This window comes from Carassius gibelio, chromosome A2, assembly GCF_023724105.1.
Source record: "Carassius gibelio isolate Cgi1373 ecotype wild population from Czech Republic chromosome A2, carGib1.2-hapl.c, whole genome shotgun sequence".
NCBI lineage: Eukaryota > Metazoa > Chordata > Actinopteri > Cypriniformes > Cyprinidae > Carassius > Carassius gibelio.
Window position 1 is genome coordinate 10,565,532 of NC_068372.1, and position 72,089 is coordinate 10,637,620.

General features: G+C 40.3%; 2 protein-coding genes and 3 long non-coding RNA genes across 7 annotated transcripts in view; 1 reads left to right on the forward strand and 4 right to left on the reverse strand.

Moving 5' to 3' along the window:
- The window catches only part of LOC128022663 (pre-mRNA 3' end processing protein WDR33), a 22,789-nt gene extending 21,033 nt beyond the window's left edge, over positions 1-1,756 (reverse strand). For both annotated transcript variants that reach the window (XM_052610441.1, XM_052610430.1), the window contains exon 1: positions 1,557-1,756. The gene's annotated coding sequence lies outside the window, so the exon portion shown is untranslated. The remainder of the gene's footprint in view (positions 1-1,556) is intronic.
- An 11,506-nt stretch (positions 1,757-13,262) lies between these two features.
- LOC128022677 (uncharacterized) lies at positions 13,263-16,083 on the forward strand. The gene is made up of 2 exons (XR_008185973.1): positions 13,263-13,555; positions 15,980-16,083. It is a non-coding gene; the product is annotated as an uncharacterized LOC128022677 (long non-coding RNA).
- Positions 13,571-17,360, reverse strand: LOC128022673 (uncharacterized). Its single transcript, XR_008185971.1, has 3 exons — positions 17,309-17,360; positions 14,692-14,756; positions 13,571-13,984 (listed from the first exon to the last, which is right to left on the reverse strand). It is a non-coding gene; the product is annotated as an uncharacterized LOC128022673 (long non-coding RNA).
- An 81-nt stretch (positions 17,361-17,441) lies between these two features.
- Positions 17,442-18,620, reverse strand: LOC128022669 (uncharacterized). The gene is made up of 3 exons (XR_008185967.1): positions 18,384-18,620; positions 17,701-17,946; positions 17,442-17,537 (listed from the first exon to the last, which is right to left on the reverse strand). It is a non-coding gene; the product is annotated as an uncharacterized LOC128022669 (long non-coding RNA).
- A 3,986-nt stretch (positions 18,621-22,606) lies between these two features.
- Positions 22,607-55,080, reverse strand: proca (protein C (inactivator of coagulation factors Va and VIIIa), a). 2 transcript variants are annotated; one of them, XM_052610472.1, is made up of 10 exons: positions 54,977-55,080; positions 54,625-54,684; positions 54,088-54,171; positions 40,456-40,613; positions 40,351-40,375; positions 40,166-40,276; positions 24,442-24,582; positions 23,998-24,119; positions 23,719-23,836; positions 22,607-23,284 (listed from the first exon to the last, which is right to left on the reverse strand). In XM_052610472.1, exons 3-10 carry the CDS (start codon positions 54,158-54,160, stop codon positions 22,728-22,730), a joined length of 1,305 nt encoding a protein of 434 aa, XP_052466432.1. In that variant the 5' UTR covers positions 54,161-54,171; positions 54,625-54,684; positions 54,977-55,080; the 3' UTR covers positions 22,607-22,727. The 2 variants fall into 2 exon arrangements, with proteins under 2 accessions (XP_052466432.1, XP_052466438.1); XM_052610478.1 differs by lacking the exon at positions 54,977-55,080 and adding an exon at positions 54,810-54,828.
- Positions 55,081-72,089: the final 17,009 nt, after the last annotated feature.

Below are 72,089 nucleotides of genomic sequence, written 5' to 3' on the forward strand. Positions count from 1 at the left end.
GGGAAACAATGTATATAAACGGATATAAAAATATAATCAATAATAATAGGCTAATAATATATGTACAAATATTACAGAAAAAAGACGATCATTTAATGGACTTACAAGACTGTAGGATGGATATAAAAATGTTTTCTTGTAGGCCTCATTTATATTATGCCCTTTATGTATTATTTATTGATAAAGAATTCAGCATTCAATTGATAAACTTCAATTGAATGCTGAATAATTAAGAAATTATTAATGAATATATCTCTGATAATCCTGAGTTCCTATGGTCACACAGGTTTATTTATGCATTAAACTCATGGCCCACGAGAAAAATATGCTGTTGCTTCAACGTAAGAAGTTGTGGCCACGAGAAATGGATGTTGCTCCCTCAATATGGCATCTGGAGGCCACAATATAAAGATGTCGTTATCCCGACAAAATTATCCTGTGGTCACGACATAATACCACATTCCCACGAGTTAATATGGCATTCCCACAAATTAATATCTCGTGACCATGACATATTATATCACATACTTCTAGTTATGATGTCGTGGCCATGACCAAATGAATGACCAGGTCAGCTCACAGGTAACGCATCACCACTGCAGTAACATTTTCAGTTTTACTAAAAAGCTATGCATTTAGCCCTATGTGGCGCCCTATTTTTATTTTTTTTGTGTACACTTCGTGCACCACTGATTCTGACCATAATGTCCAGCCCTAAATCAAAGCGCAAATTCAAACAGTACCCAGTTCTTCTGAACACAGATAATTAGCCCCTCCACTAACACACAGATTAATGATAGAAAATAATAATAATGTTCTTTAACATGATGAAAAAAGTAAGAACACATTTTATTACCAGTATGACTAGACGTGTATTTCGCTACCCGTTCATGGATGCAGTATCTATAGTTTACTTTCCTTTAAAATATTTTTTTAGAGTAAACTCAAATGCAGCTGTATTTCTGCAATATGACTGAATTTAAGATCTGATTAAGTAAAACACATTGGACTTCCTATACACTTCGACTTAATATAAAATATTATTATAAAAATATGAAGAAAACTTCAGTTAATGTTATTGGGGAACATTGAGGGGTTTGTGAATGCCAGAAAAACATTTAAGTTATAGGAATTGTTTAATGTACGTTATTCTCTTTTTGTGGCGTTACATACCGCACTGTTGCGATAACGCAGAGCTAAACTAAAACACATAAATCGAATTTTAAAATAAATTTATCTAGAATGCAGACGGTAAAACAATTAGCTACTAATTTATACCTGTAATTTCTTGTTCGAGGTCGACAAATGTCTCTCTTCAGTTCGAGGTTTGTTAGCCTTTAGCAAGCTAACACAATACCTGATGCTACCACAGGCGCTAACAAACAGACCACATTTTCACTGTCTACCAGAATGTGACTAGAATCTCCTTACAAACAAGTGTGTTTATTTGATAGCAGAACCTGTCCGCTAAAACAGATAGCTGTGTTTGTGGTTATTTCTTTCCTGTCTCCCGCACAGAGTTTTAATGGCGCCCGGTCAATACTTGAGGAACTCACCCAAAATATCCAGTGCTGACTTAGTCAATTAATCTAAATTTAACACACGACTCTTCCTTGTGGAAACTACTGTAATGTCTTTATGGAAATGAAATGTCAATTGTCTCCAAAGTCCGCGTTAATTCGCTATTTTTCGAGTTAAATTAACCCCCTGCCTCCATCTCGAGGCTTTCTTCTTCTTCTTCTTCTTCTTCGTCTTCTTCTTCGGTGTTTTACGGCAGCTGGCATCCAGTTTGTTGCATTACTGCCATCTTCTGTTCATTTTTATCTCATACTATATTCTCATATTCAGTCTTCACTCTATTCAGAAAGTTTCTTTTAGATAGTCAAAAAAATATTTGGTACCTTGTTCCTTCTCTGCACAAACTAAAATATTTTTAACATATAGTATGGAAGGGTGCTATTTAAGTTACTGTGTCCCATTCTTAAACCAATTGGAATGCTCTTTTCTGTTTCTTCCCTTACCTTTAATACCACCCAATCTGTTTTGTACTGAGTAACAGTGTCTTCCTTTTGTTTCATGATTTTTAGCTGCGCCTGCTTCAGTGCTCATAAGTGCTGATACAGAATCACTACATAGGCTACTATAAAATCTTGGTTACCGTTTTCTACAATTCACTGTAGTGCTAGCATGATGGCACACATTTCTACTGCATATATACTTAAATAGTCAGATGTTCTTTTACTTATTTCTATCTTGTGCATAGGCACAACAGTCTTCTTATTATTTTTTTTTCTTGTTGTTATATGGCCATTCACTCATTTGTAGTTTTACCGCCACCTACTGTATAACTTATTTACTTGCATGGGTATCTGTATAATTTTTATTTAATTGCCCCACCCACCCCCCAAAGGATCAGATCCAATGCTTTAAATGGCGCTGCGTGTTCAGCTCCTAATAATGTAATGAATGATACTTATTACACTTAAAAAAACACATGCGCTATTGTTTCTAATACATCACATGCATCACACATACCAGTTTCATGCTTCCCCATTATTGCAAGTTTTGAATTTAATCCTGTATGTCCAGACCTTAATATTGATATTCCTTTCTATGTCTTCCATAAAACTGTTTATTTTTCCTTACTGATTTTTCAATATTATAATACCATCTGCCTGTACTACTATTTTCCCATCTTTGTTGCCACAGTTTTATTATTTCCTTATTTATCACTGATTTTACCTCACTTCTTCCCAGGGGTACCTTGATATCCACCAAGTTTTTCTTTAATGCTTCTTTTGTTAACTGATCAGCCTTTTCGTTCCCTTCTATCCCCATGTGTGCTGGTACCCAACATAAATATACTACTATACCCTCTGCTTTCAGTCTGTATAATAATGTATACATTTCCACCAACAGGTCTTCTCTATCAGTTCTTGTTGTCATTATATTTTTGAGAGCTGATGAAGAGTCTGAGCAAATTACAACCCTATTTGGCTTAACCTGTTCAACCCACTGCAATCCTACTATTCTAGCACTTAATTCTGTGGAATATACAGATAATTTATCACTTAATTTTAAGATTATTTGTGATTTAAATCTGGGGATATACACTCCTATACCCACTTTTTGACTCTGGTCTTTAGATCTGTATAAATCTGTATAAAAGAATAAAATGTTTCTCTCATAAAGCCACTGATTTTAAAACTATTACTATACCCTTCATCTGTTTCCCACGCATTTTATAATCTCATTTCAACAACAGGTTCAGTAATATTCCATACTGATACACCATGTAGTGGTATATTAGGACAGATCATTTCATCCTTCAGGTCACACTCCTTGACCCATTGCTCATATTTCCATCCAAAACTATTTCCTCCATTCTTTTTTCATTCCCAGCAATCTTTTATGGGTGGCAGTGGCTCAGTAGTTCATGTAGGTTGTCTACAAACCGGAAGGTTGGTGGTTCAATCCCTGGCTCCTCCTGACCAAGTGTTGAAGTGTCCTTGAGCAAGACACCTAATCCCAGCTGCTTCCGACGCGCTGGATGGTGCCTTTAATGGCTGACACCGCAGTTGGTGTATGGGTGAATGTGAGGCAAGTTGTAAAGTGGTTTGGATGGCCATGGGGTCTGTTGAAAGCACTATATAAATGCAGTCCATTTACCATTTTAAAACTATTCGTGTATGGTGATTTATTTCACTTCCCTGTAGATTAACCTAATACATCAAAGACATTTTCTCTCTTCTCAAATCTAATTGCATCTCCCCCATTTCAACCCTGATGGCATCTAAAGGGGTTGATCTTATTGCCCCACAACAGATTCTAAGTGCTTTAGATTGAATATTTTCCAATTTCTTAATCTCTAATTTAGATCCAGCCCCATACACTTTACATCCATAATCTATACTAGAGCAAATTAATGCTTGATATACATGCAAAAATGATATATTGCTTGCTTGCATACTTGGATATTGCTACCATACAATTTATTATACCTTTACATTTATTTTCAATTTTCTTAATATGTCTCTTCCATGTTAATTTTCCATCAAAGATTAGTCCAAGATATTTGAATTCTGAAACTCTTTCTAATGGTTGATCATATAATTTCAGTGTAATCTGTTCCATCTTCTTCTTCTTTGTAAAAATCATATATTGAGTTTTTGATACTGAAAACTTTAATCCCCAGTACTGACCATCTTTCAACTTCATATATTGCTTCCTGTATTCCTTTTAATATACTCCTTAGATTCCTACCTCTTTTCCATAATGCTCCATCATCTGCATACAATGCCCTTCCAATGTTAGGATTAAGTTTTTCTAATATATAATTAATCATTACATTAAACAAAAGTGGACTGATTACACTTCCTTGTGGGGTCCCATTCAGAATATTATAAAATGTAAACATTTCTTCCCCTATTCTTACTTGAAAAGTGCGTTCAAACAGGAAATCCACACACTTCATCCTTATTCTACTATATAATAATAATAATAATAATAATAATAATAATAATAATAATAATAATTTAACCTTCCTCAATACTCCTATAACTCTTCACACTCTATTAAAAACCCATGTGTCAGGACACTGGTTTGATCATCAGGACTTCTGTTGTGTTATGTCTTAAGTGGTTAATTCCACTCACTCTGTCTTCACAGCTGCACCTCATCCTTATTAGTGTTCCAGCTCACACACACACCTGTCTCTCAATTTCACATTGATTCTCTTCTATACTTATGCTTCTCTCTTTCTGTGCTTCTCTGTCAATGTGTCTTGGCTGTTTCACTACTGTCCTTAAAACTATTGTGCTCAAGTTGTGCCTAGTTGTCATGCCCTGTTTGTTCATTTAATCTTGTTTTTTGTCTTTTTGGTGTACCCAGTTCCCGTACACAGTCCAGTTTTGGATTCCTTCCCTGGTTGCTGATTGTCAGCGTTTGTTTTGGACTACTGTCTTTGTTTTGGACTATTGCCTGTTTTTGTTCAATAAATTTTGGCAAACTGCGAATCTGCTCTTGGGTCTCTTTTTCTCCCAGCAACCCTAACACCATGTGTCCCTTAGGAAATCCATAAGAATTCTAGACTTTGCCCTATGTTGTGTGCTCAATAGCCCTTTTAATGTCATGTCCTGAACCTCTATTTCTCTCAACTTATTCCTCACCAGCTCTCTCTGAACCTCATGCATGCTGCACCTCAAGACCACATGGTTCACTGACTCCTCTTCTTGGCAAACCTCACACAATCCTTTATCATGTTTTCCTGTCAACTTGAGTATTTTATTTAATAAACAATCTCCCAATCTTAGCCTAGATATGACTATTTACCCTCTGCAATTTCCAATTCCAATCACTAAACATTTAACATCCCTCTGGATTTGATATAAATGCCTTCCTTTTCCCTCTCTATTCCACCTCTCTTGCCACATTTGATTTAGGGGGCAGTCACACTGCACTTTTCAAAGTTCAAATTAGGTGAACTCTGACCTGCAAATTCGCTTCACATGAAAATGTGAGACCAGTAGAAGACCGATACGTCACTGCGTGACCTCTCTGTACAGAAATTTAAAAATGGAGGAAGCACTAATTTTAGCTGTAGCACAGTGTCCAATTTCATATAATACATCTTTAAAAGATTCTAAAAAAAAAAGAAGCTGCATGGTTCGCAGTGTCAATAAAAACAGAAACAGATGGTACATTTGAATGCGGACACATTTTATTGCTTAGTGTGTATATATTTATTTATATAAAGAGAGAGAGAGAGAGAGAGAGAGAGACATAGAGTAAAATATAATAAGATGCTTTCGACACCATCGCAAAAGACACAGTACAAGCACATCGGAATCCATGTTGTGATAACTGAGGGGAAACCTTGGTGCCTGATGTTATATCCTGCTCCCGCCCATATTCGCAGTGGCGTCCGAAAAAATTGTGCACGTCAAAAGTCTAGTGTGACCACCCCTTTTTTGTCTTCCATATCACTCTTTTAACCTCTGCTTTACTGATACTTACTTGCATTTCTATGTTTCCCTTTGTTAATGCCGTTTTGGCAAATTTATCTGCCATTTCATTTCCCCTTATCCCTACATGTCCTGGTACCCATACAAATTTGATTTGCCTTCCTTGATTAAATATTCTTGTAACTGACTGGACTTCATACAGTATATCTTGCCGACTTTTTGAATAAAATGACCTTATACTTTCTAAAACTCACAGCGATTAATGTTGCCAGCATTTCCACTGTATAAACCCCTAACATATTAGTTATTACGTTTTTCTATTAATTCCAATTAATTTACTTGGAACCACCACACTCAATCCTGTTACTTCTGTCTCTGGTTCCCAAGCACCATCTGTATAAACCTGTATGTAATCAATATATTTTCTGCTATCCAGTTGTTGAAGACCATTTTTAGATTTATACCTTACTATACCCTCCTTTTTTTTTTTTCAAACACAAACCAATCTACCTCAGGCCAAACTAACTTCCAGAGAGCCATCTCTGGATAAAAAACTGTGCAATTTATCCTCAAATTAAAAACTCCTAATTATTTAGCTGCATCATTTCCAATCCAAAGTTCTCATTTAGCCTTTTCCCAAATTCCCAGCTCTTCGGTAACATTGCCTTAGTAGGATGAGAATCATTATGTCCTTGTAAACCTACCAAATAATTTACCATCAACTGCTTCCTTTTTAATACAAAAAGACATTCTCCTATTTCTACCTGTAATGCTGACACTGGGGTAGTTTTAAAAGCTCCACAACCTAGACTCAAGGTCTGTGCCTGGATTACATCAAGTTCCACATTTCCACGTTTGACACTCCACCACTATATCAGTTGCTTACTGTATTTTCCTAAGATATTCCATATTTCTTCCCTACTTCAATTGCGCCCCATCATCTGCGAACAAAGACCTTCCTATATATTCTGGAACTGTTCCAAATACGTCATTAATCATAATAGTGAAAAGTAAAGGGCTTATCACACTGCCTTGTGGTGTGCCATTATCAACTATGTATTGATCTGATAAATCTCACCCAATCCTTGTTTGAATTTTTCTTCCAAACAGAAAATCTCTGATCCAATAAAACATTCTTCTTTCAACCCCCATCTTACTTAATTTGATTAATAACCCCTCCTTTCACATCATGTCGTAGGTTTTGTTATATTGAAAAATACTGCAATTACACTCTCTATTTTCTTGAGCCTTTTTTTTTTCAGTCTGCAGTTTCACCACAGAATCTATTGTGCTCCTCCCTTCATAAAGCCACTTTGACATTTAGCCAGTAATCCTCTTTTTTCAAGGACATAAGTCAGTCTATCCGCTATCATCCTTTCCATGATTTTACATTGATTCGATTGGTCTGTAACTAATAGGATTAGCTAGATCCTTACCTGGTTTTCTTATTGGAATCACTGCCATTTCTTTCAAGATACCTGGTAACTTTCCCTCCTTCCTTATTATTCATCTCAAGAAGCTTCAGCAAAGATTCTTCCCCTGTTTTACCATCAAAACACTCTTGATCTTTCCCTGGGGGTGTATGATTTGTTCTTTTTATTGCTCTAACCAACTCAGCCAAAGTAAATGGCTCATCTATCTCCAGTTTCTTCCATCCTATTCACTTCATTAAGCTGCTGATTTAAAGTTATTTGATCTCCTCCTTTTCTCACTTTCAGACAAATTTTCTGAACTATGAACCCTCATAAATGATTTGGCCATAATCTCAGCCTTCTCCATATTGGAAACTGTTGTTTCTTCTTCATATACCATAACTGGATATTCCCACTGCCTCCTATCTCCCCCCATAATTTTAATCATTCCCCACACATCCCCCACCGGCGTAGTTCTACCTATTTCAACACAGAAATTTCTCCAACTGCTCTTCTTTGCTTGGTGTGTTTTTCTTAACTATTGCTTGATCCTTCTGGGACTGCATTATATGTTGCACATTATATGTTCTTTTAAGCTTTCTGGAAGCTTTATTTCTGTCCCTTACTGCCTTTGGCATTCTTCATTCCACCAAGGCACCAATTTTCAATTTACCCTGTTTCTCCCCTTTAGGTATAGCTTCCTCTGCTGCCATAATAATTGCTGAGGTTATCTGATTGTTAACATCATCTATACTTCCAGACACATCAACCACAACCATTGCATCATCATTTAACTTATTCCACTTAGAAAATTGTATCTTCTGTTCCTACCTCCAATTTCCCACTTACTGAGCACAGGGCAGGGTATTGATCACTTCCCACTGTTATTGCTGTGGACCACTGATTGAATAAGAAGAACTAAATCAATAAAAAAGAGGAAAAACCCCTTCTAAATCCTGTTAACAGATTCACTTTTTTTCAAGTATGTCATTAAAGCATTATAGATTTTATAATGATTCAAGTCATAATTAACAGTGTTTTAAGTGTAATATTTTCTGTCCACATTTCTTTTAATTCTTCCAACAGAAATACTCTTTCATTATCATAAGCAGAACAATGTAATAGTGCATGCTCTGCAGTTTCTGGTAATCTACACAGACTACAGTTCCCAGACTCATGCTTATTCATTTTATATACAAGCATTATGGCCAATGCGAAGTCTAGTAATAATTGTATCTTCTCTTCTACTACCAAAATTAACTCTTTCATCCCCAACTTGATTTTGTATATGATGAAGATGTCTTCATCTCTCCTCCTAATTCCAAACTTCTTGCTATCTCATTTTTATTGTTGTTCAAGTCAAGTCAAGTTACCTTTTTTATACATTGCTTTAAAACAAAAAAGCAACTGAACAACATTAATTAGGAAAACAGTGTGTCAATAATCCAATTCGTTATTGAATTCAGTGATGTCATCATCTCAGTCCAGTTTAAATAGTATCTATGCAATCATGTGCAATCAAGTCAACGATATCGCTGTAAATGAAGTGTCCCCAACTAAGCAAGCCAGAGGTGACAGCGGCTAGGAACCAAAACTCCATCGGTGACATGTGTCCCATGTCCCATGTGTTAGCTCTTTATCTTTCCATTCTTCCTATTATGTGACTGACTGAAGTTAGTAAACTGCTGCTGTCACTTGAAAACTGGAAATCTCCACCCCCATGGCAAAAGCAGACACAGAAGAGGGGCAATAGAGCTGTGGAAAGATTGCTCTCTCATCTCCTCCTTTTGACAGATTTATTCCCTATCAAATTAAGGTCTACTGTACAGTAAAGATGCCAGTAAAAAGGGTCAAGTTATGTTTTAGGTGGGATATTATAAAAGGAAAAAGCACTAAACAAGACCAATAAACTTGATTTATTAACCTGTTAACACAGTATAGCCCAATTCCCCATGATATGTAGTTACAAATTATTTTTTGGGATTATCTCCTGGAAGATTTGTTTTATTTCGATGATTCTAGAGACCTTCATGATTATGTAGATTTTTCTTGAAATCCTTTATTTGCTTGTTATATGGTTATTTGTTTGGGTGTCATTGAATGTCATTGAATCTGGATAACATCCAGAAAATTATTTTCAAAAGGAAAATGACAACTATAAACTCCTGCAACTATAGTTTTGTTATTATTATTGTTATTAAACAGTCATTACATATATAGGCATATATATATATATATATATATATATATATATATATATATATATATATATATATATATATATATATATATATATATGGGTCAAAGACGAAAAAATGTTAAACCATAATAATTCAGAAAGGTTTTCTGTTTTATTTAATTGCATTTTTTTTTTCTGAGCAAAAAATAAATATCATACATGTTCCCCTGATTTACAGAAGACACCCAGTAAAATTCAATTCAGTGTAACATTCTTGTCAGGCATATTTACAACAAAAAATAATTTATGACATATTAAAAGACTAATTACTTTCACCCCAAATACTAATGAGTTGTAATTTTACATTTTTAGCATTTGCCACAATCCTAGGTTTTGCCCATTTGTCAGTAAGAATTTTTTACTAATTTAAAACACAATAAAATTTTGTATCCTCCATTATTCTTTTAGATATTTTAATATGTACACGTCAGAATAAGCATGTTGTTTGAATTTTAGCATAAATATTGTGTTACACTGAATGACAATGTATCATTATTTCATTCTCCAAAAACTTATTTGAAACCTTAAAAGTAGACATTTTACTTACATTTAATGTGGTTTCTATGGACACAAAATCACTTTTGTACATTTCTTTTGATGCGGACATCTTAACGTCTTTTACCCACACACACACACACACACACACACACACACATATATATATATATTTATATATATGTATTAGCTGGCTGTGACAGAATACAGCCAGCTAATATGGGTCCAGCAGGGAGGTTTCTCAATGTCCACCAGGGAGATTGGGCCATCGAGGATTACGCCAGGGACTTCATAGGGGCGGCTCGGTTGTCGGCTTCGGAGAGTACCTGCCTCATGTTGTGCTTCTGCGGAGGCCTAGCCGAGCCCTTCAGGAGACTCTGGAGGACTACATCAATCTGGATCTTCGTGAGCATAGTCAGGTCACCAATGATCTTCGTGAGCAGAGTCAGGTCACCAATGATCTTCGTGAGCAGAGTCAGGTCACCAATGATCTTCATGAGCAGAGACAGGTCACCAATGATCTTCATGAGCAGAGTCAAGTCACCATTGATCTTCCTGAATCCAATCAAAACACCACGGATCTACCAGAGCCTCTACACGTCTCTGCTGAACTACCAGAGCCTATCCACTTCTCTGCTGAACTACCAGAGCATCTCTTCATCTCTGCGTAACTTCCAGAGCCTTGTCACGTCTCAGCCGAACTCTCTGAGTGCTCGACTTATCCTGCCGTGGCCATGGAGGCCACCCTTAACCTGTTCATCGCACAGCTGTAGTGGTCTTCTGTGCCAGCCTGGTGGGCTTCTGTCTCGACCGCACGGCTGTGGTGGTCTTCTGCACTGCCCTAGTGGGCTTCTGTCTCTACCGCATGGCTGTGGTGGTGCCTCTGCGCCGCCCTGGTGGGCTTCTGTCTTGACCACATGGATAAGGTGTCCTTCTGCGCCGCCCTGGTAGGCTTCTGTCTCGAACGCACGGATGTGGTGGTCTTCTGCACCGCCCTGGTGGGTTTCTGTCTCGACCGCATGGCTCCAGTTCCACCTTGCTCCACCCTGGATTCCTGCCCTGTCGGTTTGGCCATGGGCCCCTGAACTTTCTGTTTTCTCCTGGTCTTGTGTTTTGTTGTTGTTTTGTTTTTGTTTTTTGTTTTCTCTCTGTTTCCCTCGATGGACCTGGCCCTCCGTCCCTCCCCCTGGTCCTCCACCGGTCCACCTCCCTCCTGGTCTTTGTTTTTTTGTTTTTTGCACTTCCTGTCTCTGTTTCCCTCTATTACCTGGTCCTCCGTCCCTCCCTCTGTCCTCCGCCGGTCCAGCTCCCTCCTGGTCCTGGTGTTCCTTGGTTTGTTCTTGTGTTTGGGTGGAGCATCTGGTAGCTGCTCTGTAGAGGAGGGGGTAATGTCACGGTGTCTGGTCTGTGTTTCCCTGGGTCTCCACTAGTGGTCTCAATTCCTAATAGGAACCTCACCGCAAGGCACTACAATTCCCACAATGATTTTCGCAAAAATAATGATTAATTATCAATTGATAATTTGTTATTATTATGGTCTTGTGAAAATAATAATATGGGCTGCGAAAACCTTGGGCCAGCTGGGGCTAGAGGAGTGGTTATGAACAAAGGTGGAGTTTCTCCGTGTCTGGAGAGTGTCAGCCGCGGATCATTTCAGAAAGATAACAGCTATAACACCAGCATTAAAAACTGTTAAAAATAAGTTGAGCTCAAAACTCACAGAAGAAAAACTCACTTTCAGTCATCAGCGAATGTTTGAAATAACTTTAACATTAACATTACCATAGTAAACATGATAAATGCAACCACTTGCAGAAATCGGTCGTCAGCTTCTTATTCTCTATCACAATCGTGAATTTATTTAGTAACATATTTTATCTGTCTGCCTATCATAAAAATATAATAATGTTTTTTGTTCGGGAGCTTTTATAAAAAAAGAGATATTATTCATTCTAAATGTGAAGTTAGTTCTAAATGTATAGGCTCCAAATAAAGATAAACAGACTCGACTGAATAAGCAGGCTATTTTCATAACACTTAAGCATTAAAAATACATAAAATAGAAATACATTTATTTCTGTGCAACAAATTTTAAAACGTGATAAATTAATTAATTAGGATCAATGTATCACGTATTCTATTGTAAAACATTGATGCTTTTGAATTTAAATATTGTCACGGTTGGTAAACCGTGATCTCTGGGTTTTGCACTTTGTGGGCCCTATTTTAACGATCTGAAACGCAAGTGTCAAAGCGCGAAGCGCAAGTAAGTTTGTGGGCGGGTCTCGGCACTGTTGCCATTTTCCCGGCGGGATAAGTGGCTCTTGCGCCCGGCGCAAATCTAAAATGGGTTGGTCTGAAGTAGCTTCATTATTCATAGGTGTGGTTTGGGCGTAACGTGAAATAAACCAATCAGAGCGTCATCCAACATTCCCTTTAAAAGCAGGTGCGCAAGTTCCATTATGGATTGCTATTATTATGGCGTATTTACCAGGCGCACGCCAGGAGCGGTTCACAGCCGAGGAGACTGATGTTCTTGTAAAAGCAGTGAAAGACAGAGAAGTTGTGTTGTATGGGGATGGGAGAAACCCACCCAAAATAGCGTCGGTTAAACAGGCGTGGGAGGAAATAGCCACAACTGTTTCATCGATTTTTTTTCCTGGTTCTTGACGGACAAACCAATTTGTCAGATGTCCTTATATACATATATGTCTTGCCACTATTGGGCAAACAGGTCTGATCCTTAATTACTACAATTACACTCTAAAAACTGCTGGGTTGAAAACAACCCAATTTGGGTTATTTTGACAACCCAGCGCTGGGTCAAAAAGGGACGAACCCAGCGCTGGGTTGTTTTAACCCAACCAGTTGGGTTATCATATTTAACCCAGCCTGCTGGGTTGCCTTTTTTATGGTTTAAAATGACTATATTGCAGGGTTTAAAAAAACAGAGCGGGTGTTTTTTTTATCACTGTATTACAGAAGGAAAACTACTGTATTTAGAAAATGTTCGATATCATTTCGCATGTGCTTGATAAGGCAGCGTTTGGGAGCTCAGCACCGCTCTGCAGCCGTTACCGGAGAAACCTACCTCTCCCGCTCTTGGCGCCTCCTGCTGGCAGAATGTAGGGATGTGGGGAAACAATGCATTTCTACGTTAAAATTAACCCAAATTGAGCTAGGCATTAAACCTACAAATGTTGTTCATTTTAAATATCACTTTTACACACAAACAATAATTACCAAAAGGAAAATATTTATTAAAAACAAGAGAAAAGTCAAAAAGTAACATGTTAGAAGAAATGCAGAAAAGAATGGCATTAACAGCTACAGAGTTCATAAAGCATTGAACATTTGATGAATATAACTTAAGATCAAATTGGACTTTGTTCAATTGTATATATTGTATAAAAATATACGAAAACATACAATACATTTACAATTAGGTTTTTTTCCAACTATTCTGGCATGACAGTACACAAATAAATCACAACATTAACTTTGATATTATAACATTCAACAGACGCATGTGTGTGTGTGTGTGTGTGTGTGAAAGAATGTGAGCAGGTGTATGAATGACAGAGTGTAAACTTTTCTACTAAACAACACAGAAAAAGCATTTAACTTTTTTTTTTAACAAATTATACACTTACAGTTTGTTTCATAGTCCATGAATACAGATCATGCATCACAGTCAATTTTCATGATCTCTTTAGCATAACTGATGTAATCATGAAGAAACCCCATCAGCACGTGACATCTTCTACATCATCCAGGGCAGCGTCCTCCTTTAAAACCACCGCTGTTTAGGGGAAAGAAGATTCTCCTCTCTGACCAGCATTCATTCCAGTCACCGTCTGTTCTTCATCAGTGGCCTAAGAGAAACACATTTGAAAAAATTAAACATTTAATTAAACTATCCATTTTCAGGTAGAGGTGTATTCAAATCCGTAAGGATAGGTAAATAATCTGTGTTAAAAGTTTCAACACTTTGTGCGGTTGTTTAATGTCTCGGTCCACCACAGCGCTCCAGGAGGCTATAATGGCAGCACTAGTGTGAGGACATGCGATATTGTTTGAATAAATATTGCTTTCAGAAAGCTTCTTTACTGAAACATTAAAACAGACATGACATTCACATACCTCACAATATTCATGTACATGGAGGGCTGCTCTTCAAACCGTTAGTTCAACAAATAATTAAAATGTTTATAATTTACTCTCCTCATGTTTTTCCAGACTCATACAAAATCTGCTAATTTTTTGGAAAGCATATGAATATATTTAATATTCTCTTTTTGGGTCTTCCATTGCTGGTCTGGGAGAGCAGTATTTTATTTTTAACATACATGTTTGCTATCATATAATTTAAGATGTATTCATATATAAATATCAGAATTTACTTCTACAATAACTCTATATTTATGAAGCTTGAAAATACTGATTATCTAAACTATAAATGGATTAACAAATATTATGAGAAAACTAAAAATATATTAATTTATGTTGTAAAGACAGACAAAAGTCTTATAGGTTTGGAATGACTTGAGGGCAAGTAAATGATTTTTTGTGTGAACTTTACCTCTAAGAGCGAAGACCAAGAATAATGACTCTCCAAATCAGACAACTCCAAAGTTGGTTTGAGTTCTGCAATAAAAAACACAGACATCAATGGTTAAGACCTCCGTGTCTGAGGCGAAAACCGCGTCCGTTTTTTTATATATATATAACGTTAAGCTCCTTTGTTTCCGCCTTTCATAAAACCTTCCGCCTTTCATACAACCGGGTAAACAATAAAAGATAACTTTACATTTTGAATATTTAACGTTACTTACCATAGTCTTTCACTCGCTTCTCGCTTCTATCACGCTGAGAAAATGGCGGCTGCTCGCACTGGAGACGTACGATTTTGACGTGACGTGCATGCTCTCCTTCACGTCCGCGTCCTCAACCCACCCCGCTGGGTTGAAAAAGAGAGTTATTTTCAACCCAAACTTGGGTTAAAACATCCCAAAGTCCTATTCAACGGCCTCAACCCAGCAGTTGGGTTGAAAAAACAACCCAGCGTTTTTAGAGTGTAGCCTGAATAATTTGTAAGCTAGATTTATGCCTATTTTTTCACATCTTCGTGGCACACCACAATGATTTCCGTCATCTCATGCACTCTAAAAACTGCTGGGTTGAAAACAACCCAATTTGGGTTATTTTGACAACCCAGCGCTGGGTCAAAAAGGGACGAACCCAGCGCTGGGTTGTTTTAACCCAACCAGTTGGGTTATCATATTTAACCCAGCCTGCTGGGTTGCCTTTTTTATGGTTTAAAATGACTATATTGCAGGGTTTAAAAAAAACAGAGCGGGTGTTTTTTTTATCACTGTATTTCAGAAGGAAAACTACTGTATTTAGAAAATGTTCGATATCATTTCGCATGTGCTTGATAAGGCAGCGTTTGTGAGCTCAGTACCGCTCTGCAGCCGTTACAGGAGAAACCTACCTCTCCCGCTCTTAGCGCCTCCTGCTGGCAGAAAATAAACTCGCAGAGTGCAGCCATGTGGGGAAACAATGCATTTCTACGTTAAAATTAACCCAAATTGAGCTAGGCATTAAACCTACAAATGTTGTTCATTTTAAATATCACTTTTACACACAAATAATAATTACCAAAAGGAAAATATTTATTAAAAACAAGAGAAAAGTCAAAAAGTAACATGTTAGAAGAAATGCAGAAAAGGATGGCATTAACAGCTACAGAGTTCATAAACAAAGCATTGAACATTTGATGAATATAACTTAAGATCAAATTGGACTTTGTTCAATTGTATATATTGTATAAAAATATACGAAAACACATACAATAAATTTACAATTAGTTAGGTTTTTTTCCAACTATTCTGGCATGACAGTACACAAATAAATCACAACATTAACTTTGATATTATAACATTTAACAGACGCATGTGTGTGTGTGTGTGTGTGAAAGAATGTGAGCAGGTGTATGAATGACAGAGTGTAAACTTTTCTACTAAACAACACAGAAAAAGCATTTAACTTTTTTTTTTTAACAAATTATACACTTACAGTTTTTTTCATTGTCCATGAATACAGATCATTCATCACGGTCAATTTTCATGATCTCTTTAGCATAACTGATGTAATCATGAAGAAACCCCATCAGCACGTGACATCTTCTACATCATCCAGGGCAGCGTCCTCCTTTAAAACCACCGCTGTTTAGGGGAAAGAAGATTCTCCTCTCTGACCAGCATTCATTCCAGTCACCACCTGCTCTTCATCAGTGGCCTAAGAGAAACAAATTTGAAAAAATTTAACATTTAATTAAACTATCGATTTTCAGGTAGAGGTGTATTCACATCCGTAAGGATAGGTAAATAATCGGTTTTAAAGTTTCAACACTTTGTGCGGTTGTTTAATGTCTCAGTCCACCACAGCTCTCATGAAGTCTATAATGGCAGCACTAGTGTGAGGACATGCGATATTGTTTGAATAAATATTGCTTTCAGAAAGCTTCTTTACTGAAACATTAAAACAGACATGACATTCACATACCTCACAATATTCATGTACATGGAGGGCTGCTCTTCAAACCGTTAGTTCACCAAATAATTAAAATGTTCATAATTTACTCTCCCCATGTTTTTCCAGACTCATACAAACTCTGTTCATTTTTTGGAAAGCATATGAATATATTTAATATTCTCTTTTTGTGTCCTCCATTGCTGGTCTGGGAGACCAATATTTTATTTTGAACATACATGTTTGCTATCATATAATTTAAGATGTATTCATATATAAATATCAGAATTTACTTCTACAATAGCTCTATATTTACGAAGCTTGAAAATACTGATTATCTAAACTATAAATGGATTAACAAATATTATGAGAAAACTAAAAATATATTAATTTATGTTGTAAAGACAGACAAAAGTCTTATAGGTTTGGAATGACTTGAGGGCAAGTAAATGATTTTTTGTGTGAACTTTACCTCTAAGAGCGAAGACCAAGAATAATGACTCTACAAATCAGACAACTCCAAAGTTGGTTTGAGTTCTGCAATGAAAAACACAGACATCAATGGTCTTAATGAAATGAGCACATAATCACACTGTTGTTGCATCAAAATGTGAAGTAAACTGGCAGGAGACAACAGAAAAATTTATTTTCTAAAAATAACTTACATAAAATCTCAAGGGAATGATGATCTCCCATGTCTCTTGCTTTTAACATCTACAAAAACAAAAAAACAAACATTATTTTACTCTTAGTAAAACACAACAACAACTGATAACATGAAATTATGAAGTTTACTTGCCTTAAACGATCTTTCCCTCTCTTCAGAAGAAGCTGAGAAAACCACCTCCTCACACAAGCAGACTTGTGTGTCCTTAACTCCAGTTAGTTTGAGTTCTGCAAAGAAGGGGCATCAATGGTTTCAATAAAATATTAACATATACATACATACATATATAAAATCACACTGTTTTTGCATCAAAATGTGAAGTTAACAGGCAGGACACAACAGAAACATAAATTTTCTAAAAAAAAAAAAAGTAATAATAATTTAACTTACATCAGTCTCAAAAGAATGAAGTTATCTTGTCTCTGGATTTCAACATCTAAACACATTATTTTAGTCTTAGTAAAAATAAAGATAACTTGATGTTATTCTGAAGTTTACTCTCCTTAAACCGTCTGTCCCTCTCTTCAGAAGAACAGCTCCTCCTCATCCTCACACAGGTCTGTGACTCCTCACACAAACAGCTTCTGTGTCTTTAACTCTCAGCGCGAGGTCAATGAAGACAGGAGCTGGACAAGTCTGAAACATTACATGTAAAACATACTTTTAACAGTTACCACTTCAACAGCCTCAAAATAATTATGCTAGTCTTTACTACACAATGCCGTTTCCTTTAGGAGACAAACATACATTCAGTTTAACCGCGAAAAAAAAAGACAAATTCACATGAGCGTAACCGTGACCATAACCGTCTGTTAACGCCTCAAAGAGAACAGATAATGTAAAATCTTATGTAAATATGACAAAATACATTCACAGACGTTATATTAAAAGTACATCCTCCGTTCAGTAACGTTACATGAGGCAGTTAAGACCTCCGTGTCCGAGGCGAAAACCGCGTCCGTTTTTTTTATATAACGTTAGATATAACGTTAAGCTCCTTTGTTTCCGCCTTTCATACAACCGGGTAAACAATAAAAGACAACTTTACATTTTGAATATTTAACGTTACTTACCATAGTCTTTCACTCGCTTCTCGCTTCTATCACGCTGAGAAAATGGCGGCTGCTCGCACTGGAGACGTACGATCTTGACGTGACGTGCGTGCTCTCCTTCACGTCCGCGTCCTCAACCCACCCCCGCTGGGTTAAAAAAGATAGTTATTTTCAACCCAAACTTGGGTTAAAACATCCCAAAGTCCTATCCAACGGCCTCAACCCAGCAGTTGGGTTGAAAAAACAACCCAGCGTTTTTTAGAGTGTGTGTTAATATTTTTTTAGTGTAACAATTTATGAATCTTAATAAAAATCTGTGTAGATTATATGAGCAAAGTGTGTGCGCACAACGCGCCACTGACTTTAGACTAGGTTTTTTCTGGTCAGTGGCGCAATTGTTTAATGGAACAGCAAAATAGCACCAGGGATTGTTTGCGCCGGAACACGCCTCTTTTTTTGTGCTGAACCGCCCAGGGAGCGCAAGTTCATTCACTAGTTTAGCGACGTGCTTCTGTGGAGGGAAAAGCGCGCTTTGCGCAGGTGCAAAATAGGAATGACTGTATGCGTCGGTGTACAAAGTCAATTGCGCTGGGTGGGTGCAAGATAGGGCCCTGTGGGTGAAGTCTGTGTGTTACGCGTCAGCACTGATTAGTTTGTGGGCTGTCTCCGTTAATTGTCTTCAGCAACAGCTGTCACTCATTACTCATCCCTATATAATGGCTTGTCTAGCGTTTTGCGTCCGTGAGAGCATTGTTTCCTGTTTGTAACCCGTGCCTTGCTTTCTTGTGTGTTTCTGCGTTGGATGTCCGTGTCTTCCCCGGAACCCCGTCCACTCTTCGCAACCACCATCAAGCAGCACAACTTACCTTCGGCTTGCTTCCACGCAGTTCCTGTGTCACCCTCTCCTGCTGCCTAATCAGGAAAGACCTACTTCCGGATTCATCACTCCTCAACACCATCTTGGACAGTGCATTCCTACCAGCGTTATTTATGTTCCAGTTTTGTATTGTTTCATTATTCTCATTAAACATTATTAACCTCGCACTCCTCCTTCACCCAGTCGTCCCAAATATTTAACAAAGCATGCAAACAAACGGCCATTTTATCATATTCGTGCTATGATCACACTAGTTACAGTGACTTATTTCTTCGTTTTCTAATAACTTCTCTTTGTTGCTGATATGATGGGGTTTTGTGACGTTGTTCCTGAGAGGTGTGTAAAGGGCATGTTTTAGTGAAGCGCAGTAGAGCTCCTGGACCGACAGTGGAAACGCTGCGCTATTCTGGCCTCGGTGCTACTGGCCCGAGGCTATTAGCCCCACCTGGCCCATTTTAAGCCCTGGCTCACACTGCCCCGACAGTGGAAACACGGCTAATGTCTTATGAGGGGTTAAAAGTAGTGATGTATGATTCGTGAACGAATCGTTCAATTTAACCGGTTCTTCTTAGTGAACCGGTTGAACCAGTTCACCAAATCGAACTGAATTGTTTGAAACGGTTCACGTCTCCAATAAGCATTAATCCACAAATTGGAGTGTAAAGCCTGAAGGACTGCCTATGCATAGGGCCCGGGATCTTGTGCAGCGCCCCTGGCCCCCAAAGTTGTCCATTTGTCATTATTCAGCTAATCAGAGGTTTCTATTAAATTTACATCTACATCTGCACATTTCTGATTGTGCAGAAAAGTATTATAATACTAAAGCGCCAAAGCATCACAGAGTGCTAGGCCGCACAGCACTCCGAGTCCACATAGAAAAGTTAGTACAACACACATTCTGCTCTGCTCGTGTTCATCTTCAGTTCTCTCTTCACAGCAGTTCAGTCAGTGTACTGTTTGAGTAAATTAATTACTCATGGATACTGGTTAATTTTGAGCGTGAGCATGTCAGCCACATTAAAAAGAGAAAAACTAGTTTTACTATTAATTTACTATAAAATTACTAGTAATTTGTGGTATAATGCTTACTGGAGACAATTCAGTCTAATTTGGTGAACTGGTTCAACCGGTTCACGAAGAAGTACCGGTTAAATCGTACAATTCGTTAGTGAACCGGCCATCACTAGTACATTGTACATTGACATTGTACATAGTAAATTGATATGTAGTGTATTAAATCTGTACATTAGTTTAATGAGCCTTTTCTTTGAACAGTTTTCAACCTCAGTTACTGTGCGCTCTTGAAGAGAGTTTCATCATTTTAATTGTAGTAACTGAACGCCAAACGCAGTTTGATTGCTGAATGGAGGGTGACAGACAGCTGCAGCGGAAAGAAGAATTTAGGTAAAATTTTATTTAATGACTTCAATATTAATCTGTACCTCACATTGAACTATAACAGCTTCGGAACATATAAATATGTGCACGACAACCTTTTTGGGTTTTAAATGTATTTATTCCTTTTATGGAGCTCAACAATAACACAGAATAGTATACGCACAATATCGGATTTATATCGGACTCGTCTGACTGATATCCGATCCGGAGAAAATGCCAGTATCGAATCGATGCATCCCTACATGAAAGACTTTGTAGCTTAATTGCAGAGATTCTGTCTTCTTTCTGAATTGAAGAGGCTACATCTTTTCACTATTCTTTTCACTGAGTTCTTTTCTAGTGTTTTACTTGAAATCTTCAGTAGCACAATTTTTTTTATATAGTATAGTATAGTATAGAGCATGACAAAGTAATTTCAGGAAAGAAAGTAGCTAATCTAGCATTACTGCGTGAGTGAAAAACATCATATTCAAATGTTTTAAATGGCATGAAATGCTTATTTTTTAACAGATGAAATTAAATAAACAATTAAACCTTCAGACAATGGCCTCTGGCATGAAATAACAGAAATATAGCTTTTATCATGGAGAAATCTACTGCTGCATCACTGCTGCTGCAAAGTAAAATCTAAGATGGCTGCCATGACCACTGACCTAAATCACATGATGTACCTTAACCAATAAAATAAACACAAATTAAATTATTATTTAAACAGTCAGAACAGTTATTTTACCTTTGTTCTAATCAAATAATTTTCTCTTCTCACTTATTTAATCAACAGCTCACCAGACTTAAGGGTATTAAGACCATATTGAAACATCTGACAATTCTCCTTGCTTATGCAGAGTATATAATATATTAATATCTACAGTATGGATCTACCTTTATTGTAATCACACTAGTATATACAGAATTGAAATGAAATGACTACATATATTAAATGAAACATTAAGCTATTTTCCTTTGTAAATGTGGGACCCAATGGACCTACGTAATGATTATTCAAAACGTATAATTTTCTTTCAAGACACAAAAACATTTAGTCAGTCACATATATCCAAGCATATAGTTAGAGATGCTGCATTTAAGCACTTGTCTGCTGATCAGTAATGCCTGGTCAGCCTGTAACAATGAACTAATCCAGAAGGAGGCAGTCACTCTTTGTATCAATGTTTTCAAGCAGCAACCCTTTCCCTCTGTGTGGATAAGCACTTTGCATTTACCTGTATTTTAAGACCCTCAAGAAGACCTGTACAAGTATTTTGACCACTGTGCTGAATGCTGATGCCATAGCCAGTGAAGCACAATGGAGAGGCCGCACTGTTGTGTACTGTAAGATTGAACGCAGTCTAGGGTTGTAATGAATTACTTGTTATCGATGCATCGATTACAAACCCTGATGATGTAATCGATCTTGAAACATGATTTTTGAATCGTGAATTGCTGATTTCGGACAGTTATTGATTTAAAATGATCATATATATATAAAAAATCTTTTTATTTTCAGAGGTATCCATTTAACAAACCTAGAAAACCTACAAACTGCTTTAAGCAAAATTTTACATTCTTTAAATAAATGTTAAATATTTAAAAGAAATGTAGCACAACCATAAATAATCAATCAAACAAACAAACAAAAAAGCAGTTCTTTAATTCTCTTTTCTATGAAGCATTCCTTTATTGTTTTAAATTTGAATTATGATAGATCTGTAATTGTCCATTCTCAGAAATGTCTTCAATGCATGTTTTCTGTGGCAATTGTTTGCTTTAATGTATTTTGCTGAAATCTAATGTTAATTCAGTATTTATTATTATTTCATGTTACCCAATAGAGGAATCAAATAACGGGACTATGAAAGTGTATGTTCATTTTATAGACCCGTTAAAACTTGTTTGAACTGTGTCTACTTTCTATACTGACTGACAGCATTACTTTCTCTAAACATGCAGATAAAAGGAAAATAAGAGCTGTTTTAATTTATGTGTTTATTAAATTCCAATGTTTGTACACCAGAAGAACTTTATGGAGTACATTGATTTTTCAGATTTACTTTTTCTGTATTAGGCAAAACAGGGTAGAAAGGCGGGGTCTAAACATTATCCCATCCCTGACGAACGCTATCTATCCAATCCAAATAGCTGGACACTTTGGTGTAGATGCCAAGTTTGTCTTTTTGCCCACAGCCTTCTCCCCAGGACACCAGACCTATGAGGAACCAAGTATCATGAAACAATGTCATCATTGGACCCCCACTGTCCCCCTCACAAGCATCTTTGATCTGACCCAGAACTCCCCCACAAAGCATGTTCTGAGTTAGGTTGTTCATCATATGCCTGGAACACTCTTTGTTGTCTACAATTGGAATTTCAATGAAGTTGAGAGTTTTGGGGCGTTGAGAGGTCTCGTTGTCTTTTCCCCAGCCAGTGACGACTGTGACAGTACCGTTACGATGCAACATTCGTTCTGCCAGGTTCTTGGTAGGGAGGCATGCTGGGAGAATGTATGTGGAAAATTTGACTGGTTTGGCCAAGCGCAACATAGCTATATCATTGTCAACAGTGATAGGGTTGTATTTTGGGTGGGTGATAGGTTGTTGTACAGGATGGGTCTGCTCAGTTCCTTCCATCTTAAATCGGTCGTAGTCACCTGGGGAGATGGCGATACAATTAAAATCCAGAGAGTGTTTATGAATAGTTATGTGTTATGATTGGTTAAAAAAGGGAAGGCTGCTTCCTGACTCTTTTTGTTGTTGTTGTTTACAGAGACTAGGACTGTCAGAAACAAATGTGATTTCTCAGGAATCTTATTTCAGTGCTATCTCTGAATAGTTCTGAAATCATGTGTGGAATTAATACACTTTTTAAGGGAACATAACACGGTATCTAGAGTGTCTTTTGGCATTCCTTTTCACTTCTGTGGCTTAATAAACAACATCACTCTCAGTGTTCTAGTACTTTTCATGTATGCACTTTTTTTTAATTGCTTTAGTAATGCATCTTCTAAAAAACAAATATAAGGCTGAATAAGAATTCTTACACTGTGAAGAAACACTTAAACTTTTACCAAAATGTCTTACATACCCAGCCTGACAGAGAACCTTGTACTTGTCTCTAGACAGTGAGCAGCAGTGAGAACCCAGTTTTCATCAATCAGAACTCCACCACAATGAAACCTGCCCAGATGATTGAGTATGAGAGCCTACAGATTAAACACAATGCATTATATATATATATGTATATACGGAGCACAAAAATATGCTTCAGCTGAATATTTGGTTTAACATATGATATTTGTCAAGATTAGCTCTGATAAAACATTTGACATGATTACAGAGATATAACATATACATTTAAACATACCTGCCAGGGACTCTCTCCCTTTTTGCCAACTTTACCTCCAAAAACCCACGGCTGTAAACCTACTAAAGGCTTATTAATAAAGGATGACTTTGCGATCCGAATCTGGCCACATGAAGCCTCATCTGTAAATTTCAAATATGCACACACAGTAGATCATAATTCACCAAAAAAAATGCTAGAAATTATTTGAAGATAGTTTTTATATTATATATTTATTTTAATTTTTATGATGTATTTCTAATGATATTAATTAATCAGCCCACATTTATGAATCAGTGTTAAACAAAAACAGTCATTTAAATGTCCACAAATGCAGAAGTACATTCGAGTAGAAATGCAAATATCTAAGCACATTTGTGCACTGTGGATACACCATCACCAGTGTGTATTTGTAATATTCACAAACCATATTGTTTATATGTCTATTTTGTTGAAGTGACTTACTTTTGGCAATACATTTTCTAGAATTGTCTTGTAGTTGGTATCCTTTAATACAACTGCACGTGCGACTAAGACCATCCTCACTCTCATGGCATTCATGATCACAATCCCCATTGTTCACTGAGCAGTTAGTGGCTGTTATGCCTGAGGACAAAACCAAAGAACTGCTGTCAGGACATTCATCTCAACAGTGTTGGGCAAGTTACTTTTAAAAAGTAATTAGTTACAGTTACTAGTTACTTCTTCCAAAAAGTAACTAAATTAGTAACTCAGTTACAAATTTTTAAAGTAACTAGTTACTTAAGAAAGTAACTATTGCGTTACTTTCAAGTAAAATTAAATTTTAAATGCTCAAACGTGACCCCACCTCTACCCCTCTTTAAAGGAACTTAAAATACATGTGCATGTTCAATTATTTATGATAAATCTGAATATTATAATGAAATGGACACTTAATACAATACATTATTAACAGAAACATGAAACATTGTACACACATCTAAAAAAAAAAGTTGCTGTGGGACAAAGTGAGACTAGCCTCCAATCAAATGGCATGTATGTAGATATTATGTTTATATAGTGGATCAATGCAAATAACACGATAGATTTTTGGGAACTTTTGATATTTCCTTTTATTGTTTCTTTAATTTCTTGAAGGAAAAAGTAATGTATATACTTCCATTTAGAGAAGGCTACTTTTGGATTATTTGGGCTCGTCGCCATACCTGTCTCTGGTTGACTGACTGGCTTGTGTTGTTCGTTGTGTGTCCTGTCCTGTCCGATGATGGGTCGTTCGCGAATGAGCGTTAGTGATGATGGATCGACTCGTTCGCGAATGAGCTTTTGATGAGTCGTTCGCGATTCGCGAATGAGCCGACTCTAAGAGCCGGCTTTTTTAGTTGAACTTCGGGAGCTGGCTCGCATATCTGAAGAGCCAACTCTATTTTTTCAAATTTAGCCTATAGAAATTAAATAATTATGTAATAAAAATTGAAATATTATAGTCAAAGTCATTTAAACAGCCGTTTGTGAGCCAAAGAGCCGGCTCTTTTCAGTGAGCTGAGTCAAAAGAGCCGAATTCCCATCACTATGCGTGCTTTCGAAAACCCGCCCAACTCTACCTCTGATTGGCTTACAATGAAATTTTACTCTACCTCAGCCAATCGTCAGCATTTATGCGCTTGTCTCGTGCTCTGCCCACTAACCAAGGAAGAACAGTAAAAAAAAGTATTTGCCTCTCGCTCAGAGATCTAGTTGGTCTGATGAAAAAAAAAAAACAGCTTCATCATCAGTTATAGTAACGCGCCGCATTTTTGGCAGTAACGGTAACGGCGTTATTAAGATGAGAAGAGTAATCAATTAGATTACTCGTTACTGGAAAAAGTAATGCCGTTAGTAACGCCGTTATTTATAACGCCGTTATTCCCATCACTGCATCTCAATGACCTAAACACACCACTGCTCTGTAACTCAAGACATTCACTATTAAATGCCTCAAATCAGCTTGTGACACGTCTTAATACATTTGACCTAGCAGACAAAATGCTTGCACCCAGACCCATAGCCAACAGGGGCGTATTAAAGTGGTTAGGGGCTCCTAGGGTGCTTTTTGGTCTTGTGTTTTTAGATATGTTGCGCTGTAAAAAAAAAAAAAAAATACTATCTGTACTGGCAGAAAATTACCAGGACTTTTTCTGTTAACTGAAGTCCTTTTCACAAATTGAACATAGAAATAAAAACATTATAACTACATAAAAATAAACAACAGTTATTTCTTAGTCTTATTAAGTGCGAACAATAAGTGCTCTCTACATTCAAATTGCAAGTAGAGACTAATTTTTTTCAAGCATGATGCAAAGTTATAGACAACTACTCAACCTATCATAGCTTACATAATAATAGCAGTCTAAATATGTTATGTGGCCTAATTTGTGCGTATCAAGGAGTCGCTCTCAAATTGCGGGGTATTAAAATGCTTTTGAATGCGCTTGCATGTTTAACTTTCGGTTTTGATTTAACGATTGTGTGAACTCTCTGCGGTGCTGAGTGTGCATTGAACAATATAAGACATTAATTTTGTCAGACGCTCTACAACGAATCCTCCTTTGATGTTACTTATAATCCGAGACCTAGGGACCCCATGTGTGTAGGGGCCCCTATGGCTGCAGCATAGGCAAGTGGCTGTAAACCTACTAAAGGCTTATTAATATAGGATGACTTTGCGATCTGAATCTGGCCACATGAAGCCTCATCTGTAAATGACAAAGATGCACATAGATCAAAATGAATCTACAAAATGCTAGAAATTATTTGAATATAGTTTTTATAATATATATATATATATATATATATATATATATATATATATATATATATATATATATATATATATATATACATATACATTGATAGAAGCGTTCTTTTCTTGCCTGTCCCTGACACTTTAGATAACATCCTATAACAGAAATTTCAAATGTATCCATACTGACACCACCACCAGTCAAATATCTGGAAATGATTGATGAGTTATGATTGATATAAATAAAATCATTTCAATATGGGATGTCATTGACTTGACATTCTATTCTTAGAAAACAATAATTAACATTTATTACTAGGCATTAGGGCTGTCAAAATGGCTGAAAAACGTACTTGTATATTATCAAAATTCAAATTATATTCAAATTTAAAATGAATAATTTCAGTTAGGGTGAAGATAAGCTTTTTGCTTCTCTTCTGAAGTTTACAATCGGTTTTTAAGGATTACTCGCTGCCTGAAAAACCACCAGCTGTCCCCTTCCAATGGTGTACACTGACGGGACCGCGTTATCTGTTAATGACAGATATCTCCCCATTTCGTGTTCTGTCTAATTGCTTCGAGCACATCCGTGACCTCTCTGTTATCCCCCCCAAAATTTGAGCCATCTGGACCGTAACAAGGGAATTTTAGGGAATGGGAAAAGTGTTCCTTGAGTGCCACAACCAAAAATGCACCTCCTCGCCATCATTCCTTTCACACGCTGTCAATAGAGCATCACAATCCCGCCCACAGCCGGTGCCGTAAGTAAAATTTCAATTCTATTTCTGCATTGACAGTTGGGGTATAAGCCATAAAAACGCAACCATACATGGTAGACCAGCTACGGCTGTACTAAGCGATAGTATATGCTCATATAAACGCCAAAGGTTCATGGGGCACTAACCTTGTTTTGAGAAAAATGCCTTTTATTCACAATGTCTTGGATAAATACTTCATAACCCACAATTCTGAACAATCCCACAATCCCACAGTGATGCATCTGATTGGTGGAACTCGTGTAACTGTCTGGTTAAACCCCGCGAAGGTCCGTGAAGACTGAAGATCATTAATAAAAAAATAAAATAAAATTAAAACCTGTGTTTTTATTTTATTTTATTAACGGTAGACTTATCAGTGCAATCATGATCTCCTTGGCTGCCATGATGGCATTTTTCAAGGAAGAAAACAAAAGTGTTCAAAGGGATGAAAACCACTTCAGATAGGGTCATGTAATGTTATTTGAGTTTAGCGTGTCCGAGGGTCAACTTGTGGGTTTTGTAAGGGCCAGCATGAGGGACAAGACCTACAAAGTTTTGCAGGGGGGTTGGTAACGTTAGTTAGCATTATCGTCCAATTTAGCTAGATACTGTAGACTTTATATGGTATTAGTCATATCAAACATTTTATGATGCCACGGTCAAAACAATATTTAGCTTAGGCATACCTTTTTGTGCATTTATTGAACATTTATGCAGAGCCGGATTATCCATAAGGGCACTTGGGCCAGTGCCCAGGGGCACCAACCATTCACAACAACTAGAGGGGCACCACATGACACAAGCTTTAAAAATATTTTTCATAAATAGTTTTTTTATTAACTTGAAATTCTTGAAAGACCATACATAACTGGTTTATGAACACTAACTTAACAACTATAATAATAATAATAAATTCTAAATAAATAAAGATAACATGACCACTATAAGTCCCCCCTTCCGTCCCCAATCTGTCAGAGTTAAAAGTACGCACAAATGTGTAATTTTTTTTAACGTCTACAGAAAATGAATCAAAATGGACAGACGTCCATTGAGTGGTTTTGCAAAAAGAAAGTTAAAGAAAGACAAGGACGCTACAATTCAAAATGTTCCAGGGATCGAAAGTTTTTTCAAAAACGAATGAAGAATGAGCTCAGGGCGACAATGACACAGAAGCGATTGACTGCACTCTCCCTGTTTACCATTGTAGTTAAAGTTAAAACATTACCGTCTATGTACAGTCGCGAGAGGGCGCTCTATGCTGCTCAGTTCTCCTGTAGTCTACACTGAAAACTTAGAGTGCCCTCTCGCGGCTGTAGACGGTAATGTTTTCTCTTGGTTCTAAATAAATGCGACTTATATTCTAGTGCGACTTATATTATGTTTTTTTCCTTGTCATGACGTAATTTTGGACTGATGCGACTTTTACTTAGGTGCAACTTATAGTCCGAAAAATACGGTAGTTGGACAAGTTAATAAATTACATTTGAAAAATCACATTAATTATGTCTGAAGGGGGGGGGGGGGTGGGTCTTTTGAGGTATAGTGCCCAGGGGCACCACACTGTCTTAATACGGCCCTTCATTTATGTAATGGCAATGACCTGTGTTGGCAACTGAGGGGTGATTGCAGTCAGGTACAAAGCACTGCACCATGTTGCTGACGTTATCGTTAACCACTTTCACACATGCACACAATATATAAAATACACAATGATGAATATAAAAATCAATACACAATACCTATATAAAACACTATTTGTTTACACGATTAATAATGAAAGAACTGCTATTAACTGCACATTCTCTATATAAAATAAAATTCACTGGAGGAAAAAGTTTGCGCGGCCGTCGTCAGATTTGGAAGTCGCTCAAAAGGCTCTTTTCGCGGCTGTGGCTTCAGTCGAATTCAGTGAGGCGCAGTCTTGTACCTTTGACTTTTTTTGGATTTCCTCTTAATTTTTTCACTCTAAATTACATGTTGTATGCTTATGAGTTCAGCTGTAGCTGGTTATCCTCAGACATGCTCTAAAACTCTTTAGATACAGATTTTTAAAAGAGTCAATGGGAGAAATGAATGGGAAATTTACTTCCGGCACCTAAGCTCTCTCGGGCTGTGGGAGGGACTGTGATGCTATATGTCTGTTGGAGGGGCATGGTTATGGATGCGAAGCAGACCCCAAACTGTCAAACCTACGTCATCAGGGAAGGTCCTCCGATGCAAAGAGGAGGGGCATTTTCAGATTTTGATTAAAGATTACGAAGCCCAAATATTTTTTTGTGTGTAATGACTTCCATGGATGAATTGTTCACCACAAAACGATAAATTTAGGCAAACAAAGTAAATATGGTCAGTTTTGATTTCAGTTGGACTTTAAGTAAATAATATTTAAACAAAAATTATAAACCAATTTTAATTAAGTTGCTTAAACAACTATAAATAAGACAGGTTCATGTATGCATGCATAGTTAAAAACAGAGCGCGGAAAGCCAATCGCACGGAGAACATTTTAACAAAAAAATAAAAAATAATTAGATCCATTGGGATGGGGAAAAACCCACCATAAATTCTCGAGATATGTTTTTAAAAAGTTGAACATACATTAATTTTACATGTCTTTCTAAACATCCGGCTCTCTTGTTATATTTTGTTTCTTTTGTTTTGTTTAAGTTATCTTTATTTACATTTGGCTAGAAGTGATGCTCTCTGCACTCCTTTGCATTTGTAATTTCTAATATTTGTTTTGTAATTTATTTTGTTTATTTATATTTAGCAAAGAACTCTACCCTTTGTCTTTGGGTTTATTTTGCAGTTCATTATTTATTTAGTGTGACTTTCTTTGTTACTACTTATTAAGAGTGGCAACACTTTTTCTTTTTTTCTTTTTTTTTTGCACAATCCTGGTTTTGTATGTTTTTGTTGGCCATTTGATTTCTTATCATATTTTGTTAAATGCAACTATTTTTCTCTTGCATTTTTCTAGTTTTTGTATTTTGTTTTGTTGCTTAGTTTATTTTCTTGCATTTAGTTTCTTTTGTGCATTTTCTCTTTTGATTAATTTATTCATTGTAATTTAAGGTCAAATACGCCTTGTCTTTTTTTTTTGTGCAGTTTTGTTAATTCTTATTTTGTGTTTAGGTTTTGTCAATTAGTTTAGTTTAAATCAACATGAGGGCAGTTCAGTGCCATGTTTAATTGTTCTTTTGTCACAGGATCTGGGTGCCAAAGGCAGGGAGGCCTGCTCTATTACCTTCTAGTGGTGTGTCATTCACTGTGTGCCGTGTCCATCTGTGGAGAGTGGAGTGTGTGTGTGTGTGTGTGTGTGTTTTGTGTGCACTGGTGAAAGGAATGATTTCTTTGTTATAGGCAGATAAAATCTCTGACGGCTTGACCCTGCTGGTAAGCCCCAGTTAGCTGGTCTTCCTGTGACCTTCGTAGAGCCAAACTCTTATGATGGGCTAAGCTTTAGCTGAGGCCTGATATGTTGATGATTGTTTTAAAGCGACTGATTGAATAAAGTAAATTGTTACCCATGTCTCTGAGCATCTTTTCTGGGTGGAATTCCCAGAGTGGTGTAGTTTGGCAAAATTATCCTTTAAATTCACCTGTGGGTTGCCACACTACTATAGTGTCAATTTATCTCACAAAGGCACATTTTCAATATACATATATTTCGGTCCTAGGTCATTGAGTGATTTATACACAAGTAAAATTACTTTAAAATCAATCCTTAATGTAACTGGAAGCAAGTGTAAGGACCTGAGGACTGGTGTGATATGCTCAGATTTTCTGGTTCTAGTCAGAATCCTGGCAGCAGCTTTCTGGATGAGCTGCAGCGGTCTAATTGTCTTTTTGGGAAGGCCGGTGAGGAGCCCATTACAATAGCCCACCCTGCTGGTGATAAAGGCATGAACAAGATTCTCCAAGTCTTGACTGGAAATAAAACATCAAATTCTTGCAATGTTTTTTAGATGATAGTATGCTGATTTATTTACTGCTTTGACATGACAAATGAAACTAAGGTCGGTCTCCAGAATCACACCAAGATTCCTGACTTGATTTTTAGTTATTTGACCCCTTGAATCAAGGTATGCATTCACCTTGAATACTTCATATTCAAGAGCATATACAGGCTAAACAAGAGCGGTGAAAGAATTGACCCTTGTGGGACTCCGCATGTCATGGACGTCCACTTAGACTTATGCTCTCCTAGACTCACATAATAGCCTCTCCCTTCTAAGTATGACCTGAACCAATTGAGTACCATCCCAGAAAGCCCGACCCAGTTTTCCAGTCTCTCTAGTAGTATATTATGATCGACAGTGTCAAACGCAGGACTGAGATCTAGCAATACCAGCACTGATATTTTGCCAGAGTCAGAATTTAAGCAATTATAATTTATTATCTTAATGAGAGCTCTCTCTGTGCTGTGATGCGGTCAGAAACCAGATTGAAAATTGTCCAGGTATGTATTAGAGTTTAAGTATTTGTTCAGCTGACTAAAAACTACCTTTACGGAAGATTAGATATTGGTCTATAATTGCTCAAAATAGTGTTTTCAAGATTGCTCTTTATTAGGAGGGGCTTAACAACTGCAGTTTTCAGGGAGTTTGGAAATGTCCCTGAAAGAAGTGAGGTGTTCACCACTTCTAAGAGATCTGCTTCTAAACAATTCAGCACACTTTTGAAAAAGAAATGTGGGAAGTGTGTCAAGATAGCAGGTTGACGATTTTAGGTGATGCACTATTTCTTCCAAAATTTAGCTATCAATTGCTTCAAAGGTAAACATAATATCTTTTTGATATTGTGGCCAAATCTGTCTGACCTCTGCATTGCTTGAGGATGTGACAATCGCCTTCCTGATATTGATGATCTTCTCAGAAAAGAAGGAAGCAAACTCATTGCATTTGCTGTTTGAGAGCATTTCAATGGGAATCTGACTTGGGGGGTTTGTCAGTCTCTCAACAGTGGCAAAAAGAGTACGAGTGTTGTTTCAGTTACTGTTTATAAGGTTTGTGAAGAAATTCTGTCTAGCTGTGGCTAGTTTCACATTAAAAGCTTGGAGGCTGTCTTTATAGATGCTATAGTGAATTTCAAGTTTCGTCTTACGCCACATCCACTTGGCTTGTCTGCATTGTCTTTTCATAGTCTGAACTGCTGTTGATCTTCTCCAAATTGATTTCTGTCTGTTTGTTTTCTTATTGACTATTATTGGAGCAATATCATCAATAATATTCTTAACTTTTAAGTTAAAGGAATCAAGGAGAATATCAGCAGAGTCTGCAGAAATGCTTGGTGTTAAAGGGTTAGTTCACCCAAATAGCAAAACTATGTCATTAATAACTTACCCTCATGTTGTTCCAAACCCGTAAGACCTCCGTTTATCTTTGGAACACAGTTTAAGATATTTTAGATTTAGTATGAGAGCTCTCAGTCCCTCCATTGAAGCTGTGTGAATGGTATTGTCACAGTGTCTGGTCTGTGTTTCCCTGTGTGTCCACTAGTGGTCTCACTTCCCCATAGTCACCCCACTGCAGGCATTACATTTCCAACAAGCCTTTGTCCCATTCATCACTGTTAATTGCACACCTGCTAATTGCACTCAGCTGTCTCCACTTTCATCGTTTGCACCACTCCATATAAACCAGCCTGTTTTATGGAGTCCTTGTTTTCCATCACCCGGCTTTCTCATGTTCCCTTGTGGTTTTCTTGTTTCTTGCTTTGGACTGATTTTATGGTTATGACCTCTTGCCTGTTTTTTGGATTTTGACCTTCGATTACCCCATTAAAATACTTCGATTGGATCTCTCGTTTTCTGTGTGAATTCGTTACAGGTATACTGTCCATGTCCAGAAAGGTAAGAAAAACATCATCAAAGTAGTCCATGTGACAGCAGAGGGTTAGTAAGAATTTGAAGCATCGAAAATACATTTTGGTCCAAAATAGCAAAAACTACGACTTTATTCAGCATTGTCTTCTCTTCCGTGTCTGTTGTGAGAGTTCAAAACAAAGCAGTTTGTGATATCTGGTTCGCGAACGAATCATTCGATGTAACCGGATCTTTTTGAACCAGTTCACCAAATCGAACTGAATCGTTTTAAATGGTTTGCGTCTCCAATACGCATTAACCCACAAATGACTTAAGCTGTTAACTTTCTTAATGTGGCTGACACTCCCTCTGAGTTCAAACAAACCAATATCCCGGAGTAATTCATGTACTCAAACAGTACACTGACTGAACTGCTGTGAAGAGAGAACTGAAGATGAACACCGAGCCGAGCCAGATAACGAACAACAGACTGACTAGTTCTCGAAATTGTGTTATGTAGTGTTTTATATCCCCTTTAATAGAGGGCTAGATAATCATAGTTAGTTAATTATTTTGCTGTACTGTATTGTCAAACCTTCAGAGTGGTCTGACTCGGGTTGCCACATCTTTTCTAACTGATCCGGCTTACAGTTTTCGTAAACCAGACTAATAAAACCACCTAATATCCCATAAACTTTCAATGAGGGCGTGAAAAAAATGATTAAATAAGGAGCACACACCGTGAACACACCAGAAGCAGTGGGCAGCTATTTGCTCCAGGACCCCGGGGAGCAATTGCACTGCTCATTCACATTCACTCTTCTTGTCTAATACAGGCTTCTGGTTGCTCAACTGTCTTAGGTCTTCTTTGTCACATCTTCCTCATTATGATATGCCAAATGTTTTCTATGGGTGGGCAATTTCAGTACCCAGATCTTTCATTTTTCTTCATGATGTTGTAATTTATGCAGTATGTGGTCTGGCATTGTTATGTTTGAAAATGCAAGGTTTTCCCTGAAAGAGACGAGGTCTGGATGGGAGCATATGTTGTTCTAGAACTTGGATATACCTTTCAGCATTGCCCATGCCACATGCACTCATGCAACCCCATACCATCAGAGATTTAGGCTTATGAACTGAGCGCTGATGACAGATGACATGGTGTCCCAGTTTTCCAAAAATAACTTAAAATTTTTATTTGTCTGACCACACAGAACAATTTTCCACTGCCACAGTCCACTTTAAATGAGCCTTGGCACAGAGAAAATGCCTGCGGTTCTGGATCATGTTTAGATATGGCTTATTTTTTGACCTATAGAGTTTTAGCTGGTAACAGGGAAAGGCACGGTGGATTGTGTTCACCGACAATGTTTTCTGGAAGTATTCCTGAGCCCATGTTGTGATTTCCATAACGGTAGCATTCCTGTATGTGATGCAGTGCCTTCTAAGGGCCTGAAGATCACAGGCATCCAGTATGGTTTTCCGGCCTTGACCCTTACGCACAGAGATTGTTCCAGATTTTTTAAATCTTTGGATGCTATTGTAGCGTATGGACCAGATCATGATAACACATTCATCCTAATATTCAGAAAGATTTTTAATCTACTGACTGACCTCATGTAAATCACAGCCTGTCTGAGCATCACCAGGAACACCTCTACATTCCTAGCTTGGACTCATAAGCTTCAAAGAGATCTTAATCAGCAGGTTTTAAAATACGTCTCTAGACCTTGCACTTAAAATAAAAAAATAAATAACTAAAAATAATTCCATTCACCTGTCTTGCGACCAAAACACTATCTGTGTGAACTAGAGTCTTCCCGGGACCATTGGATCCAAAAACCTATGGTCTGGGAAATTTTAAATAAAAATGCTTTTTCCAAATTTCCAAAATTAGACCCAAATTCTTTTAAACTACCCCAAATGCATAGGTTACTTTCACTTACGTCACATTCTTTCTTGTAACTCATCCCTCTCAGTGGCACAGCTGACTGAAAGGCTCATTATGCAACTCATTATTCGGGTCTTTGTCTTCTCAGGTGTAAATTACAATGCTATTCATGATAGTTGACGCCTACTCGCATATGACTTTTACCAACAAAAAGTGTCTTAGAAAATGTAAATCAATATATTGTTTTCTGTAAGTGAGTAAACAAGATGATTTTCACATCATTTAGAAAGAATAATTCTAGGCTACAAGCTCCAGTTCTCAAAAGTCCCTGGAACCAACGTTCTGTATGTGTTTCATTGCCTTATTCTGTCACGTAAAAGAAGACTGGATGCAAATGCAAGTTAATATCTCTTTAATTAGAGCTTCCGCTGATAAAGTCAGATGTTCAGGAAATGACAAGACAAATAAGCAGCAGGAGAGATGGCAACACAGGGACCTTGATGGGCGATGGTGTCCGTGGTGAGTGGAGTCCGTGAAGTAACTGTGGCTGAAGTGATGAACAAGGTAATCCAGAACGAATATCCACAGGAACAGACAGGCAACGGGAACAGCGACGAGAAATCCAGAGCAGGAACTACAACACGAGAGACACGAACAAACACCAGGACTCCATACAACGATCTGACAAACATGAGACGAAAGACAAGTCATTAATTTAGGTAAGATGTAATAAGCCGCAGCTGCCGCTGATCAGTAATCAGCCGCAACGCCCACACAGAACAATCAGGTGATACACCCCGCAACCTACACACAGACAACAAGATGACACCATATATCTGTGAACCGTGACAGTACCCCTCCTCCTAGGAACGCCTCTCGGTGTTCCCACCACCCCTTACCTGTCGATTGAAATCATTGATAAGGGAGTGATCCAGAATGTCCCGGGCAGGTACCCAACTTCTCTCCTCCGGACCGTAACCTTCCCAGTCCATCAAGTACTGGGATCCACGTCCCCTCCGCCTCGAGTCCAGAATACGGTTAACCGAATAAGTTGGTTCCCTGTATAAGGTGGAGGAACTTAAGTGGATTAAGCAGGCGGATTAAGTGGTGAATGAAAAGCTGGTTTAATTTTGGAAACATGAGAGGCGGGATAAATCCTCCTGCATGCTGGAGGCAATTTGAGGCAGACTGCCACCGGACTAAAGATTTTGGTGACAGTAAACGGGCCAATGAATTTAGGAGCAAGTTTATTATCAACGGAGCGGAATATTCTTGGTAGAAAGCCACACTTTTTGACCAACGACGTATACGGGTGGCTTTGACCGGTGGCGATCGGTGAGTCTCACGGGCTCTGTTCCAGGTGCGGCGGCACCTGGACAAAGGCGTGGGCAGAGGGGACCGCAACTTCGGATTCCAGACTGGGAAAAACAGGTGGCTGGTAACCTAAGCTAGATTCAAATGGGGAGAGGCCCGTAGAAGACACTGGTAACGAGTTATGTGCGTACTCAATCATAGAGAGTTGTTGGCTCCAGGAGGAAGGATTCTTGGACGCCAAACATCACAACATACGCTCTAAATCCTGGTTGGCTCTCTCGGTCTGACCATTGGTCTGGGGATGGAACCCAGAGGAAAGACTAACCGTTGCCCCCAGCAACTTACAAAACTCCTGCCAGAATTTGGACACAAACTGGGGCCCCCTGTCAGAAACCCTTACGGGAATCTGGACTTGGCCAATCCACCACAGCCTTAACCTTGTCAGGATCCATGCAAATTCCCTCACACAGACGATGTACCCTAGGAAGGAAACAGATTGTGCATGAAATTCACATTTCTCTGCCTTGACAAAAAGACCATTATCTAACAGCTGCTGAAGCACTCGTCTGACGTGTCGAACATGTTCCTGGAGAGACAAAGAAAATATCAATATGTCATCCAGGTAGACATATATGAACTGATCAACCATGTCTCTCAACACATCATTGACGAGTGCCTGGAAGACCGCAGGCGAGTTGGAAAGCCCGAAGGGCATAACCAAGTATTCAAAGTGCCCTCTGGGGGTGTTAAAAGAGGTCTTCCACTCATCTCCCTCCCTGATGCGGACCAAATGATAAGCATTACGCAAGTCCAATTTAGTGAAGACGGATGCTCCTTGCAACCTCTCGAAGGCCGAAGACATCAACGGTAAAGGGTAAGTATTCTTAACCGTGATGTTGTTCAGCCCCCGGTAATCAATACAAGGTCACAAGGAACTGTCCTTCTTCCCCACAAAAAAGAACCCAGCCCCCGCTGGAGAAGAGGAAGTGCACTGCAGGTGACGTCGTTGGTGGCCCATCTCAGTCTTACCGGAAGGAGGGTAGATGGTGAGGACTTCTCGGCAGAGATCCCGCCCGATAGTAGCCTCGAGTTTACTATCGGGCCTGGTCTTTTACCGGGCAGTTTCTAACGAGATGACCAGATGTTCCACAGTAGAGGCAAAGGCCAAGGGACCTCCGCTGCTCCCTCTCCTCCCGGGAAAGCAGTGCTCTCCCCACCTGCATGGGCTCAGAATCGGGTGCTTGGCTGACCGCATCCACCGGACTGGCTTGTAGACTGCTGCATCGTTCTCCAGACTCCTCCATAGCCTCCACTCGTCGAAGGCGTAAATCAACACGTAATGCCAGCTCTACCAGGCCATTAAGAGTCTCAGGTAAGTCCAGGGTGTAGATTTCACGGTGGACGCGATCAGCCAGCCCATGCAGGAAAACGTCCCACTGCGCCTCCTCGTTCCACCGACACTCCGCCGCGAGGGTGCGGAACTCGATGGCATAATCAGCGACCGTGCGGTTGCCTTGTTTGAGTGCGGTGAGTTTCCTGGCGGCCTCCTTGCCTGCCACCGCACGGTCGAACACCCTCCTCATCTCGGCGGCAAGTGCCATGAACGAGGAGCAGCAAGGATCACGGTTCTCCCAAACTGCTGATCCCCACAGCGCCGCCCTCCCCGTGAGTAGCGTGAGCACGAATGCCACTTTGGACTCTTCCCTCTCGAACGTACGGGGCTGTAAAGTGAAGTGAAGAGAACAATTGTTGAGGAATGCTCTACAAAAGTATATACGTCCGTGGTACGGGGAGGCGGGGCTCCGAGATGTCCCGTTGTCCTGAAGGCGGTGTGGGAAACGGTCGGCAGGGCTGGCGCAGTGGGAGCGCGAAGTTGTTGCATCTGTTGGGAGAGCTCGAACACCTGTGTTACCAGCGCCTGGACAGCGCGTCCGGTGGAAGAGATGCTCTCCTGCTGCTGATCCATTCGAGTTATGCTGTGGCTGATGAACTTGGTGAAAGCCGCTGAACTCGCTGCATCCATGATGATGGTCAGATCGGAAAAGAAGACTGGATGCAAATGCAATATCTCTTTATGTTAATATCTCTTTAATTAGAGCTTCCGCTGATAAAGTCAGATGTTCAGCAAATGACAAGACAAACAAGCAGCAGGAGAGATGGCAACACCGGGACCTTGATGGGTGATGGTGTCCGTGGTGAGTGGATTCCGTGAAGTAACCGTGGTTGAAGTGATGAACGAGGTAATCCAGAACGAATATCCACAGGAACAGACAGGCAATGGGAAACAGCGACGAGAAATCCAGAGCAGGAACTACAACATGAGAGACACGAACAAACACCAGGACTCCATACAACAATCTGACAAACATGAGACGAAAGACAAGGCGTTAATATAGGCAAGATGTAATAAGCCGCAGCTGCCGCTGATCAGTAATCAAGCGCTGTTTCTGGGTCCCAGCCTCATCTCGCTTCACTTGAGAATACGACCTCAGTAGCCGTTTATGAGCACTGTTTATTAATTTAAAAAATTTAAGTTAAACGCTTTCAAACTTACGATATACACTACAGTCTCCGTGCTCACAGCATCCCAAACACAAATAATTTTTATATATTTTTACATATTTATATTTTCATTGTCTGCCTATCTGGGACTTCAGTATGAAGTTAAAGGTTAAGATTATAACTTTTTCGCTAGTATTCTATCACATTGTGAGTTTATATTAGCACCTTTTGTTGTTTTCTCGTGGTAACTGATAGAGTGTTTGGACACAGAAGCGTTACTATATGACGTCAGACTTAACAAGTGAATATTTCCAAATTCTAGTTCATATCGAGATTTTATTAAATTTACATTACAGCCCAACTTTTGATTTTTTTTTCATCAAAATATGGCCGAATTCTGTGACGTTCTGCAAGTTTCATTTGTGACTGAATTCCTCGATTCAATCCATGTCACTTTGCAAGCACAGACAAGGTGAATTTATGAATCAAAGTGTGAATGTTCTGAAACAAAATTTAGTTGTTACGTACCCTCACGCTTTTTAAAAGTGTATCACGTAGTAGACTACACCACTGTAAAGTCTGTGAAAATAAGGTTCTTCAACCTGATATTTATAATCTCAAAGACAACATTACAACTATGTTACACTGTGCTTTCATTATAGTTTCATTTCTTGATAGATAGATAATCCATTTTTAACTGTCCTCCTGTGTCTCTTCGCGACTCCTGGTTCCCTCGCTTTGCACGCACTCATTAAGTTTATTCCGTTTAAATCAGTCTCTTGCCGCTCTGGCTGCATTCACTGTCAGACATTGGAGAATCATGCTCATAAATTTTCAAATTGGCCATAACTTTTAAGTCGTTGCTGCCAACTGGGGTGGCAGCAGGTGTGGCAAGGCTTTCTTTTAGGGCGGCAATCTAATAGTAAATTGTGGAAAATCTACAACTGCCCACTTCCTGAAAATGGCTATATCAAAGTGCACCATGGGCCCCCCAACCAGTGTCTAACCAGATCCACCTTCTCCACCCCATGATCTCTGTCAAGCTCTGATGGCCACAGATTCCAAGGTTTAGCAATGTGTGAACACGTCAAGGGCCCCTGGATAGTTTAAAACATTTGAACATGTAAAGTGTATAAAATAAAAAAATACAGGCTCACGGAGGTCACAGCGTTTCCCTTCAAATCCAGTTTTGCAGGTGCAGGAGTAATCTTGTAACAGGTCCACACACTTCCCATGAATACATGGATTCAAGTCGCACTGGTTTCCATCTAAGGGTGCAGAACAACTAATGAGTACCAGCAGTTATGATGCAATGAATAATTCCAAGACAGACATCACTAACCTTTATATGCTGTCCAGAATTCCAACTGCAAGATGAAAAGATCAGTTAGTGGATCATTATTTAGGAGAAAAAATATTAATAAACTAAGGAGCTGAGATGACCAACCGTGGCGTCCCTTGTTTTAAAGATTTCCCTTGCTTCTTCAAAATCACACAGTTCCTCCCTACACTCCCGCTCCAATGATGGAGGCTTTATTTCCTCCATGAAATTGTTGGCTCTTCTTGAACGAAGGAGCATGTGTGCTTTTGGGCTGCTAGAAAATGCTGACCAAAATATACAGAGGGTTGATAAGGCAGAGCAACACACAGTTGGTTTCCAAATTGGCTTTAAGCCTATTGCTTACTACAAAAACTTAAGGGATAATACATCGAGAAAGAATTGTGTCTTCTGACAGCTTTATTTATTTGCAAAAGTTGCATGCATAATATTAGGAATTAATGTTACAAACATGAATATGCAATTTGCAGAGCATCCTTTTACTACTGCAATCCACTTCTGGAGTCTGGTTTTTAACATTTTAAATCTTTAAAATGCTGGCGTCCCAGTTATAATTCTGTTCTTTCTTTCTTTTTTTTCTTTTCTTTCATTGTAATAATCATAATTAAATACATATAATCAGTACAAGGCAAGGCATTACTATAGGTCAGGCCATGTTAGTGACAGCTCCCTTGGAAATGGAATTGATTATATTCCATGCAACATAAGACCCCACTTTCAATAGATTGAAATGCCTTTCGCAGTGTAAGATGTTTTGGATTTCTACTCTCAACAGCACAGAGTCACCTGGATTTAATGAAGACATTGATTTTTTTTTTCAAATCCTGTAGTAATTATCATCAACAGTATTGTGTTGTATTGTATTGTATAGTATGTATTGATTAACTTTTTTGTTTAATTTGAAAAATATGTTTTTCCATATATTTAATTTTGTCTTTATTTTCTCCTTTTGTATTTATCTATGTATTTATTTACTTTTCTAGTATAATTAACTAATTTGTTATTATTATTATTATTTGTATTGTGTTGGAAGTTACTACAATGTTCGATTTGTAATGCTGTGTTCACACCAAACGCGAATAGAGCGTCTGGCGCGAATGATTTCAATGTTAAGTCAATGCAAAGGCGCGTTTATGCGCGTCTGGAGTAGAGGTCTTCACAGTGCACCCGAGACCCGTCGACCCCGGACCCGACCCGGGACCCGTACGGGTTCGGGGCTATATTTTAAATCATCAGCCGGGTCCGGGGCGGGTCCGAATCTATTACCTCGGGTCCCGGGTCTGTTTAACATTATGTGTAATACCCGTGCGATCGGAGTCATCGGACTCGGATAACATCCGGCCGTGATCAAAGACTGCTTGTGTTTTTTTTAACTTGCAACTTGTAAAATTAGGAAAAGAAAAGAGTGAGCCAAAAAAAGTGACTCAAGAGTTAATACAAGTGCACATATGGTAATGCTTGCAGACTTGACACACTCATGTTTAATATATTTCAAATCAGCAACACAATCTGAGGTGAACTGTCACATGAATGTTTTCTACGACGCTCAAATTGCGTTAAAGCATTTTAGGTTGCATGTGCAGTTATGTTTCTATGGCAAGCAGTGAGGGACACTTCGACCACCAAACCGCATTTTACATTTTCTCCCGTTTTTATAATATTATAAATGAACCGTTTAATCTTAAAGTTTTAGTGGTTCAGATTCAGATTCGATGCAGAGCAGAGAGCACAGACAGAGATCAGATGATAGCAAATAAATAACGTCAGTGGCCATGGAATTGCACGAGCGATCGTTATTATAGTTCAAAAGGCAAACAGTGTAAGTTATTATGCGAATTAACTTGAGTCAGAATGTACATGTGCACAGTACCATTTGTCATCCGTCACCGTGACATCAAGTGGACTTTTGAAGCTGAAATAATGAGTGGATTCCGCTTGGACTTGGAATAACGAGAGGAATAACATGAATAACTTTCTTTTTGGAAGATTGTAATGCTTCACAGGCAGTCAGGTACAAGGAAGAGAGACCACGGCTCTTTAAATTAGGTAAGACAAAAAGCGGTATTCTTCGCAACAGGTTTATTGACTAGTAATAGCAATTTAAGGTGGAATATGTGAACGTCGGATCCAGCCGGGTCTGTGTCTTCCCGGCGGGTCCGGGTCCAGCTTTTGAAATAATAGACGGGTCCGGGTCGGTTCGGTATAGTACATTACGGGTCTCTGTCGGGTTCGGGCACGAATTTTTGGACCTGTGAAGACCTCTAGTCATGAGGTCTCGCGGCGCGAATGGGGCGTTAAGCGGGGCGCGGAAGACGCGTGCCATGGACCCTATACAATTTGTTACCCATATACAATTTGTTAGTGTGAGTGTATCTGGGTGACTGTGCACCCCATCCTTTGCGTGAGTGTGAGTGTGAGTGTGAGAGAGAAAGAGAGAGAGAGATAGAGAGAGAGAGTGTGTGTGTGTGAGGGAGAGGGAGAGGGAGAGGGAGGGATGGAGAGTGTGTGTGTTTGTGTATGTGTGTGTGTGTGTGTGTGTGAGAGAGGGAGAGGGTGTGTGGGAGAGGGAGGGAGAGAGAGAGATAGAGTGTGTGTGTGTGAGAGAGAGAGAGAGAATTTTTATTCTTAAATAAAACTAAAAAATAAAATAAAATGCTTCTTTAAAGTAATTTCCATTGTAAGTTTGAAATACACTATAACATTTCCCCACACTTGTTTGTAGTTCTTTCTTCGTGTAAGTGCAGATAGTCTAGGCAGAAATGCATATTATGTTCCTTATTGTCTTCTGTAAACATCATTGAAGGGATTATTTTCCTCATTTAGATTATATAGATATATATTAATTATTATTTGGTCTCGTACTCTATCGCATACGTTGTCAGTGTTGTGCACTTGCTTAGACCTTTGTTGTGATAAACAGTAAAGTGTTCAAGCACCAGCCAAGAGAGTGTAAAGAAATACCCTTTGTGAGAAGCAGTTAAATCAGCGGGAGTTAAAAGCAGATCGTAAGTGTATTTATTTCTTGTCTCATTAGTGTTTAGCGCAGTTGTCATTGCTAGGAAACACTTGTTTGTTTACTGTGTTGAAACGTGCTGCGTTTGGTATCGTACTCTATCGCATACGTTGTCAGTGTTGTGCGCTTGCTTAGACCTTTGTTGTGATAAACAGTAAAGTATGTTCAGCTGAATTCAATTTCCATTTTGTCTGGTTTAAAAAAAGATTAGTATACCGCGGCAGCGGTCGCGGCAGCCCTCCAGTTAAGGCCTCCTCGTGTGAAGACCGAAGAGTGTAAAGACCATCGACTCTACTGTGCAACTCCACCGGGCAGGGACACCGGCAGGGGATATAAGTATTTTTTTGATTACTCTTTTTCCTTTTCCTTGTTTCATTTCTGTTTCAGTTGTTTTTTGTTTATAACCAAATCTTACTATGTGTTTCCAGATCCCTACTATCATTACCACTCGTAAACCATGCAACACACAATGTAGACAGCGCCATCTTAACGACCTGCATACTTTGCCTATTTCTTTTCCTATTGGTCTCTGGAATTGCCAGTCTGCTGTAAACAAAACCGATTTCATTACTTCTATTATTAGTCATTCAAAGCTTAATCTCATGGCCCTAACAGAGACCTGGATCAAACCAGAGGACACTGCTACACCTGCAGCACTCTCCAAAAATTTTTCATTTTCCCACTCTCCCCGTTTGACTGGAAGAGGTGGAGGTACTGGTCTGCTCATCTCTAATGATTGGAAATTTAATCCTTTACCATCTTTGGGTATCAACAGATCCTTTGAATCTCATTCAGTTACTGTTACCTACCCTTTTAAAATAAATTTTTTAGTTGTCTATCGACCCCCAGGACCACTGGGTAACTTTTTGGATGAATTAGATGTGTTGCTCTCAACCTTTTCTGAGGATGGTACTCCCCTAGTTATGCTTGGAGATTTCAACATTCATCTAGATAAACCTCTGTTTGCTGATTTCCACACTCTGCTTGCCTCTTTTGATCTCAACCGAGTGTCAACTACTGCTACTCACAAATCAGGCAACCAACTGGACCTTATTTATACACGAAACTGCTCTACTGATCTTGTTATGGTTACTCCACTGCACACGTCGGATCACTTCCTCCTCACTCTTAACCTCAACATGATCCCTGACACATCACTTACCCCTCCACAAGTCATCTTTCAACGTAACCTACGCACACTTTCACCCTCCCGGCTATCTGCAATGGTTTCATCTTCACTTCCTTCCCCTAAACTGTTTGCATCTTTGGATGCTAACAGTGCTACTGATACTTTCTGCTCCACTCTTACATCTTGTTTAGACACTGTTTGCCCCTTATCTTCCAGGCCAGCCTGTAACACTCCTTCTGCCCCTTGGTTATCTGATGTTCTACACGAACACCGTTCTAAGCTTAGAGCTTCTGAAAGGGTGTGGCGCAAGTCCAAAAATACTACTGATCTTATTGTGTATCAGTCACTCCTATCTTTTTTCTCTGCTAATGTCTCCTCTGCTAAAAGGACATACTACCATAACAAAATTAACAATTCATCTAACTCTCGCATGCTTTTTAAAACATTTTCCTCACTTCTTTGTCCTCCTCCTCCTCCTGCTTCATCTCTAATAGCTGACGACTTTGCAACGTTTTTCATTAATAAAATTAAACACATTAGTGCACAATTTTCCACACCACAATTAGTCAAGCTAATATCACCAGCAAACGTACACTCATTTACATCCTTCTCTTCACTCTCTGAGGCAGAAGTGTCAAAACTCATCCTTTCTAATCACCCTACAACTTGCCCGCTTGATCCAATTCCATCTCATCTCCTTCAAGCCATTTCTCCTGAAGTTGTACCTGCACTCACTCACATCATCAACACTTCCCTCCACACTGGTGTTTTTCCCTCATCATTTAGACAGGCACGTATAACTCCACTACTTAAGAAACCCAACCTCAACCCATCTCTTTTAGAGAACTACAGACCAGTTTCCCCTCTTCCTTTTATTGCAAAAACACTTGAACGAGCTGTGTTCAATCAAGTCTCTACATTTCTCACACACAACAATCTCCTTGACAGCAACCAATCTGGCTTCAGAAGGGGACATTCAACTGAGACGGCCTTGCTCTCAGTTGTTGAAGCTCTAATACTGGCAAGAGCAGAATCCAAATATTCAGTACTTATATTACTTGATCTGTCCGCTGCTTTTGACACCGTTAACCACCAGATCCTCCTATCAACGCTACTGGCGAAAGGCATCTCAGGAACAACACTTCAATGGTTTGAGTCTTACCTATCAGATAGGTCCTTCAAAGTATCTTGGAGAGGTGAGGTGTCCAAGTCTCAACATCTAACTACTGGGGTGCCTCAGGGCTCAGTTCTTGGACCACTTCTCTTCTCTGTCTACATGACATAATTAGGTTCTGTCATTCAAAACATGGCTTTTCATACCACTGCTATGCTGATGACACTCAACTCTACCTCTCATTCCATCCTGATGATCCGACGGTAGCTATTCGCATCTCAGCTTGTCTAACTGACATTTCTTCCTGGATGATGGACCATCACCTTCAACTCAACCTTGCCAAGACAGAACTGCTTGTGATTCCAGCAAACCCATCGTTCCATCACAATTTCACCATCAAGTTAGGCACATCAACCATGACTCCTTCAAAAACAGCTAGAAGCCTTGGAGTTATGATTGATGATCAGCTGACTTTCTCAGACCACACTGATAAAACTGTACGATCCTGCAGATTTGCTTTATTCAACATCAAGAAGATCAAGCCCTTTCTTTCGGAACATGCTGCACAACTCCTTGTTCAAGCTCTTGTTCTGTCCAGGCTGGACTATTGCAATGCCCTCTTGGCAGGTCTTCCAGCCAATTCTATCAAACCTTTACAATTAATTCAGAACGCGGCAGCAAGATTAATTTTTAACGGGATAAGGAAGACGCAGAACAGAAATCGCATACTGCAAGGAGTCAGCAGTGTTTTGATTTGAGGGTGCGGGCAAATGTAAAGAGAACGTTGTGGCGTGTGTTGATTGCAAGATTTGGCCCTATGATTTCCGCGACGCAGAAAACGCGGCGGGAATCGCGGAATCCAGTCATAAAAACAGAATTTACAGTTTAACGCTGAATGGCATGTAATTTGCCAGATTTTGAATGAATTAATTAAAAATAAGTCATTGCACTTACATCAAATCATGATATGGACTAATATCTGTAAATATTAAGCCGGGACAGTCTATTTAAATATGAATCCTGTATGTTCTGCGTGTCTGTGTTAATGAATGGAGCAGAAGCTCTCCTTCCTTTATTAACATACTGAAGCGTGCGTGACGCTCCGGTGAGTTCAGCGTCTGTTGTCTCACTAAATAAGACGTGAACACATGAACAACATCTCCAGAACTGCTTTTTGACAGTCTCTTCATGAGCATTTGACCGTTTGATACCTACGAGTAAAACTAGCGTCACATCACATACACAGAACTGTAAAGAAACTGTCAATCCGTCAAAATAAAAGTCCTGTTTTAGACAAGTATTTGCCAGACATGTATTACTATTGTTCAGCAGAATGTACATAGCCTAAAACTAAAAAAAATCAAACATTTTTTTTAAGGTTTAATCACACAAAATTTCTTCCATGTTTTTATTTTTAATAGTAAATCCCCTTTGTTTACCAAAAAGTTAAGTTTGCTTAATTTTCAATAATTAAAAGATAAATTAAATTAATGTTTTGTGTTTAATGTTTAATGTGCATCTCAGAAAATGCTTTATTTAAAACCCCAACTGAATGGCACTTATTGTAATTGTTCACAGTACAAGTACAGACAGAGAAACAATGGATAATAATTAAATGTTTATTTTTGATGTATGCATTGCATTCTATGCATTTAAATTTTTCTATTTTTTTTCTAAAAAAGGAAACTTAGTTGTTCATTTTAAGAGACCCAGGAGTCTTATTTTCTCTTGCATAATTAATATTAATAAGCAAAAACACATTTTATCCGATTACTCAATTAATCGATGGAATTTTTGGTAGAATATTCGATTACTAAAAAAGTTGATAGCTACAGCCTTAGATGAAAGTGGTATACCAAATAGCATGCTATACTATTCCACCGTAATAATCTATTTACCAAATGTGGGTTATGAAAACCACACAATAAATTCTGTGCATCAAACATTAGCTTGGGATGATTTTAAGCATTGGTAGTGAAAGCAGTTGCTGTGCATCCCTTCCCTTCTAATATCAAAATATGGAAATGCTAACATATCTTAAATTTTTTTGTAAACTTTATAATAAGTAAAAATACTGTTTGCTAACAGTTAAATGACAATTAACTAAAGATAAATTAACTATCAATTTACCATCTATTAATGATTGTTATTATAAAGTGTCTACCATCTATCTTAGTTAGCAACTATCGTTTTGGGAAACGCACCCATGAGCTGTTAATAGTGACCTCTTTCAATGCTTACAGTGAAATGGTAAAACATACATCACAGGTAATTTCAGATTTTTTTTTTTTTATTATTTTCCCAGCTACACCATCAACTTCATTCTCAACATCAACAGATGCATCACTTCTCAGTGCTGATGTTTCCTCTATAGCACAAGGTACCACAAGCTCTATAATTATAGCTGATATCCTGCACAGCCCAGAGTTTAAACTGATAAGTGTGTGCTGTCATTCAAATCACTATTGAATTCCCACCAAACTATTTTTTCAAGCAGTATTTGCACTGTAAACCTTTTTTATTTATATAAAGCGTGGGTGAACTTAAACTGTATGGCTATGCTGTGGTTCCTGTAGGCTTTGCGTGAATGTGGGTGTCGGGGGGCCTCTATGTCCATTTTGCTTGGGGCCCCCAAATTTTCTTCAAACGGCCCTGCGGATGAGCCTGCCCATGGCTTACTGGACAAATGGTTTCTGCCAGAGACCCGCCAGAAATCCTCCCACCAGCGCCCAGCCCCGTTCTTGCCATCTTTACCAAGATGTGACGAGCCTCCTATTCGGCACAGGTAAACCCCTCTATTGCAGCAGCTTTCACCACCGTTGACGGCGCTCACAAAAGAGAATTCACCAAACTACCCCCCTGGATGAAAAGATCGCCCCCCACCTTCTGTCCTCAGCTTAAAGGGCCATGCAGCCAAGCCCTGTACGACCACCTCAGCTATTGCCACCAGTGCTTTCGCAGCAGCCGGACAGGCCAGCTCGGCGCTGTACACAATGGCGATCCTCCAAGTGTTTCAAGCCAAACTTCTAACAAATACTTTAAAAAGCAAAATTCATCATCCTCTTGCACTCACTTACACTAACACAGACACTTTTTCAAGATTATCTCTCATTTGAGAAAATAAAACCTCTTGCCTACCATTATACGGCCTGAGCAGCCATTCTGGAAATCTCGAGATCGGTTTTGGGAACTATTCGACGAGGCTACTCGCTACAGTTCACTCACAGGCCTGTGAGCTTCTGCCACAGAAGCTGTTGTTCTCTGGCAGGAGGTGCAAGCACTGCGTGTAGGGCTGTGCAGAAAATCAAATGCAATTTTCATGCGCATCTCATCAGTAAAGGCACTCCTGTAATTAGTAGTATATTTCCAGCACGTGCGTTCAGATCAGGGTGGACAGGTTTTCACAACAAAGTCTGCCCAGTTCCTTCTCAAAACTAGTCAAAAACTAGCCCAATCGCGTATCCAGGAGGTTCCCCTATAAAAAAATTGCCTCCCGGGGTTAAAATACACGTTTTTTTTTTTTTTTTTGCCAGAGTTGCTTTGGTCAAATTTGTATTTTAGGGGCTAAATATCACGTTAGGAATGGGGTCGCTTCGACCCACGGACATGAAAAACAACCGCAGACTTGGCAACACTGGTTCAGGCGGGGCGGCATTTAATACACAGAGCCGTAGTTCACTGAAAATCTACTCAAAATCGCTTTCAAAATCGGCAATGAATTGACTGCGATTTTGAATTCAATTTTGTGTAGTTTGTCAGTGAACTACGGCTCTGCGTAGTAAAGTCCAACCAGTGTTGCCAAGTATGCGGTTGTTTTTTCATGTCCATGGGTGGAAGCAACCCCAATCCCAATAATGTGATATCTAATGTTAGCCCCTAAAATGCAAATTTTACCAAGGCAACTCTGCCAAAAAAAAACGTGTATTTTAACCCCGGGACGCAATTTTTTATCGGGGAACCCCCTGCAAACACGATTGAGCTAGTTTTGAGAAGCAACTGGGCAGGCTTTGTTGTGAAAACCTGGCAATCCTGATCTCAATGCACGTGCTGAAATATACTAGCAGCACCTTTACTGACTAGATGCACATGAAAATCACCTTAACTGCATGCAAATGGTGCTGTGGAAATAGTGCTCTCAGCGACCAGCGAGTCAGGTTTTTTCAGCCACTATTTCCTTTGTCCAAAGAGATACGGTGGGCTCAGACCCATTCTAGATCTCAGAAATCAGAAGAGCTTGCTTGAGGATTGGTTTTTGACTGTGGATTTCAAAGATGCTTACTTTCACATCCACATAGCCCCTGTCACAGACCATTCTTGAGATTCGTGTTCGAGGGAGTGGCCTCAGTATGCAGTACTTCTGTTTGGACTGTCTCTGGCCCCACACACTTTTACGAAGTGCATAGATGCGACTCTGTCCCCTTTCATTCAGAAGGGAATGAACTTATTGAACTACCTCGACGATTGGCTGGTTTTAGACAGATCAGAACGGGAACTGAACACTCACAAAGAGCTGCTGCTCAGTCACTTAAGTGCCTCATGTTGGTCATCATCATGAGTCAGTTGTTGTCCAGATGACAAACTGTCTTTATGGGAACTGTTCAAGACTCCACCCTAATGTGGGCATGGATTTCGCTGGATTGGTCCATGACAATTTAGAGATTGACGGCTTCCCTCACACCGGGGATGACATGCCCCCTGAGGGTTTTTCAGAGCCTGCTCGACCTTATGGCCTCTTCCACTTCTGTAACTCCGCTGTGCCTGCTCCACCTGCAGCCCCTCCAATTTTGGCTAAAAGCCCAAGTCCCACCCCATGCTTGGCGGTTGAAGATGTTTCTGGTCAGGTTGGACCACAGCTGTGTTGGAGCTGTGGACCCCTGGAGGACCTTTCGCCATTTTATGAATGGAGTGAGGATGGGCGTGGCCTCCAAAAGGAAAGTGATCATGACTAACGTGTCCAATTCCGGGTGGGGCATGCTGTTGGAGGGCATTCTGGCATTCGGCTCCTGGACAGCTCAGTAGCAATGCCTACATTCATGTGACGTGTCCTGCGTGCTGACTTTTCTGCAAAAGCTGCTGGATAAGGATCCACACTCAAAGTATATGTGAAGACCATCGCAGCAAATCATTCTCTCGAGGATGGCCATTCAATAGGCAGAAACAACTTGGTCATTAAATCTCTGCAGGGCGGGATGAGACTGAATCCTCCTTGCCCTCAGACTGTGCCATGTTGAGACTTATGCATAGTCCTACGGGCCTTGAAAAGGCCCCCATTTGAGCTGCTCAGTTCGGCTGATATGCGGCCTTTATAGCTTAAAACAGCCCTTCTTCTTGCTTTGGCATTGGTTAAGCATGTGGGTGACTTACAAGCGCTGTCGATCAGCACCTCATGTCTTGAGTTTGGGCTCAATGACTGCAAGGTCATTTTTTAAACTGAGACATAACTATATTCCTAAAGTGCTCTCTTCTCCCTTTAGAGAGCAGGTAATATCCATATTGGCCTCTCTGCCCTGTTAAGGCTCTGTTTAGGCATCCTGAACAGCTGTTTGTTTGCTTTGGAGGCCGCCAGAAGGGTTTGTCGGTTACTAAGCAAAGACTGTCTCTTTGGATTGTTGATGCTATAGCTCTGGTTTACACATCAGAAGGTGTGGAATGCCCTACTGGTGTGTAAGCCCAGTCCACAAGGGGAATGGCCTCCTCATGGGGTTCTTTCCCAGAAGCCTATGACGTAAGCAAATTTGCGACTGCAGATATAAAAGGGCACTTGTAGAATACATCATCCTCTTTATTTTTCTGAGACACGGGCATGATACCGAATCATGGTAAGAGGCTGAAACACTTGTTTACATTATCTAACTAGCTCTGATGAGCGGAGGCCTCAGCAGAATGACTCTCTCAAGTGAGAGGAGGCCAAACCAACTCAATAAAGGCTGTCAATCAAGGTGGCCCCACAGAGGGCCGGACACTTGATTACACTGCCTAACTGAAGCTCTGATGAGCGGAGCCCTCAGCAGAATGACTCTTTGAAGCGAGAGGAGGCCAAACCTACTCCACAAAGGTTGTCAATCAAGGCGGCCACACAGAGGGTCGAACACTTGATTACAAGCTTAGCTAGAGCTGAGATGAGCGGAAGCCTCAGCAGAATGACTCTCTGAAGCCAGAGGAGGCCAAACCTTCTCAACATAAAGACAGTCTATCAAGGCGGCCTCGAGAGGGCCGAACATTTGATTACAAGTTTAACTAGAGCTCAGGTGAGTGGAGGCCTCAGCAGAATGACTCTCTTAAGTGAGAGGAGGCCAAACCTACTCAACATAAAAGCTGTCAAAGAAGGTGGCCCCCACAGGCCGAACACTTGATTACACTGCCTAACTGAAGCTCTGATGAGTGGTGGCCTCAGCAGAATGACTCTATTAAGTGAGAGAAGGCCAGACTGACTCAGCATAAAGTTTGTCAATCAAGGCGGCCCCACAGAGGGCCAAACACTTCATTACACTTGATTACAAGCTTAGCTAGAGCTCAGATGAGCTGAGGCCACAGCAGAATGACTCTCTGAAGTTAGAGGAGGCCAAACCGATTCAACATAAAGGATGTCCATTAAGGCGGCTGCACTGATGGCCGGACACTTGATTACAAGCTTAGCTAGAGCTCAGGTGAGTGGAGGCCTCAGCAGAATGACTCTCTTAAGTGAGAGGAGGCCAAACCTCCTCAACATAAAAACTATCAAGGTGGCCCCATAGAGGGTTGAACACTTGATTTCAAGTTTAGCTAGAGTTCAGGTGAGCAGATGCCTCTGCAGAGTGACTCTCTTAAATGAAATGTAACCTTCACATGCAATCCTAGTTTGAGCTCTTAGGAGTGGAGGCATCAGCCTAAACGACTCTCTAAACCAATAGGAGGCCTGACAATACTCAGTGCTAAAGACAGTTAGCATGGCTCATAAAAAAGGCAGCCTAATAACCTTGCAGCCACAGAGCTCTGTTGTGAGAGCACTAGGAAATGTGATCTCAGCACATCAACCCTCAAGGGAGGGGGGCTACCAGGCTCAAGAACAGCTGAGAGGATGAGGAAGCCTAGACTTATTTTTTTTTTTTTTACCAAGCCAGGAGCCTTATCAGTAATAATGTAATATATATATATATATATATATATATATATATATATATATATATATATATATATATATATATATATATATACACACAAAAAGGAATTCTGGAGAAAAAAGCATTCCTCATCGGATTCCTTCCATGCCCAGAGTACAGTACCCATGATTGCCCTGATTAACTGCCTCGGCAGCCGTGAGACCCGAAACACAAGTGAGAGGCTAAATTCTCAAAAAGAATCAGGCATTCTCAATGCAATCAAATATCGCAGCGTGGCTATCTCTCCTGAGAGCCGTACACACTCTAACACTTCAATCCGATCAAACACTTAATTCCCTCAAGAATCAGGCAAGAAAAGAAACCAACGTGAATGCATCGCATTAAGCTCGTTCAACTCAACCCAAGAGGCTAATGCACTCGTGCAAATGCTGGCAACATTTGAATACAGACCTCTGCTCTAGTAGCTCTGCGAATGCAACAGTGAGCGCATCCTGCTCTCTCGTGAGTCAAACTCATCTGAGCTTCATACACAAGACTTGAAGACAAAAAAGACGATAATGTGTTCTACAAGTGGCATTTAATATCCACAGTCGCTCATTTGCTTACGTCATAGGCTTCCGCCTGCCAATGTTAAGTTCATTGGATCTCATTCATGAAACATTCGTAAATATACGAGTAAATATCTGAGTGATTTGCGCGTAAAGAGAACTTTCCGAAAACTCTTCTCCTGATTCACAAAAACTTCATAAACGTCAGATGTGATAGTGAAATGTGTGTGTGTGTTAATGAATTCCAATCAGTCGTAAATGGGACGCGCGTGCACGCCCACTCTCAATTACCATAAATCCCGCCTATTAAATCCGACTGACAACTATATATGAGCATCATATTATGACACCAAACGAAGGATTTCAACGTGTCTTCTCAAAAGCGACTGAAAAAGAAACATTTCTCAGCTGCAGAAATTGAAGTTTTATTATCAGAAGTTCATTCAAAACGCCACATTTTATTTTCAAGCGTACTAGTGGCGTATCAGGTCCTAAAAAAGGAAGTTTGGCAGCATATTACAGATCCTATTACTGGCTCTCATAATAAAAGTTAAAAGAAAAACCGTATGTAATTAATATATATATTTGTTTTCAAAATGCTGTGTAAATATGTACCCGATTAAGGTGAATTAAAATGCAGCCGTATTAATGAGCAAAACGTTCAGACGTTAAACGCACTATTTACGCGTGGCTGACAGCGTTCCCAAAGCACCCTCTATAGGACGCAGCGTGATGTTCCCTTGCAAAAGGGAACAATACAATTCAGACAAATTCAAAAGAATAATACATACACTTTGACTCTGTTTCTAAATTCTAAAGGGCTATTAACCTCATACCTGACTTGCAGAAAGCTCTATCAAACCAAAATACAGCCAGTACTGAGATACAGAAGAAGAGACTCCTCATCATGGCAACAAATCCTGTAAATACATCAAGATATATTGAGCATCTTTATATTATATTAATATTGAGCATCTTTTAGATTTAAAGATTTTATAGAATCTTAAGTAATGACACTTACCTATTCTATACTATTCTATTCTTTTTATTATATATATATATATATATATATATATATATATATATATATATATATATATATATATATATATATATATATAAACTTTGCTATGTGTACTGTGGTATACTAATTGAGTCTTGTCACATCACTTGTATACTGTTGCTCACTTGTTGGTCTGATTGCTTATTGTTCTCATTTGTAAGTAGCTTTGGATAAAAGCATCTGCTAAATGATTAAATGTAAATGTAAATGTAAAAATGTAAGGTTTTGTTAGAGATGCACGGCTGATTACTTAAATTCAAAGTGCTAAAGTTTGCAGTATAAAATATTAACACACAAATATCATTCTTACCGTAATCCAAAATATCAACAGGGGTAGTTAGATGCCAGATTTGTCCTCAGATAAGAATCACTGGAAGACACATGAATCAAAAACATTGAAATGTCCTAACATTAATTGGTCTCTGTTTTGTCTTTAAACCAACAGGACAGCACAGCATGAACAGCCTTTAGAAAGTTTACTGAACTCCAACAAACCTTTCACTGAGCAAATAATAGCTGCTGAGATCAATCAAATCAGGAATTTTGAGAACATTAATATCATCAACTAGGTAATAGAGTGAGACAATCAGTAATTCACAATTGCAGTACTTCTGTTACTAATAATTAATAACCCTCAAAAATTATTACAAATTTTGACTTACATTTTGAAAAATAAGAGTTGAACAGGAATGAAGAATGTGGTGTTTAGAGTGTGTTAATGACTAACTAACTCTGTTTACTAAGAGTCCACAGTCTGAATGCTCCTGCATTCTCATCTGCTTCCTTTACACTTAGACCTACTTGTGCTGAACTGCACAGTTTACAGTTTAATCACCAGATTAATTTAAATTAATTTGTTAATGTTCTTATAGCATTCAAAAAATAATTTTAATTCATTTTTAACTATGATCCATATATGCAGTACAGATTGATAGGTATTTTTTTTACAAACGTCATTATACACATAGCCTACATTTTGATTAGAAAAAGCATTAAAACTGATCTAATTTTATATTGCATAATAGGTCACACATTATAGCACTCTCTTTTGCAAACATAGGAATACTTGCTATAATCTGCATAGAAAATAATAGTAGCTATATGCTATTAATAGTGAAATAAAAGATGTCAGCAAATGCCTGTTATTGGAAACATAAACAAAACTTAACATCACAATGGAATACACATGCATGCAATGTATAAACTTAACCAAGCTGCTTTACAGTAACTAATTTTACAGTGCAACAATAATCTGTGATACCTATATTCCCATTTACTGTCCAATTAACTGGGATTAGATTATGTATGTGTGTATATATACATTTTAATTTTTAAAGGTTTGCTGTCCAAACCGATTACATGCAAAATGATATTGTTCTGTAGGATATCTTCAAACAGAAAATATGAAATGGAAATAATAAAAGGTCAATATTTTCTGTTAATAAAACATGACTGAGCAAATTTCTCTGGTATAAGCAAATGAGTACATTAAACTTTCATCTTTACAAAAACACATAGGGACATCGTTTATGACTAAGGATTTGGAAATTGGGGCACATAATAGGGTTAGCAGTTCATCTTGTGTTGTGTTCCTTTTTGTTGAGATCTAGGTTGCATGAATAAATGGGATGATTAGATGTGGCCTTACAATCTTATCTGGCCTGAATTTTGTCAGTCATAGGGAACAACATTTTGGTGTTTTCTTTGTTTCATTGTTTTTGAAATATTGTTGTCATGGCCGGAATACAGGAAACCACAGAGAAAGATCCAATTGCGGGTACGTCTTTATTAAAGGGGCAATCCAAAGAATAAACAGTCCAGGCAGGGGTCTATATCCAACAAATCCAAAACATAAACAAACACGGACACAAGGCAAGGGCACGATAAGTGACGGACATGAATTAAACAAGGACTCCGTGACACATACTAAGACAGACCGGGTTAAATACACAAGGAGAGACAAACGCTAATGGGAAATTGACAGAGTGTAATGATTGGTAACTAGTGACAGCTGGGTGCAATAATTAAGCAGAGAACGTGAGGAATGTGGTTCATAAAATGACAGACACTGTGGGGAAGGAGGACATCTAGTGGATTCCCAGGGAACACAACCCAGACACTATGACAATACCCCCCCTCTACGGAGCAGCTCCCAGACGCTCCATGACAAGACACAAAACAGAGACCAGGAGGGAGGCGGACAGGTGGAGGCTCAGGGGGAGGGACGGAGGGCCAGAAAAGAAACATGGGGAACAGACACCAGAAGTGTAAATACAAAACAGGGAGACCAGGAGGGAGGTGAACCGGAGGAGGTTCAGGGGGAGGGACAGAGGGCCAGGCTAACAGAGGGGAACAGACAGAAAACACAACAGAAAACAAAAAAACACAAAACATAAGTCCATGAAGGACATCACGTGGCACCCATCAGGGCAGAACAGAAGGCCACCACAACCCTGTGGTCCAGGCGGAGTCCCCCCTGGGCGGAGCAGAAGACCACCACAACCGTGTGATCAGGGCGGAAGCCCCCCAGGGCGGAGCAGAAGACCACCACAACTGTGGGGTCAGGGCGGAGCACAAGACCACCACATCCTTGTGGTCGAGGCCGGAGTCCTCCAGGGCGGGGCAGAAGACCACCACAACCGTGTGGTCAGGGTGGAAGCCCACCAGGGCAGAGCAGAAGACCACCACAACCATGTGGTCAGGACGAGAGCCCCCCAGGGCGGAGCAGAAGACCACCACAACCGTGTGGTCAGGACGAATGCCCCCCAGGGCGGAATAGAAGACCACCACAACCGTGTGATCAGGATGAGAGCCCCCCAGGGCGAAGCAGACGTCCGTGCGGCTGGACAAATGGGACGACAAAACTCTGGTAATTCCATGGTGTTTCTACTGGATTCCAGAAGATCGGTGCTGTCCTGACTCTGCTCACGAAGATCATTGGTGACTGGATTTGTTCATGAAGATCAATGGTGACTTGCCCTTGTTCTTGAAGATCACTGGTTACTTGACTCTGTCCTTGAAGATCACCAGTGACTTGACTCTGTCCTTGAAGATCACCGGTGACTAGCCCGGACTCTGGAGGGTCCACGAGCACCTAACTTGATTCTGGAAAGTCCACGGGCACCTGACTCGACTCTGGAGGGTCCACGAGCACCTGACTCGATTCTGGAAAGTCCACGGGCACCTGCCTCGACTCTGGAAGGTCAACCGGAATCTGACTGGACTCTGGAAGGTCAACTGGAACCTGACTCGACTCTGGAAGGTCAACCGGAATCTGACTGGACTCTGGAGGGTCAACCGGAACCTGACTGGACTTTGGAGAGTTCACTGGAACCTGACTCGACTCTGGAGGGTCAACTGGAACCTGACTCGACTCTGGAGGTCGATGGTGACTTGCCCTTGTTCTTGAAGATCACCGGTTACTTGACTCTGTCCTTGAAGATCACCAGTGACTTGACTCTGTCCTTGAAGATCACCGGTGACTAGCCCCAACTCTGGAGGGTCATCGATGACTAGCCCTGACTCTGGAGGGTCATCGGTGACTAGCCCCGACTCTGGAGGGTCATCGATGACTAGCCCTGACTCTGGAGGGTCATCGGTGACTAGCCCTGACTCTGGTGGGTCATCATTGACTGGCCCTGACTCTGGAGGGTCATCAGTGACTAGCCCTGACTCTGGAGGGTCGTCGGTGACTAGCCCTGACTCTGGAGGGTCCACGAACACCTGACTTGACTCTGGAGGGTCCACGGGCACCTGACTTGACTCTGGAGGGTCCACGAGCTCCTGACTCGATTCTGGAAAGTCCATGGGCACCTGCCTCGACTCTGGAAGGTCAACTGGAACCTGACTTGACTCTGGAAGGTCAAGCGGAATCTGACTGGACTCTGTAGGGTCAACCGGAAACCTGACTCGACTCTGGAGAGTTCACTGGAACCTGACTCGACTCTGGAGGGTCAACTGGAACCTGACTCGACTCTGGGGGTCAACTGGTACCTGACTCGACTCTGGATGGTCAACTGGAACCTGACTCGACTCTGGAGGGTCAACTGTAACCTGACTCGACTTCGGAGGGTCAGCTGTGGCTGTCATCCTGTGCAGCAGCGCTGGGCAAGCAGCCATCTTGGGCCATGGCTCTGGACAGGCGGCCATCTTGTGCTGTGGTGCTGGATTGGAGACCATCTTGTGCTGTGGCGCTGGACCGGTGGCCAACTTGGGCATTGGCGCTGGGTTAGCGGCCATCTTGTGCTGTGGCGCTGGGCTGGCAGCCATCTTATGCTGAGGTGCTGGATTGGCCGCCATCTTGGGCCATGATTCTGGATGGGCGGCCATCTTGGAATGTGGCTCTGGACCAGTGGTCATCTTGGGCATTGGCGCTGGGTTAGTGGCCATCTTGTGCTGTGGTGCTGGGCTGGCCGCCATCTTGTGCTGTGGCACTGGATTGGCGGCCATCTTGGGCCGTGGCTCTGGACCAGTGGCCATATTGGGCATTGGTGCTGGGTTAGCGGCCATCTTGTGCTGTGGTGCTGGGCTGGCGACCACCTAGTGCTGTAGCGCTGGGCTAGCGGCCATCTTGGGCTGTGGTGCTGGCTCAGCAGCCATGACGTGAACAGTCTTGGGAATCTCTAGGATCTTTGACAGCGTGGAGAAATAATCCAAGAATGTGTCAGCGGCCATCTTGGGCGTTGGCACTGAGTTGGCGGTCATCTTGCACGTGGCGCTGGACTGGTGATCACCTTGTGTTGTGGTGCTGTGTTGGTGTCCATCCTGCCTCGTGGCGCTGGACTAGCGGCCATCATGGGCAGTGGCGCCACCATGGCGGACGGAGAGGAGAGAGGAAGCGCAGAGACGGTGGCTCTGATCCATCCCACACGAGCCCCGGGTCGAAGGGAGGCCATGGTTGAGAGCGATGCTGAGTCTCCTCTCGACCACTCCCTCCTCGGTGACCTCCCCTGGTCCCCCGGAAAACCACCAGGCGAGTTCCCTCAAATCCATTCCTCTCCCGCTCTGTGGCTGGGGAGGAAACAGAAGCTGACATACCGCTGGTTCCTTGTGTGACGGAGTCCTTCTGTCATGGCCAGAATACAGGAAATCACAGAGAAAGATCCAATTGCGGGTACGTCTTTATTAAAGGGGCAATCCAAAAAATAAACAGTCCAGGCAGGGGTCGATATCCAACAAATCCAAAACATAAACAAAAACGGACACAAGGCAAGGGCACGATAAGTGACGGACATGAATTAAACAAGGACTCTGTGACACATACTAAGACAGACCGGGTTAAATACACAAGGAGAGACAAACGCTAATGGAAAATTGACAGAGTCTAATGATAACTAGTGACAGCTGGGTGCAATAATTAAGCAGAGAACGTGAGGGATGTGGTTCATAAAGTGACAGACACCGTGGGGAAGGAGGACATCTAGTGGATTCCCAGGGAACACAACGCAGACACTGTGACAATTGTTTCACTCAAATATTAAATGACTGCAAATACAGTAGAACAATGTTACTCTTTCCTTAAGAGTCAAGAATATTATAAATCTACTGCACTGAGATTGCATTAAAAATCTTGTAGAAAATCAGTCAAACAAATAAACAAAACATACTTTTAATCCTCAACTTTCAATAAGTTCTTGACACCAGTGAGAAATATGATTTAAAGAGCCACACAGATAGGAAATCAAAAATTACCTGTATTACAGTGTATGGTGTAGCTGTCCATCAGTGTAAACAATGTGCAAAGTTATTAAACCAAAAAGTACACTATTTATAAAGTTATTGGCTTCTAAAGTAAGGAGTCGACTCTGAATCGCTGAAACGAGTCGTTATAGATTTCAAATCTTTTGCCCATCTCTATGTACGTCACTAGGAACACTTTGGATAATAATCTCCGCCTACCGTCTTGGGAGAAACGGAACTCTGACCTGCCCTACCCCTCCACACAGACGCTCTGGTTGGTGTGATAGCATCATGTCGTGTGTTTTTAATTGTAAAGGCAAGTTTGTTTTATTTTCACTGCCAAAGAATGAAGACCAGAAGAACCAATGGCTAAAATTCAGTTTTACCACAATACCAGAGCAGTACAACAAATCCCTTTGTAGTGTTCACAACATTTCACTGATGACTGCTTTTCTAATCTCGGTGAGTTCAAGGTGGGATTTTCAAAGCATTTGGCCATAAAAGAGGGTTCATTACCAACTTTATTTAGACCAACAAGCATCTCCGAATCACAACCTGTAAGTATGATTATGAAGTTATGTGTTTGTTTTCTCCCGAGCGTCTTATCAGTATGTGTGCTGTCTGCAGCCTTTGTCTGCGCTGATCTTCATTTACAAACACGTCATTAAAATGAAGTGTAACTCCGTGATTACTCAACAAAGAGACATGAGATATATATCTATAGAAAGCTTGACATGTCTTTTTTAAAACTAAACAAGTGCTGCTAACAGATATTCTTGTGTTAAAGTAATCCATATGAAAACAACGCGATGTCCATTTTTCACGTCTCCCTTCATTATATCTAATGTGACCACGCCCCCGCGTTGAACGCGCTATTCAGATTCAAACTGAAGCGCGCTGCTTGAATACACCCACACAGAAGAAAAAGCAGTGAGACTGTTCAAGTTTTTTTATTTTACTGTTTGCTTCGCGGTGAGAGGAATAAGACATATTTCACCCCAAAAAAGATGCTAACGCATTGTTTACCTTGAAGTTGTGTGCGGAACAACCAAAACTGGTTGCTTTGAACACTATCACTGACTATGAACACTATCACTGACTATCAGAACACAGTATGCTACCGAAAGGTGGGGTTTAAGGAAATCTGAATCTTTTGAACAGCTTCGCGTGAACCGTTCAGGGATCTCTGAGAATTGAGGTAATTTTAAAATTATATTTTGACAAAATGACAATGTTTTTTAACCTGGGATGGATTTAAACCTATTGTACAGGACTTATAAACAGTGATAGAAAGCTTAGAATTTTCATCTTACTGGCTCTTTAAATTAATTCACTTACCATATTTGCATCCACAAGATCTTCCAACCTTGAAAATGTATTTCAATTGTTGATATGATTCTTGAAAAGTCTGGAACATAGCTTGGTTCAGATTTTTTAATGGTAGTGTAAAACAACACCATTATTACCCTGTCAAATAAAGCTCTTTTGAAAGTAGAGAAGGAGGCGATGGGCGATGAAATTATGCACATCATGGTCTATGGTCGGCCACCAGAAATGCTGATGGATAAATGCGATCGTACCCTGGACGCTGTTTCGAGGGGTGGCGACAGGAAAAAGAGAGCGCTTAACCTGTCTCTTGATTCCTCAAACCTAAGTACCCACCACGCGATCGGGAGGAATAATCTCCTCCCGGGATGTGACGGTGGCTGAGGAATCAAAGAGACGAGGCGGGGGCATTAACCAATCAGAAGGGAAGAACCTTATATTCAATGTGCCCGAGGGGCGTGTTAAAGGCCATCTTCCACTCGTCACCCTCTATAATACGTACGAGATGATAAGCGCTATGGAGATCGAGCTTGGAAAATATCTTTGCTCCCTACAAAATCTCAAAGGCCAAGGAAATCAGTGACAAGAGATAGCGATTCTTAACAGTTATGTCATTCAGCCCCCGATAATCTATAAAGGGACGCAAAGAATCATCCTTTTTCTTGAAAAAAAAAATCCCCATCGCCGTCAGGAGACGAGGATGGTGCCGGCGTTAAGATATTCAGATAGATAATTCTGTAACGCTTCCCGCTCAGGAGCCGAAGGGGAGTAGAGCCTTCCATGTGGGGGTGTGGTCTCCGGGAGAAGATCAATACTGCAGTCGTATGGGCGTTGGTGGGGAGAGAAGTGGCTCGGAAACGACTGAAAACCCCTCGCAAACCATGATATTCTTCCGGTACTCCAGACAAATCCCCTGCCTCCTCTTGAAAACGGAAATAGAAGAAGCAGGGGGAACAGCAGAGACTAAACATTCAGCATGACATGACAACTTCCAAAACAAAATGTATCTATTGGACCAATCAATGTGAGGATTAAGGAGCATAAGCCAAGGATGGCCTGAAACTACAGGAGTATAAAGAGATTGAAAATTTTAAAAAGAAATTGTCTCTCTGTGATTATCAGAAATGGCAAGAGTCAATGGAATAGTCTCTTTCTGTACTCTCTTAACTGCCATCTAGGGCGAAAAGGGGGTGAAGTCTCTTATGTGTGTGAGGGGAATACCTTGCTGAAGCGCCCACTCCTCATCAACAAAATTTTCTTCTGCCCCAGAATCGATCAAGGCAGAGCAGGAGACTGACGAACAGGGCCAATGAAGAAGCACTGGTAGTGTTGTGCAAGAGCTTGAAGGGGTGACCTTGGTGATGGCGCTCACCAGTAACCCTCAGCCTACTGACGAGCACTTATTATTAATCTGCCGGCTCCGGCGAGTCGGGAGGAGCATTTGAGGCGGAAGGCTGGAGGCGCATATTGTGGACCTTGCAAAAGAGCTCGGACATCTGAGTGGCCAGCGTCTTGACGGCTTGTCTGGCAGCGGAAATGTCCTCCTCATGTTTGCCCAGGAGAGCACCCTGGTGTTCGACAGCAATCTGGAACGGGCTGCTGAGTCCATGTCCTGGTCAGATTGTTCTGTGATGAGGTTAGAGAGGACTCAAAAGCGAGAGTGACAATAACAGTTCTTTAGTACAATCAAAAAGTCTGACCACAGGTAATCCAAACTGAAGTTTCAATAATGAACATCTAACTGAACAAAAAACCAGTAGACTGGTAAAATAGTGGTAGGGATGACCAGAGGGCTGGTGAGACAATGGTTCTCATAGATCTCAGTTAGACAGATGGAACTGGATATGGATGGAGAGCACCAAGCAAGTTATTAGCTGCAGTCCATAGCATATACAGTAAGGTTCTGTGGATGTACAATGAAGAGCACAGAGTAATTCCAGCAGTGGAAGTTATTCCAGAGAACACACAACAGGACAGGGCAGGACAGGATAGGACAGAGAAAAACTCAGGGAGTATCTGAGACATCAAACAATCTTACAACAAGACAGGGAAAGAGAGGGTTAGAAGAAGCCAAGATAATGAGAGGGGATAAGGAACAGGTGGGGAGGAGCCTAATGGAAAGTGAAAACAGTGTTGTAGGAATTGGCATTTGTAGCCTGAAGTTAATTGTAGCTATAATCTCTTTCCAAATATAATTATATGTCATGAAGTATTTTATCAAAAGAAATCACATAAATTCATAAGATTTTTTTAATTAAAGTAATATCATTTATATTGGGATGTGGGTTTTCTCCTGACAAAATCAGTGTAATAGCCATAATTCCATTCCCTGAGTGTACATTTTTCAATATTCCAAGTTTTCCTGATAAACTGGTGACTTCAGGTAGCTGTGTGACTCTTGAAAAATATATAAATAAATTTGGAAATTTTTGGATTGTTGGATTCCAAATCAGTAACTAGCTGTTTTATGGATGATTATTGTAATATTATTACTGAAGTCTTATTATTAGTTAGTTACACTACTAGTTACTGCAAAATGTAATATTATTATTGTAACTAGTTGCTAGTGTGGGAGGAGATTGGCCAGTAATGAATTTCAGGTGCGAATGGTTAGTAATGTGATCAGGAAAGTATAAAATGGTTGTTGCAGTGGCATGGTAGGATTGGCATGTTCCTGAAGCTGTTCCTGATATTCAGCCACTTAACCCTGGTTCTCGATTTGCAGCCTTAATCATTGTGCTTGACGTGCAGTTTTATCCTTTTGTATAGGTATGTGGAGTTATGAGCTGTGTGACTTGTTTGCATTTAATGGTTTCATATTGAGTGCCTAATTATATTTTTATATGATCTCTCTCTTCTTTTAGGCTGTTTTATTAAGAGTGTAGCAAATTAGCAATCATCACTTTTTGAGGAACAATTAACTCAAATGAAGTGAATATTCATGAGTCTATGAATATGATGTGCTTATTGCTTACAAATATTAAATTACCGAAAGAGGGAATATTTAATCTTTTAAAGGTAACCTTTACTAGAATTAATTTATCTAGACAATCTGTTCGTCCCGCGAACTGGATGCTAGACTTCCTTATCAAAAATCAATAATAATACCCTTCTTACAAACTCCAAGAAATATTAATCTTCTGATCAGGAAAAAACAGTATTTTGTGTGTCTGTACTATTTAGATTGCTGAAATTAATTACAAGAAAATTAAACTTTTTAGCTTAGATCACACGATTCAGGGACTTCGATTTTGATGAGCAATAAAACGGTTCAATTCAAGCAAATTATTGTATTTAATAAAAGCAGACTAAAGAGTACATAACTACAATTCACACAGAGTAAATATGAGTATATAGCAAAACAAACAGTACAATTTAAACAAGATAATTGAATGAGAATAGTAATGAGATAGAGAGGGAGAGAAACGAGAGACAGAGGAAGATTGAAGGCAGATCTCAGAGTGACAATTTTCAAACAGTTAACTTTGCAAGTGACCCCAAGTCATTGGATAATTTCACCAAAAATGGAATAGCCTAGACAACCTTAAAGAGCAATTTAGTTGCGATATAAGAAAGTACTTGCTTTGATCTGGCTCTTGTGTGTAGCTGAGTTCAAATTGTCCATTGGTGCAGCTTTTCGGCATTGCACTTGATGGTTAACACGAATGTAAACTTTGCCAAAAGATGATTAGACTTAAGTTCATTTGGCTCATGAAGACAATTGAATGAAGTCAAATATTATTAGACAATAAAGAAAAACTAAGATTAAAGGGGGGGTGAAATGCTATTTCATGCATACTGAGTTTTTTACACCGTTAAAGAGTTGGATTCCCATGCTAAACATGGACAAAGTTTAAAAAATTAAATTGTACGTTTCCGGTTTGTCACAAGTTTCGGAAAGTTTTTTTCAAAGAAGGCTCTGTGTGACATTAGATGGAGCGGAATTTCCTTATATGGGTCCTAAGGGCACTTCTGCTGGAAGAGTGCGCGCTCCCGTATAGCGAGGCTGAGCACAGACATTTAACTGATCAGAGCGAGAGCGTCGTGAAAAGTCACAAAAGAAGTGTGTTTTTGGTTGCCAGGGCAAGACAACCCTGCACAGATTACCAAAAAAAAACAGCATTAAGGGACCAGTGGATGGAGTTTATTTTTACAGAGCATCAACGGAGTTGTGCAAGTGTTTTTGTTTGTTCCCTGCATTTCGAAGATGCTTGTTTTACAAAAAAGGCCCAGTTTGACGAGGGATTTGCTTATCTTTTATTTCTTAAGGATGATGCAATCGCAACAAAAAAGGGTCACGATCGTGTGTTGGAACCGCAGGCGGTGAGTAAAACTGCTTAAAATATCTCTGCCTCCTTGTTAGTGCGTCCCCTCCCATGCAGGAGACCCGGGTTCGAGGCCCGCTCTGAGCGAGTCGTTGCTGCTGCTGCTATCGTTAAGTTTCAGCCTCGGGATCTGATTCTGGATCATAAATAAACGGCTGAATCTGACTGTAAGCCATGGTTTGTTTTGGATGATGGTTTTTCCCTCACGGTAATGTCACAGCTTCCATATGCTCTCAATGCAAAAGCCTACTGGCGCTCGTGATTCTTTAGCTCCGCCCACACGTCACGCCTCCAGCCGGTCGGGTTTTTCCGAGAAAAATCGGTACAGACTATCTTTCTCTTATGAATATAATAAAACTAAAGACTTTTTGGAGTTATGAAGGATGCAGTACTACTCTATAGGTACTCAAGATTAACAGGATATCGAGTGAAAACGAGCATTACCCCCCCCCCCCCCCCCTTTAAACGAAAATTAAAGAAGAACAAACGGAGAGACTTCCTGAGAAGTCCGGTAGCAAAGATGAGAACCCCATCTTTCTCTGGCAAAATGCCAAGAACAAGGGTTTTCCTTTGTTTTTATGGAAAGGTAGGTTTACACCTATCTCACCGTCAGTGTTGGGAAAGTTCACTTTGTACATGAACTAGTTCAAAGTTCAATTCACAAATTTTAAAATGAACTACTTCAGTTCATAGTTCAAACTACAAAATTTTGAACTAAGTTCACTAAGTTCCAAAAATGAACTAGTTCATAGTTCTTTTTTTCCATATGTTGCTGCGAGCTATTATTTTTCAAAATTATTGCCCCAGCCCATATAGAATAACAGACAGCAATTATTTTATCAGTTGTAACAAAGAAGCTTTGCGTCAGATTTCATCTTCATATCCAATTTTGAATCCTTATCCAACCAGGGTTTACATTAGCATTGAGGGGACAGCATTTCCCCATTGTTGCTTTAATGCTTAGTCTCCCATTCTCACCGACCTTGTCATAAACATCATACAATTATTTTAAATGATGATACGCCTTCTTGCTACATGCTGCTGTCGCCTCCATGCCTTTTTTTTTTTTTTTTTGATGACGCGTCATGCATGCGGTGGTGCGACACTGGTGGCTGGTGTTGCCAGATTGGGTGTTTTTTCCGCTACATATTAAGACCCGTTTACGGTGTGTTTTAGGCGGGTTTTCGCCTGGAAGGCTCTATAGAAATCTGGCACCCCATTGAACGAAGTTAACCTGAGAGAGCGTGCCGTTCACAGACACCAGAATGAACGAGTTCACAGTAATGTTCATCAGGCATTAATACAGCACGTTCTGTTCACATTCGCCCAAAATATGAACGAGTTCATGAACTATCGTTCAATGAATGCATTCAGGCACAACACTACTCACCGTATGAACCAATGAAGTGTGAGAAACTGAGGCGGGAAAAATCTTCTTTGTCTGCTGATTTCCGCCCACTGGCCTAATTTATGGCAATGACAAAATTAAAAAATTGTCCTCAGAAAGATTGTACCTCTGTAACAATGCATCTTTTTGTAATTTGCCGTCGAGATTCGACACAGTCTGGTTTTTATCATTATACAGACACCATAGACTATAATTTCAGGGAGTCAGGGATATAGAAATACAGAGGTAATAATACACATTTAGAGGCATGTGGCGAGCGGGGCGGGGCCGAGAGACGTGGGAACGAGGAGTGAGGCCAGGTGTAGTGATTGGAGATGAGCTACACCTGCGCCCCACCGCCAGTATCGAGTCCCACGTAGGAGATGGAAGGATATAAAACTGGAGCGACTATAGTGAAGGACGAGAGAGGACCAGGCCTGGACAATATTTTATGTGTTTGCTTTTTATTTGTGCGCGTCAGTCGCCGTGAGGGGCTGACGTGCTGTTTTGTTTATTTTGAATATTAAAATTATGTTTTGATTGTGCACCGGTTCCCACCTCCTTCTTCCCGATGAATAGGAAGTTTTTATCGTTACAGTGGTGCCGAAACCCGGGAGAAGGAGGGACGCGCTGCTGAAGATCCCTCGCCGCTGTGGTGAATCCACGGTGCCCTCGAGCAGGCGAAGTATGTGCCGCCATGGACGCTCGAGACGGTGGGCTGGAGCGAGTTGCCGGGGACGGGCGAGCTCGCTGCCGGCCGCCCACGATATGGAGGGGCGGCTGCCATCCGTGAGGGAGCGGAGGAGTCGGCGCCGTTAGCCAGGGGGCCGGAGCCTGCCGCCTCCGTGATGGAATCTGGAGGGGCAAGGAACGGGGGACTCCTGCCGCTGGCCAAAATCGTAGGAGCCGTCGCCGTCCACCGGGCGGCGGAGGAGTGTCGTTCCGTCCGCCGAGGGCCATCCAGTGCCACCGCCGGGCACCGCGGAGGAGATCACCCAGCCGGTGGAGGGCCGAGCAGCAGTGCGTCTGGGAACCGGAATTTTTTTTTTCCTCTCTCCCCTCTCTCGTCCCTGTCGCTCCTCCTTCCATCTCCTTTTCTCTCGCCTCGTCTGTCCTACCCCCAGGTTCCCGCAGGTCCCCGTGAGCGGTCCCCCCCGGAGGGAAGGGGGGGGGGAGTAGAGCGCAGTCTCGAGGGTACCCCCCGGCCTGCGAGGGGCGATGGGGGTATGTGGCGAGTGGGGCGGGGCCGAGAGGCGTGGGAACGAGGAGTGAGTATCGAGTCCCACGTAGGAGATGGAAGGATATTAAACTGGAGCGACTATAGTGAAGGACGAGAGAGGACCAGGCCTGGACAATATTTTATGTGTTTGCTTTTTATTTGTGCGCGTCAGTCGCCGTGAGGGGCTGACGCGCAGTTTTGTTTATTTTTAATATTAAAATTATGTTTTGATTGTGCGCCGGTTCTCGCCTCCTTCTTCCCGATAAATAGGAAGTTTTTATCGTTACAAGGTAGTTTTATCAAAAAGGTTTTAGTGTGTGTGTCTGTGTTGTGGAATGCGTTGTCGTGCCGTGAATGAAAAAGGCGGGTGTTTGTCTTTCCTCTGAGGCTCACGCGATATCTCTGGACTGTCTCGAAGGTGTAATAACCGTCACCCCGCCATAGTCTGTTGCCGACAATCGCAGTGCCCAAGTGGTGAGTTATGTTGGAAGATGTTGTAAAACGAAAGTCTTTTATTTTTTTACTGAAGTTCTGGTCTTTGAGTGCAGAATGTGTTAGAGAGTCAGGATTTATTAATATGGAACAGATGGTTGAATACCATGCACTCATTAGTGTTACAGAGGTTTTACACAATGGGGCAGGCAAACATTTATTCCTGCAGTACCTTCAGTGGGCTGATGGCCATATTGGAATGCTGAATAACCGGTAAATGCAGTGTATTACATTGAGGCCAATTTGGTTATGAGTTGGACGCAATTAATACACAATTCCTTTGTGAATGTGGTTAATATTTGTGCTCTTTGTTATTAGTATCTTCTCTGTATGTATTATATTTGGAGTTTGGTCTTGCGATTGAGCGCTGAGATTGGGTGCTGAAGTTGTACTTTTGCTAAAGTATGTTTTGTTTGTTCTTTTATTGTGGGTTATATTGATGCGTATTAACTTGAGTTGTTTTTTTTTTTTTTTTTTTGTTGTTAAAGGGGCAGACCAGCCACTGCTTCCTGTGTATTTAAGTTTATTTTGTGCTTTTTTATTTTTCTTTCTTTTTTTGCTTGATGTTTGATGTGCCAAATGTTTGTTATTTTTCTGTAATATTGCTCACCTGTTGTGTGTTGCAGTGTGTAGTGGCTTTGTACAGGGCTGGGCATGCATCAGCACTTAACCTCCAGTGGTGTAGGTGATTTGGGTGGCGTGGCACTGCTGTTTGATGTGTATTACATAGAAGGTTGTCCTTTCCATTTTGAGGAGAGCTTTTTTCTGTGGATTTATTATTGATGCATGGTTTTTACTGACGTTTTTAATGTTTTGCTTAGTAATAAAATTGTGAAATTTAACCATCTATGTTTATGGTTTACAAATCAATACTTGATCTACATTTTTGGTGTAGTCGGCAGGGTATATTGTGATTATTTAATTGATTATTTAATTTTGTTAAATGGAAACATTGGCTGGTACGAGATAAGAGGAGCGACTGCCCGGATATACCAAATGCTGGGACCCAGACGCCAGAGACTAAACTTTTTTTTTTTTTTTTCTTGTTTCTTTTCCCTATACTCTTTGTGACATTGGGAAAACCCTGAGGGTATTTTACAAATTTTACAAATCCTCCTCCTACTTTGCTAGTGTCCAAAAATTGTTTTTTGATAGAAAACAAAAAGATGGAGAGTTCTTAAAATAGTTTTCTCACTCATCATGGGCTTTAATTGGGGATATTCGGCGTTTTTACCCAAATAAGCTAATGGACCCAGAGACCTTGGTTAGAGACCAGTTTGTGGAATATGTGCATGATGTAGCATTGCGCAGAGAGTTTAAGAGTTAAAGACACCACGAGCTGCTAGCACATCCATTGACCCAAATTCAACTCCTTCTGCTACTGGATCTTCAGTTATGGGAGATGGGGGGAGAACAAGCATTAATGTAATTGGTAGCATGCAGGTCGGTCTGACCACCTCTTATAGGTAAATTCCCATTTGTTGAGATGATTGAGATGGGGTAGGAGTAAAATGTCTGTTAGACACAGGATCTATGGTCACTACCATCACTGAGTCATTATTTAAGGAGGCATTTAACATTTGATGGCCCCTAGGATTAGATCATGTGGGTGGCTTGCCTTGAAGGCAGCTAATGGGCTAGCTATCCCCTATGTAGGTTACTTGGAACTGGATGTTCAGGTACTAGGCAGAACTATTCCAGGATGGGGCTTTTGTTGGTAAAAGATCCCCTTGGTGTGTCACGACAAGACCAATTACCAGGACTATTAGGTATGAATGTAATTGGAGACTGTAATTGAAAGTTATTTGCTCAACAAGGGGAAGTCTTGTTTAGCTCAATAGATGCTGATCAGGCCAAGGCAAGCTGGGGGAATGCATTGCATCATTGCCATAGATTAGAGGCCTGCCCTGTAATCAGTGATGGTAGGGTCCGTGTGCTTGAAAGGGCAGGAGATTTTATACCAGCAGGGTCACTAACGCTTGGGAAAGTTACTTGCCCAAAGGTTCCCAAAACCACCCTAAGATATATGTCCTGGATTTAAGAGTCATTGGATGCCCTGGCAGGTGCACAGTGGTTTTCTACTTTGGATCTGGCGAGTGGCTATAACCAGGTCCCGGTAGCAGAAAGGGACAAAGTGAAGACCGCCCTTTGCACTCCTTTTAGGCTTTTTGAGTTTGAGAGAATGCCATTTGGATTGTTTAATGCAACAGGGACTTTGCAACGACTCATGGAAATAATATTTGGTGATCAGAGTTTGCAGTCTGTCCTTTTGTATCTTGATGACATCATTGTCTTTTCTTAATCTGTGGAACAGCATTTGCAAAGATTGGAGGTGGTCCTAAGTCGACTGCAAAGGAAAGGACTAAAAGCAAAGTTAAGTAAATGCCATTTCTTCAAGCAGGAAGTGCAGTACCTGGGGCATCGTGTGTCCAGGGAAGGGGTGGCCACTGATCCAGAAAAAACACCTGCTGTGGCAAATTGGAGGTGGCCTTGTGATGTGACCGAGGTCAGGTCTTTTCTCGGCTTCTATCGGTGCTTTGTGAATGGTTTTGCCCAATTAGCTGTCCCCCTCCATCAGCTGGTTGCAGATGTTCTCAAAGTTGTAAAGAAAGGCAAGGCCAAACCAGGTATGTTTTTGCCTGATATGTGGACTGAAGGGTGTGAATGAAGTTTCAGAGAATTGAAGAGGATGCTTACATGTGCCCCTGTTTTGGCCTTTGGTGACTTTTCCAAGCCATTTGTTTTGGAAGTTGATGCAAGTCATCAGGGCTTAGGGGCCATTCTATCTATATTTTGAGCCCAGTTTCATTCAAAGAGGCTAATGCAATAAAAAGTTATTAGCATTTTTAAAAGTGTAATTATTCATGGTTATTGAATGGTTAATTACTCTTGACCAATAGGTGGCGCTGTTACCAAATTTATGTGGCATGGTCAGTGTGAGGTGGCAATGCCACATACAAAGTTTTGTGCAAATATGTCAAAGCGTTGCAGAGATACAGCCTCAAATGCATTTTGGCACCCTTCCAGCAAATTAGTTGATGCGCTAAATGAGAACCGTTTCGTATATCGACACGAAATCCATAACTTTTTGCCAGCATGGTCTGAAGATGATCCATGTCAAATTTAGTGAAAATCGGACTAATGGTCTAGGAGGAGTTTGAAAAAGTAGATTTTCAACATTATTCAAAATGGTGGACAGGAAGTATGGCCAATTTTGGAATAAATTAGATTCTATGTTCTCGGCAGATCACAAAGAATATAGGGATACAATTATCATTTCAATGGCTGAAACGGGAAAATTGGCTAAAGAGACCAGTTTTGAGATTTTTGGCCAAACCATTCTGAAG

What these genes read in the sequence shown, in the direction of transcription:
- proca (XM_052610472.1), bottom strand. Translation starts at nt 54,160, where the DNA reads ATGATGAGGAGTCTCTTCTTCTGTATCTCAGTACTGGCTGTATTTTGG. An exon ending in TTAAAACAAGGGACGCCACG is followed by an intron (nt 40,376 to 40,455) that starts GTTGGTCATCTC and finishes TTCATCTTGCAG; the next exon opens with TTGGAATTCTGGACAGCATA. An exon ending in ATTCTGGACAGCATATAAAG is followed by an intron (nt 40,277 to 40,350) that starts GTTAGTGATGTC and finishes CTGCACCCTTAG; the next exon opens with ATGGAAACCAGTGCGACTTG.